At 47.0% G+C, this 62,443-nt stretch overlaps 4 protein-coding genes across 4 annotated transcripts; 3 read left to right on the top strand and 1 right to left on the bottom strand.

Moving 5' to 3' along the window:
* The first annotated feature begins 20,503 nt into the window (after positions 1-20,503).
* LOC109761224 (ATP synthase subunit O, mitochondrial) lies at positions 20,504-23,994 on the top strand. The gene is made up of 6 exons (XM_020320033.4): positions 20,504-20,790; positions 21,024-21,077; positions 21,741-21,984; positions 22,398-22,510; positions 23,477-23,563; positions 23,650-23,994. The coding sequence occupies exons 1-6, from the start codon at positions 20,710-20,712 to the stop codon at positions 23,767-23,769; spliced, it is 699 nt and encodes a 232-aa protein (XP_020175622.1). The 5' UTR covers positions 20,504-20,709; the 3' UTR covers positions 23,770-23,994.
* Positions 23,995-24,568: 574 nt separating this feature from the next.
* On the top strand, positions 24,569-25,508 carry LOC109761231 (uncharacterized). Its single transcript, XM_020320041.4, has one exon. It carries the CDS (start codon positions 24,731-24,733, stop codon positions 25,313-25,315), a length of 585 nt encoding a protein of 194 aa, XP_020175630.1. The 5' UTR covers positions 24,569-24,730; the 3' UTR covers positions 25,316-25,508.
* Positions 25,509-26,333: 825 nt separating this feature from the next.
* On the top strand, positions 26,334-29,516 carry LOC109761219 (histidinol-phosphate aminotransferase, chloroplastic). Its single transcript, XM_020320029.4, has 9 exons — positions 26,334-26,780; positions 26,999-27,082; positions 27,467-27,621; positions 27,704-27,801; positions 27,918-28,026; positions 28,120-28,277; positions 28,377-28,519; positions 28,610-28,750; positions 28,989-29,516. The coding sequence occupies exons 1-9, from the start codon at positions 26,535-26,537 to the stop codon at positions 29,121-29,123; spliced, it is 1,269 nt and encodes a 422-aa protein (XP_020175618.1). The 5' UTR covers positions 26,334-26,534; the 3' UTR covers positions 29,124-29,516.
* Positions 29,517-29,572: 56 nt separating this feature from the next.
* LOC109761220 (formate dehydrogenase 2, mitochondrial) lies at positions 29,573-31,751 on the bottom strand. The gene is made up of 6 exons (XM_020320030.4): positions 31,421-31,751; positions 31,121-31,292; positions 30,468-31,008; positions 30,248-30,372; positions 30,015-30,127; positions 29,573-29,930 (listed from the first exon to the last, which is right to left on the bottom strand). The coding sequence occupies exons 1-6, from the start codon at positions 31,487-31,489 to the stop codon at positions 29,817-29,819; spliced, it is 1,134 nt and encodes a 377-aa protein (XP_020175619.1). The 5' UTR covers positions 31,490-31,751; the 3' UTR covers positions 29,573-29,816.
* Between the last annotated feature and the right edge of the window lie 30,692 nt (positions 31,752-62,443).

Here is a 62,443-nt window from a genome sequence, read left to right as displayed (position 1 = left end):
GCACATACACGATTCTTGGTATGATCATAATACATTTTTTTCCGAAAAATGGCCATAATACCATGGATGATCCATTGGTGTGTTGTATTTGGTTCCACCGCGCACCTTTTTTTTCTTTTGCATGGTAATACGTGTCTCATTCATATCATAAAGATCAAAGTACAAGCCACGCAAGGATCGACATGAAAAAGCTGAAAAGATAGCAAAACATCTCTGAGCTAGACACCAACGCTCCGTCACCTGCCCCCAGCACGACCACAACAGCCACCGAAGAGAAGAACGACGGATCACCTCCTCACCCAAGCTCGACGCGGCTCCATCGCTGATATGCAGCTTTGTGGACCTCCAAGGTGGCTCACCAAAACTGAAGTCATTGTCGCCCGGCACGCTATCGAACTCAAGGTCTGGCACCCCACCACGACTAAGACGGCGAAGGAGGAAACCACACTTTCCATCCATCAACCACGAACCCAGCACACGTTCCGTCTTCCAGATGTCGTCGATGCAGTCCACAATCTACATCCGCTCCTGGACTACATACATCCCAAGCTCCGCGCTGATGTCGGGGCAGACGCCGGCCCGAGGACACATGTCCACCACGAGGATGTCGCCGCCACACCATCCTTGCTTGAACCGGCTGGTTTTCAAAACCACCCCAACCGTAGGGCCGATCGACTTGTCGGGGAAGGAACTGAAGAATCTTTATTCAGCGTCGTCATCGCCGCCGCCGAAGCCAAGACGATGAGCAACCTAAAAACAAAGCTACTTTAGCCTAAAAACTATCCACATACACACACACACACGGATCCGGCGACCCCCTAGCACTGACGATCGAGGTCGTCGGCGGAGGGGAGCCGCCGAAGGACGGCGGCGATCGAAGGAACTCTCCTTGGGAGAAACGCTGGCGAGATCGCCCTTTTTCTTCCCGAGGAAGAAATAATGACCACCGCTTATAATGGTTGATTTGTTGTGTTTGTGGTGTCTGATAAGGATTGTACGTAAAGAATCATATGTGTATATATAATGACTCTTTTTTTAGTTTTGAAATACGGAACTCGGGCTTGTAAGTCATGATAGTACTAGTACTTCATGACCAGCCATACGTGTTTACTAAGGACCTAAAATGGTGATGAAAAATACGAACGGGTTCATATTGTACGAACATAGCCTCACCGATGCAGGGGACGACAATACTTTGAAACGGTAAGGCCTCTGTGGCTCCATGTGGCAGACTCTGTAGAAAGGGTGATGCCTCCCTTTTACTTTCTTGGTTGGGAGGAAAAAGAATGGTCGCACTGCTTCGGACAAAAAGGATCATATTTACGTATAGGATCATATGCATAGCATTCCACTTTCTTAATTTTCAAATACAACACTCATCCTCGTTATAATTTAAGATGTAATTAATACTTCACGACACATTTGCATTTAATTAATAATATACGTGAAGGTGGCGGGGTCCTTCTAGACAAAGTTGCATTTATTAGAAAAACTAATTAAAGATACGTGCTAGGCAAGTTACAGAAGTACATGACCAAGAAATTAGCAAAGTAGTACTTTTGTAAGTGCAATTTTTTTAAACATCATATTTGTATTATCCTGTACCAATTTTTTAAGCATCCTATATATTAATTGTGAAAAAGAACATAATGCACTCGCTTACAATAGCAATGCTAGATGTTAGTTCTTGGAATCTTCTTATACTGAATTATTTGGAATATAACATCGGTCATTCTACATATGTTGTCCATTGAAACATATCATCGAGAGGGAAAGTCAAACGCCGGTTATCACTATACACCGTCGGGTATTTTCTCAAATAACCAAGAGGCACATATATACCGCCGGCCATGTCCTCTCATAGGTGAGAGTTTTGTTTTCACCTCCGGCTATTAAATTTCACCGCCGGGCATTACATGTAATCCCCGTGGGTGTGGCAAAAACCTTCGGGCGTTACATGTAATCCCCGAGGGTGTACCAAAAACCGTCGGGCATTACATGTAATCCCCGAGGGTGTACCAAAAACCGTCGGGCATTACATGTAATTCCCGAGGGTGTACCAAAAACCGTCGGGCATTACATGTAATCCCCGTGGGTGTAGGGAAACCCGTCGGGCATTACATGTAATCCCCGTGGGTGTAGGAAAAACCGTCGGGCTTTACGATAAACCGTCGGGCATTAAGTTGGATATCCGAGGGGTGAATTTTCAGCATCGGGCATTCTAGTATACCGTCGGATATCTGTGGTAATACTCGTGAGTTGATAGTAACCGTCGTCCATTATAACTACCGTCGGCTATTACTGTAATACCCGACGGTCCGTCGGCTATTAGATTTCACCGTCCGAAATATGGGGATTTCTAGTAGTGACTCTAGCTAAATGCTCCCACTTTCAATATGTATCTAGATCGAGACTCAGAGTCATCCAGATCCGTGTCAAAGCTTGCATCGACGTAACTCTTTACAGCGAACTCTTTATCACCTCCATAACCGAGAAACATATCCTTATTCCACTAAGGATAATTTTGACCGCTGTCCAGTGATCTACTCCTAGATCACTATTGTACTCCCTTGCCAAAATCAGTGTAGGGTATACAATAGGTCTGGTACATAGCATGGCATACTTTATAGAACCTATGGCTGAGGCATAGGGAATGACTTTCATTCTCTTTCTATCTTCTGCCGTGGTCGTGTTTTGAGTCTTACTCAATTTCACACCTTGTAACACAGGCAAGAACTCTTTCTTTGACTGTTCCATTTTGAACTACTTTAAAATCTTGTCAAGGTATGTACTCATTGAAAAAACTTATCAAGCGTCTTGATCTATCTCTATAGATCTTGATGCTCAATATGTAAGCAGCTTCACCGAGGTCTTTCTTTGAAAAAACTCCTTTCAAACACTCCTTTATGCTTTGCAGAATAATTCTACATTATTTCCGATCAACAATATGTCATTCACATATACTTATCAGCAATGTTGTAGTGCTCCCACTCATTTTCTTGTAAATACATGCTTCACCGCAAGTCTGTATAAAACTATATGCTTTGATCAACTCATCAAAGCGTATATTCCAACTCCGAGATGCTTGCACCAGTCCATAGATGGATCGCTGGAGCTTGCACATTTTGTTAACACCTTTAGGATCGACAAAACCTTCTGGTTGCATCATTTACAACTCTTCTTTAATAAATCCATTAAGGAATGCAGTTTTGTTTATCCATTTGCCAGATTTCATAAAATGCGGCAATTGCTAACATGATTCGGACAGACTTAAGCATAGATACGAGTGAGAAACTCTCATCGTAGTCAACACCTTGAATTTGTCGAAAACCTTTTGCGACAATTCTAGCTTTGTAGATAGTAGCACTACTATCAGCGTCCGTCTTCCTCTTGAAGATCCATTTAATCTCAATGGCTCGCCGATCATTTGGGCAAGTCAATCAAAGTCCATACTTTGTTCTCATACATGGATCCCATCTCAGATTTCATGGCCTCAAATCATTTCCCAGAATCTGGGCTCATCATCGCTTCCTCATAGTTCATAGGTTCGTCATGGTCAAGTAACATGACCTCCAGAATAGGATTACCGTACCACTCTGGTGTGGATCTCACTCTGGTTGACCTACGAGGTTCGGTAGTAACTTGATCTGAAGTTACATGATCATCATCATTAGCTTCCTCACTAATTGGTGTACGAGTCACAGGAACTGGTTTCTGTGATGAACTACTTTCCAATAAGGGAGCAGGTACAGTTACCTCATCAAGTTCTACTTTCCTCCCACTCACTTCTTTCGAGAGAAACTCCTTCTCTAGAAAGGATCCATTCTTAGCAACGAATGTCTTGCCTTCGGATCTGTGATAGAAGGTGTACCCAACCTCCTTTGGGTATCCTATGAAAACACATTTCTCCGATTTGGGTTTGAGCTTATCAGGATGAAACTTTTTCTTATAAGCATCGCAACCCCAAACTTTAAGAAACGACAACTTTGGTTTCTTGCCAAACCACAGTTCATAAGGTGTCATCTCAACGGATTTAGATGGTGCCCTTTTTAACGTGAATGCAGCTATCTCTAATGCATAACCCCAAAACGATAGTGGTAGATTGGTAAGAAACATCATAGATCGCATCATATCTAATAAAGTACGGTTATGACGTATGGACACACCATTACACTGTGGTGTTCCAGGTGGCATGAGTAGTGAAACTATTTCACATTGTTTTAACTGAAGGGCAAACTCGTAACTCAAATATTTTACCTCTGCGATCATATCGTAGAAAATTTTATTTTCTTGTTACGATGATTCTCCACTTCACTCTGAAATTCTTTGAACTTTCCAAATGTTTCGGACTTGTGTTTCATCAAGTAGATATACCCATATCTGCTCAAATCATCTGTGAAGGTCAGAAAATAACGGTACTTGCCGTGAGCCTTAACACTCATCGGACCGCATACATCAGTATGTATTATTTCCAATAAGTCAGTTGCTCGCTCCATTGTTCCGGAGAACGGAGTCTTAGTCATCTTGCCCATGAGGCATGGTTCGCAAGCATCAAGTGATTCCAAAAGTCCATCAGCATGGAGTTTCTTCATGCGCTTTACACCAATATGACCTAAACGGCAGTGCCACAAATAAGTTGCACTATCATTATTAACTTTGCATCTTTTGGCTTCAATATTATGAATATGTGTATCACTACGATCGAGATCCAACGAACCATTTTCATTGGGTGTGTAACCATATAAGGTTTTATTCATGTAAACAGAACAACAATTATTCTCTAACTTAAATGAATAACCGTATTGCAATAAACATGATCAAATCATATTCATGCTCAACGCAAACACCAAATAACACTTATTTAGGTTCAACACTAATCCCGAAAGTATAGGGAGTGTGCGATGATGATCATATCAATCTTGGAACTACTTCTAACACACATCGTCACTTCACCCTTAACTAGTCTCTTTTTATTCTGCAACTCCCGTTTCGAGTTACTAATCATAGCAACTGAACCAGTATCAAATACCGAGGGGTTGCTATAAACACTAGTAAAGTACACATCAATAACATGTATATCAAATATAGCTTTGTTCACTTTGCCATCCTTCTTATCCACCAAATACTTGGGGCAGTTCCGCTTCAAGTGACCAGTCCCTTTGCAGTAGAAGCACGTAGTCTCAGGCTTAGGTCCAGACTTGGGCTTCTTCACTTGAGCAGCAACTCGCTTGCCGTTCTACTTGAAGTTCCCCTTCTTCCCTTTGCCTTTTTCTTGAAACTAGTGGTCTTGTCAACCATCAACACTTGATGTTTTTCTTGATTTCTACCTTCGTCGATTTCAGCATCACGAAGAGCTTGGGAATCGTTTCCGTTTTCCCTTACATATTATAGTTCATCACGAAGTTCTAGTAACTTGGTGATAGTGACTAGAGAACTCTGCCAATCACTGTCTTATCTGGAAGATTAACTCCCACTTGATTCAAGTGATTGTAGTACCCAGACAATCTGAGCACATGCTCACTGGTTGAGCTATTCTCATCCATCTTGTAGCTATAGAACTTGTTGGAGACTTCATATCTCTCAACTCGGGTATTTTCTTGAAATATTAACTTCAACTCCTGGAACATCTCATATGGTCCATGACGTTCAAAACATCTTTGAAGTCCCGATTCTAAGCCGTTTAAGCATGGTGCACTAAACTATCAAGTAGTCATCTTATTGAGCTAGCCGAACGTTCATAACATCTGCATCTGCTCCTGCAATAGGTTTGTCACCTAGCGGTGCATCAAGGACATAATTCTTCTGTGCAGCAATGAGGATAATCCTCATATCACGGATCCAATCTGCATCATTGCTACTAACATCTTTCAATTTGTTTTCTCTAGGAACATATCAAAAATAAAACAGGGGAGCTAAACGCGAGCTATTGATCTACAACATAGATATGCTAATACTACTAGGACTAAGTTCATGATAAATTAAAGTTCAATTAATCATATTACTTAAGAACTCCCACTTAGATAGACATCCCTCTAATCCTCTAAGTGATCACGTGATCCATATCAACTAAACCATGTCCGATCATCACGTGAGATGGAGTAGTTTCAACAGTGAACATCACTATGTTGATCATATCTACTATATGATTCACGCTAGACCTTTCGGTCTCCGTGTTCCGAGGCCATATCTATTATATGCTAGGCTCGTCAAGCTTAACCTGAGTATTCCATGTGTGCAACTGTTTTGCACCCGTTGTATTTGAACGTAGAGCCTATCACACCCGATCATCACGTGGTGTCTCAGCACGAAGAACTTTCGCAACGGTGCATACTCAGGGAGAACACTTATACCTTGATAATTTAGTGAGAGATCATCTTATAATTCTACCGTCAATCAAAGCAAGATAAGATGCATAAAATATAAACATCACATGCAATCAATATAAGTGATATGATATGCCCATCATCATCTTGTGCTTGTGATCTCCATCTCCGAAGCACCGTCATGATCACCATCGTCACCGGCGCGACACCTTGATCTCCATCGTAGCATCTTTGTAGTCTCTCCAACTTATGCTTCTACGACTATCGCTACCGCTTAGTGATAAAGTAAAGCATTACAGGGCGTTTGCATTGCATACAATAAAGCGACAACCATATGGCTCCTGCCAGTTGCCGATAACTCGGTTACAAAACATGATCATCTCATACAATAAAATATAGCATCATGCCTTGACCATATCACATCACAACATGCCCTGCAAAAACAAGTTAGACGTCCTCTACTTTGTTGTTGCAAGTTTTACGTGGCTGCTACGGGCTGAGCAAGAACCGTTCTTACCTACGCATCAAAACCACAATGATAGTTTGTCAAGTTGGTGTTGTTTTAACCTTCGCAAGGACCGGGCGTAGCCACACTCAGTTTAACTAAAGTTGGAGAAACTGACACCCGCCAGCCACCTGTGTGCAAAGCACGTCGGTAGAACCAGTCTCGCGTAAGCGTACGCGTAATGTCGGTCCGGGCCGCTTCATCCAACAATACCGCCGAACCAAAGTGTGACATGCTGATAAGCAGTATGACTTGTATCGCCCACAACTCACTTGTGTTCTACTCGTGCAAATAACATCAACGCATAAAACCAGGCTCGGATGCCACTGTTGGGGAACGCAGTAATTTCAAAAAAATTCCTACGCACACGCAGGATCATGGTGATGCATAGCAACGAGAGGGGAGAGTGTTGTCCACGTACCCTCGTAGACCGAAAGCGGAAGCGTTAGCACAACGCGGTTGATGTAGTCGTACGTCTTCACGATCCGACCGATCAAGTACCGAACGCACGGCACCTCCGAGTTCAGCACACGTTCAGCCCGATGACGTCCCTCGAACTTCGATCCAGCCGAGTGTTGAGGGAGAGTTTCGTCAGCACGACGGCGTGGTGACGATGATGATGTTCTACCGACGCAGGGCTTCGCCTAAGCACCGCTACGATATTATCGAGGTGGATTATGGTGGAGGGGGGCACCGCACACGGCTAAGAGATCAAGAGATCAATTGTTGTGTTTGGGGTGCCCCCTACCCCCGTATATAAAGAGCAAGGGGGAGGTGCGGCCGGCCAGGGAGGAGGCGCGCCAGGAGGAGTCCTACTCCCACCGGGAGTAGGACTCCCTCCTCCTTGTTGGAATAGGAGAAGGGGGAAAGAGGTGGAGGAGAGGAAGGAAAGGGGGGCGCCGCCCCCCTCTCCTTGTCCTATTCGGACTAGGGGGGAGGGGCGCGTGGCCCTTGCCCTAGCCGCCTCTCCTCATCTCCACTATGGCCCATTAACCCCCGGGGGGTTCCGGTAACCCCTCCGGTACTCCGGTAAAATCCCGATTTCACCCGGAACACTTCCGATATCCAAATATAGGCTTCCAATATATTAATCTTCATGTCTCGACTATTTCGAGACTCCTCGTCATGTCCGTGATCACATCTGGGACTCCGAACAATCTTCGGTACATCAAAACATGTAAACTCATAATACAACTGTCATCGAAACGTTAAGCGTGCGGACCCTACGGGTTCGAGAACTATGTAGACATGACCGAGACACGTCTCCGGTCAATAACCAATAGCAGAACCTGGATGCTCATGTTGGCTCCCACATATTCTACGAAGATCTTTATCGGTCAGACCGCATAACAACATACGTTGTTCCCTTTGTCATCGGCATGTTACTTGCCCGAGATTCGATCGTCGGTGTCTCAATACCTAGTTCAATCTCGTTACCGGCAAGTCTCTTTACTTGTTCCGTAATACATCATCCCACAACTAACTCATTAGTTGCAATGCTTGCAAGGCTTAAGTGATGTGCATTACCGAGAGGGCCCAGAGATACCTCTTCGACAATCGGAGTGACAAATCCTAATCTCAAAATACGCCAACCCAACAAGTACCTTCGGAGACACCTGTAGAGCACCTTTATAATCACCCAGTTACGTTGTGACGTTTGGTAGCACACAAAGTGTTCCTCCGGTAAACGGGAGTTGCATAATCTCATAGTCATAGGAACATGTATAAGTCATGAAGAAAGCAATAGCAACATACTAAACGATCGAGTGCTAAGCTAACGAAATGGGTCAAGTCAATCACATCATTCTCCTAATGATGTGAAACCATTAATCAAATGACAACCCATGTCAATGGCTAGGAAACATAACCATCTTTGATTAACGAGCTAGTCAATTAGAGGCATACTAGTGACACTCTGTTTGTCTATGTATTCACACAAGTATTACGTTTCCGGTTAATACAATTCTAGCATGAATAATAAACATTTATCATGAGAATAAGGAAATAAATAATAACTTTATTATTGCCTCTAGGGCATATTTCCTTCAGAAATATGGAAGCTTATATGGATGATATAGTGGTCAAAACCAAGGACAAGGCTACGCTCGTGCAAGATCTAGAAGAAACATTCACAAATCTGCGCAAGATCAACCTCAAGCTCAACCCAGAGAAGTGCGTTTTCGATGTCCCATCCGGCAAACTTCTTGGTTTCTTTGTGTCTCAACGTGGAATCGAAGCAAATCCTGACAAGATCAAAGCAATTGAGCAGATTGAGGCGCCGAAACGGGTCAAAGACATCCGTAGGCTCGCCGGCTGCGTTGCTGCCCTGAGTAGGTTCATCTCCAAATCTGCTGAGCGCGCCCTCCCCTTTTTCAAAGTTTTGAAAAAGGCGGATCCAGTAAAATGGACTCCGGAGGCAGAGGCAGCACTACAAGATTTGAAGAGGTACCTCTCCTCCACGCCAATACTAGTCGCGCCTAAACCACAAGAGCCGTTGCTGTTATACTTAGCAGCAACGAATCAAGTGGTTAGTGATGCGCTGGTGGCGCAGAGGGAACTTGAGGAAGAAGCAGCAGTGGTGGCGGAGCCGTCGGATGGTGGGCCGGAGTCCTCCCCGGCAGGCCTGACGCCGGCAAGGCAGAACCCTCGGCAAGGCCCGGTCTCGGCAAGGCAGAGTCTGCGCAGATGGGCGGAGTGGAACAGAAGAAGAAGGTGGTGCAGCACCCAGTCTATTTTGTCAGTTCCCTCTTGCAGGGGGCTAGATCAAGATACTCTGGTATGCAGAAGCTACTTTTCGGCCTCCTTATGGGCTCGAGAAAGCTGCGCCGCTATTTCCAAGCACACGAGATCACCGTCGTCACCCGCCTCCCTTTGCAACGAATCTTGCACAACCCGGATGCGACTGGGAGGATCGTGGAATGGGCATTGGAACTGTCGAGCTTCGGCCTCAAGTTTGAAAGTACTTCGACAATCAAGAGCTGAGCCTTGGCAGAGTTCATAGCAGAATGGATATCAACGCCCGACGAAGAGGTTCAAGAGACCACCCTTCCCGGCAAGGAGACAAGTCGCGATTGGATCATGTACTTTGATGGAGCCTTCTCACTGCAAGGCGCTGGTGTCTGCGTGCTACTCGTAGCACCCACCGAAGAGCGCCTCAAGTACGTAGTCCAGATGCACTTTCCCCGGGAGAAATCAACGAACAACACGGCGGAGTACGAGGGATTGCTTGCCGGTCTCAGGATCGCGGTAGACCTCGGAATCAGGAAGCTCATCATCAGAGGTGATTCGCAGCTCGTCGTCAAGCAAGTTAACAAGGATTACCAGAGCCCGCTGATGGAGGCCTATGTGGATGAGGTGAGGAAGTTGGAGGAGCGTTTTGACGGTCTACAAGAAGAGCATGTTCCCTGAGCGGAGAACAGCATTGCCGACGACCTGTCAAAGCGCGCTGCCCTGAAGTTGCCTGTGGAACCAGGTACCTTTGTGCTTTGATTAACCCAGCCATCCGTTGAGCCATCAGCAGGACAGAACAAACGAAGAAAGGCGGCCCCGACAAGTACTTTTCGGCTGAGCTCCCAGGAGCCACCGGCAAGGACGTTGCCGGGTGCCCCAAGCTTGCCGGAGGACAGCAGCCTCCAGCAAGGCCTCAAGCCCTGTCCATAGAGGCAGCTGCCCCCGCGTCCATGGACGAGCCTCTAGTCCTTGCCGTCGAGCCCTAGGCTCTGGCATGGGTGCACCGTCCGTTTCCTCCAAACAGGGGAGCTCCCTGAGGAACAGGAAGAAGCAGAGAAAGTAGCCCGTCGGTCCAGCATGTACCAGTTTGATTATGCCCTATACAGAAGGAGACCGAACGGCGTGAAGTTGAAGTGCATTCCTCGGGAAGACGGACTGAGGCTGCTGGCAGAGATACATGGAGGCATGTGTGGCTCCCACATAGGGTCGAGAGCCCTTGCCGGCAAAGCATTCCGGCAAGGTTTCTTCTGGCCCACCGCTCTCCAGGATGCAACTGCCCTAGTAACCAAGTGTGAAGCGCGCCAGTTCCATTCAAAGAAGCTTCATCAACCAGCCCAAGCTCTTCAGACAATCCCTCTTTCCTGGCCATTTTCGGTCTGGGGGCTCGACATACTGGGCCCCTTTCCCCGTGTTGTCGGGGGCTTTGAGTACTTGTACGTCACGATCGACAAGTTCACAAAGTGGCCGGAAGTGGAACCAGTGAGAAAGGTGACAGCACAATCAGCCGTCAAGTTCTTCAAGGGGCTAGTTTGCCGTTTTGGGGTGCCAAACAGAGTCATCACCGACAACGGCACACAGTTCACGAGCCGCACCTTCATGCAGTACATTCAAGACCTTGGCAGCAAGGGCTGTTTTGCTTCTGTTGCTCATCCCAGAAGTAACGGCCAGGCTGAGAGGGCAAATGCAGAAGTGTTGCGAGGCCTCAAGACCAGAACTTTTGACAAGCTGCACAAGTGCGAAAGGCGCTGGATTGATGAGTTGCCAATGGTTCTTTGGTCAATCAGGACGACACCAAATCGAGCCACTAGCCAGACACCCTTTGCCCTGGTATACGGGGCAGAAGCAGTTCTCCCCACGAAACTCGTATACGGGTCAACTCGAGTGCTTGCTTATGATGAGCTTGAGCAAGAGTAGTTGCGCCAAGATGATGCGATGCTCCTTGAGGAAGATTGTCTTCAGGCTGCTGTGCGAGCTGCTCGCTACCAGCAAGCCTTGCGCCGCTACCAAAGCCGCAAGGTTCACGCCCGAAGCCTTGAGGAAGGCGACCTTGTTCTTCGGCGGATTCAATTCGCCAAGAATTCAAACAAGTTGACGCCAAAGTGGGAAGGCCCTTATCGGGTAATACGAGTCACCAGGCCCGGCGCAGTCCGCCTAGAGACCGAAGATGGAATTCCAGTGAGCAACTCCTGGAACATCGAACATCTTCGCAAGTTTTACCCATAAGGCGCGGTTGCCGGGCCTCCCGGCAGACCATTTTTTGTACAAGCCTTGCCGGCAAGGCATGTAACCCTTTGTACAAAGCCAGGTGTAGACCCTGAGCGACAGATAAATAAATGAAGCACTGACGCCCTAGATTTAGCATGCATGTTAGGTTGAGTCTCTCTCTTTGTGTTAGGGTTGATAGTGCTTGACGGCAACTAACCCCTAGCATAGAGGTCAAATTCGTGTCTTTCTGTCTCTTCCAGTCCGTTCTTGGTTCGCAGGCGGCACATGCACTTCTGCAGAACCAGTTAGAGGGAAGAAGGCAGATCGGCACCCACGACCCCGGCAAGCCGAGGTTGCCGGGGACTACAAACTCAGATAAGTTTTCTCTCCCTGCTATGCGCTTCCGTATGAAACTTGAACGTACGAAACCTCGTTCGTTCCTATGCCACCATGCTCCCTCCTTCCTATGCCCGAAATCCTTTTCGAGGCGGAAACCGGTTGTAGTTGCGGTGGAAGGGAAACAAGCGAGGAGCCCGATCCTACTTTACCCCTGCTCCCCGCCAAGGGCGTGGGTTTAGTCGTGGTATAAGGCAGGAGGACGACAAGGTTTGTTGCCGGGCGGCGTTGTTTATTTAAGATAACAAGGACTCGCTCCTTGGTGTGGGCCTCGCTCACGCACAAAAGAACCCGGCAAGCACCCTTTTTCATTAATACGTTGATTAAACAAGCACAATTCATACCGAATGAGAACATGAGCAAGGGGTTACAAGGTCTAAATTCAACAAGTGCCCGCAGGCTTAAAGTTTTAAAAAAGATAAGATGCCCATAATCCCTTTCTTGTCCCTCTCCTCGGGAAGCGAATCGGGATAGCAGGGGGCAAAAGGAGCGCCTAGGCGAGGTACGAGCAGCAGAAAAAACCAAGAGAACGTCCCAGCGGCCGCCTAGAAGAAGGCTGGTGATGACGGTGTCGGGGAAGAAGGCGAAAGATGAGGCAGCGGGCCGGCAATACGCGACGAAGGCGTCGACGCCATCGTACTCCAACTTGACGGCCCACCACCCGCCTTCTTCGTCTTCTCCGGCCCTCCAGCGCCAGCCGCCAGAAGCGACGGCCCCAAGAAGTTCAAGGAGCTGGCTCGAGGAGCCACCGCCAAGAACTCCCCCCTGGCAAGTTGTCCTGCCGGGGAGAAGGCCAGGTGCAGATGGTGCTGCTGCCGGCTCCGCCTAGGGACGGGGCGTCCGACGCCTAGTCGGACCCGCCCCCGTCATCCTCCCTACTGCTCCCCTCCTCGTCGCCGCTCGAGGAAGAGCTCTCGTCGTCGGTCCAGCTCTCCGCGCAGCACCCTAGCCTGTGTCCCGAGCGCCCGAAGACCTTGACAGAGAGCAGGTTGCTCTCCACTAATTTGAAGAGGAGAACGTGCCCCTACATCAAGCAGTGGGCGCGTGCGAAGGTTTTCCAACCCCGACGGAGGAGCATCACATGTGGGACGGGGAACCCTGTGTTCACCCACATGTCGCCATTGCAACACCCCTTCATGTGAAGCCTCTACCTCGGTGGCTGGTCAATCTTCAGCACCCTCGCGAACGCCTCGGGAAGGCGAAGGCAGCTATGCGGTGGCTCGCGCAGTTGCAGGATGAACTCCAGCGCCGTGTCCCCGACATGGCCGCTCGACGAAGCAGGAGAAGACGGTGGCGGAGATGGTGACGGAGATGGCGATGACGCGGGTGTTCCCCTTCCGCGTCCGCCTCTGCCTCGACCGCCTCGCGGATCGCGGCCCTGTCCGGCGCCTCCACCCCGAGCGTGGCCTTCATCTTGGGCGGCTGGCTCTTCCTTGACCGCCGCGGCTCTCTGGCGGGAGGAGGACCTGGTCGCCTCCACAGAAGAACGGTCGCGACCACGCCCTCTCGCCATGACGGTGGATGGAAGATAGAGACGAAGGGGAGGCGCGAGAAGATGCCTCTCCTCCTCCCTCTAAGTCCCCCTTTTATAGCCGAACGGGGAAGGCTAAAGACCGGCTCTACGCCTCTGAAGAGCCCGTTCAAGTCCGAATCATTAAGTTGGCGAAGAGCGAGGTCATCAACCGCCCTCCCCGCCTAATCAAAAGAGCATAAGTATCAGCCATAGCACGCCTTCCCATATCCCGCGCGTCTGTCACCTACCCCACGCCGTGCATGCATAATACGTGGCGATAAGGACGGGTGTGATGGGAAACGTGGAACGGTGGTTCCAAGGCTGGGAGAGTAAATGAGCAGCGACCTCGCAGTTTTTCCTCTTTTTTAGGGAAGACGCAGGCTGCCTCTTTACTGTTCACCGCCGGATGGCGCAAGCATGTTGCGGTCATTCCACGCATGACCCCCACGTCACGCATTCAATGCGGGTCGTGGGGAAGCGCAACTGGCGAGGGAATTACTACAGTAAAACTCTGCCACGCATACCCGCGCATTGTTCTGGGCCTGGCCCAATAACGCTCCACGCTTGTATGTGGCCCAGGCCAGGGGGCTCCTGTCGGTGCACAAAAGTAGGGGCCTTTTGTGTCCCTTTACTTGTGCGCGGGCAGTTGTAGCCACGCCTGCTACCACGCTTGGCGGGGCAGAGGAAGCGAAAACACAAGACAACCAGAGCAGCACCAAGCCAGAGGCGCGAGGAGCAAAGGGACAAGGTGGGCATTCCTCGGCAAGAGCCTTGCCGGGGCGACTTGCCCAACACCAACAAGGCCGCCACCCTCGAGCCCAAAGGTTCCGACACCATCGACAACATTGGAACCCAGGCTCGGGAGGCGCCTGCATGGTGGCATGCAGATCTTTGTGAAAGACCAAAGGCCTGCACATCTAGATGAGAACCACAGGACGAAGACCCCCGGGAAGACCCTTGCCGGGGACATCTGCAAGGCCATAGATAGGCCCACACCTACCGAGGCTCCACCGCCGTTCCAACACAACAGTCAGCCCGCCAACTAGGCAGGCACCTGCGTGGCGACGTGCAGCTTCCAGACCAACTCAGCAAGCACCTGCGTGGTGGCATGCAGATCTTCGTGAAGACTCTGCCACCGCACAAGCTCAGCAGCCAGCCAGCTAGCGTGGCGCTGCATGCGCTCGTCAGCCTGGACGCGCGTCGGAACGAGGCGAGGTGGCGACGAACGGGACGAGCTTCCTTGCCGTCCCCGATAAAGTGAGAGGGCACATCGGCAGCGCATTAAATGCGTTTGTCCTACGATGCCAGGCGATAGACTTGTGTACAGTACATACTTTCCACCTCCTGTGTGCCACTGTGGTGACCCTTTTGGCTATAAAAGGAGGCCCGAGGCATACTGTAGAAGGATTCAGACTTTTTGGACCCTGCACGTCTTGTAGCTAGTCCAAGAATACCAGATAAACACACCAATGCAGGATTAGGGTATTATGCATCGCTTGCGGCCCGAACTTGGATAAAATTCCCCCGTGTTGATCTCCTAAACCCACTCTTTCCACATCCCCGCTCCCTGCCAACCATAGTAGGGATTCCCTGTGATCCCATAGGTGTCGTTCCCCCGACAAACGGCGGACCTGACATGGAAGTCACGTGCACCCTCATGGTGCAGATTCTTCACTTGGCTGGCCCTAAGGGATGGGTGTTGGACGGCGGATCGACTTGCGTGGAGAGGGCTGCCGCACCAGGACGCGTGCCCGTTCTGTGACCAGGAGGAGGAAACAATCAACCATATTTTACTCACATGCGTTTTTGCTAGGACTGCTTGGGCGAAGATCTGTGAGGCCTTGGGCAAGCCGAATTGGACCCCATCTCAATAAGACACAATTGCAGAATGGGCAGTCAACAAACAAGGACCGCATGGCATGAGTACGAAAGATCTACATACCATCGTCGCGCTAGCATGGTGGGAGTTGTGGAAGCATAGAAATGACATTGTTTTCAACGGAGTGCGGCCTTCAATCGAGTTTCTGCTAGGAAGAGTGAGGCAAGAGGGCCGAGTGTGGGCATCAGCTGGGCTAATTAAAGGGAATGTTGCTCCCTTCTTTAGTAGGGTGGAGAGGTGGGAGGCTAGTGAGGAGTAATATGTACTAAGTACTTTGTAATCGTGGTGGAGGCTTTCTTTGCCTTTCTTCTTTAATATATGATATGCACACTCATGCATATTCGAGAAAAAAAAATCTTTTATGAAATATACTAGACGAAAATGTTAGTCTAACAAAATGTATGTTGACATCAATTACCAAAACCATCAAGGGAGCAAATGTGCTTCCAGTGCAGTATGGTGCTTGATTGGGTTGCTATGCTCCTAGTATCAAGTCAATTTTATGCTCCATACCTCGCAATGGTGGCAAACCAGCGGGTACATCCTCCGGAAACACATCGATAAATTCCTGCAGTACGGTAGAAAAACCAATAGAGAGAGGGGTCATGTCGTTAGAAACTAAAAATTAACCTTTGCACATCAGCACAAGTGGTACAACAGTGGGATCATCACGAAATTCTCTCAAATCAGATTTGGTGGCTAACACAACCAAGGAATTCACTCAATCACTTTTTTTTTACCGCTGAGATTTGGCTTGTGGCTCTCGCTCACTGAAAGTGGAGTCTCTCACCTATTTATTTTCTATCTTTCTTCCTTAAGATTGACCTCAATTCTTTGACGAGATTCATTCGCTATATGTTGTGGTGTCATAGGCCTCAAAGTAACATCCTTGTCATTCCAATTCAACTGATATATGTTGGCTCTCCCATTGTGACGAACGTCTCTATCATACTGCCATGGGCGGCCCAACAACAAGTGATACAAAGTCATAGGAACCACATCATACTCAACGATGTCTTTGTATGGTCCAATATGAAATTCCACACACACCATGTGGCTGATCTTCATCTCTCCACTATCACTTAGCCACTGAATAAAATATGGATTGGGGTCCGGTAAATATTTTAGTTTCAGCTTTTGTCATAACTCCGTACTAGCCAAATTGTGACAACTACCACCATCAGTTATAACCTTGCACGCCTTACCAGGACCAACAACAACCTTTGTTTGAAACAAATTGCACCGCTGTTCTGCAGAACTAGGAGTAACACTTAACACTTTGGGTGAGCAAACAATTATAGGATAGTGTGTATCATAAGCATCTATCGAAGCATCTTCATGTTCCTCCCAAATTTTAGAATGAGGATACATCCACACAATGGGAGTATATTAAACAAGGGTGTGCTGACATAGCCTTGTGTGATTCTAAGGATGAATTAATCTGGTCTCTAAAGGCTACTGGAAAAATACGGTCAAGTCTTTCTATAACCAACTTGTTATTAATAACCTGAAATTACCTTTCAAGCATACATGGGAGATTAATTAAGGTCCCTCCCAAGATTAAGGGTTTGTCTGGCTTGTTATGAGAAACAACATCCTCACTAAAGATAATCTCCCGAAAAGGGTGTGGTCAAGGGATTCCAAATGTGTTTTTTGTGGACACGATGAAACAGTGGATCACCTGCTCCTGAAGTGTTCGGTGGCCAAATTTTTGTGGTGAATTACTCAAAATTCCTTTGGTCTAGGGGTGCTACCTGATAATGTGAATTCTTTGCTGACCTCTTGGGTGTCTAGTTTTGGCAATGAAAATAGGAAAATATGTGTGGGCATCTTCGCCCTCCTATGTCTATTTGGACCTGTAGGAATGATATGTGTTTTGAACGCGGAAGGATACTTGATCCTTTTTGGATTCTTCATAAAGCCTATCGATCAATTGAAGCTTGGGCTATATTGCATAAAAATGAGGAAAATCAAAAGGAAATGAAGTGGGTGGTAAAACTACTAGAGCGAGTAACAATTGAAGACTTCCATGCTTCGAGGGGATGGCATCCTGGAGTGCTGAGAATTGAAGGTGGCTGACTTTGGAAGGTTCTCATGGCTGTGGGAAGACATACTCTTATTCTGAAGCAGTGGGAGACCGAAGTTTGTGATGAAGCTTTTGGGGTTATGCTTTTAGCTGTAGATGGTGTTTTGCGATATTGTTCGTTTAAACTTTGGGTATATTTTGGGATGATTACTAGTCATAGTATTTGGCTCGTGGGTCAGGGGCTTTTAGCTGTTCGCTTTGGCAGGTTGGGCTTTTATCTGCCGGGGGTGGAAGTTTGGGCTTGTCCTTGCTCCCCCGAAGTTGAGCTCTGCTGATGTTGTTGTGTTGTGGTGGTGTAAGAACAAGTGCTATAGTTTTTGAAAATCGGAGGGAAACCCCTTTCCATAAAAAAGCTAATGTTTTGTCGATTTTTCTTATTATTTTATGGTGTATCGTAATGTTTCGTTGTGTGGCACTAAAATAAGAATATACTACTCGTGCTCTTTTTTTATCTATGTTTAATTGGTTTCTAGTGTAAATCAAAGTTTCGTCGTATATCAACAAAATCCCGACGCACAAATTTTGACACATTCAATGATAGGTCAATGCATACGGGTGCATGGTAGAAAAAAATTCTGGAGAGAGAATAAAATTGTACCAAGGACCAGGAGCGGTTGTGTCTCACTTCACAAGCCCGTCTCCCATCACGCACCGCTACTTATGGGCCAACCCAAATAGCTTCATGCAGGTTAGTTTATTTTTCCATTCGTTCATTTTCTAGTTTTTTTTATATTTTTAAAACATTATAATAACATATATTTTTAAACTTAAATTACTTTTAAAAACTAAAACCATGAATTTGAAAAATGGTAACGCAGTGTAAAAAAATGTTAACATAATTTTTCAAAAATGTTTATAGCATTCAAAAATGTTGTGACTTTTAAAAAATGTTCACACGTTTCAGAGGAAAAAAAATGCAAGCGGCATTTTCGGAAAGTGTTTATGCAATGTAAAAAAATGTAGGGTAATCCAATAGAATTTGTATGTATCATTCAAAAAATGTAAGTTAAAAGTAAAAAATGTTCACACATTTCAAATATATGCTTGTACACTTAAAAAAATATTTATGCAATGTACAAAAAATGTTTGAGTAGTTAAAAAAATGTGTCATGCCATTTAGAAAAATGTTTAATGCGTATTTGAAAATGTTTCAATGTGTATTTGGAAAATATTTAACAAGTAGTCCAGAAAGTTTTCAAAGAGTAGATAAAATGTTAAACATCTATATAAATAACTTTTCAGATATATACAAAGTTTACAATGTGTATTATAAAATTAGATATCAAAATGTATATATAAATATTGTTAAACATTTATAAAAACTATTCCCAATGTATACAAAGATTTACAATGTGTATGAAAAAATAGACATGAGTTAAAAAAATTAAAAGTAAAAAGATAAAAACCCAAATAAATCTGATGAAAGCCAAAGATAGAAATAGAGAAAACTAGAAGAAAGAACAATGATAAAAATGAAAAATAAAGAAAAAAACATATGCAAACAGTGAAACCGACAAAGAAAACCCATGCGCACTATAGTACTAAGTTGGCCCAGTAGCACCACGCCAGAGCCGAGACTGAGCTTATGGGCTGTTTGGATCATTGCCTCCCCCTGCCAAAATATTGGTTGTTGACCAGCTCTATGTGCCCATTTGGATGCAAGTCAAATAATTGGTATGCCCACATCTTCACAACAGCTCTAGTTCAATTCTGAGCCAATATTTTAGCAAGGCGTGGGCAGCCAATTCCTGCGCCAATATTTTGGCAAGCCTGCGATTGGCAAGGCTTGCGCTGTCTCAAACCAAACAGCCCATAAGTCTCGCAACGGGCGAGCCGAAAAAGAAACAAGTAGCGGGAGCAACTAGTTAACGAGCGCTCCTTTGGGAGCCTCACAACGATCAGCGCCACTTGGCGCGCTCTCAGCCATTCGCCACGTGTCGCGCTCTGGACATTCCCTCAAGATTTTTTTTATTTTTCCGCACGCGTTTTCGGCTTTTAAAACGGTTTTTTCCCGGTTTTTTCGACGTTTTGGTTTTTCCCCGGTCTTCCTTAGCGTTTCGACAAAAAAAAAAAAATTTTGCGCGAAAAAACGCGTTTACTTTTTTTTCTTTCGTGAAAAGTCACTTTTTTTTTCGCGAGAGGCACGGTTGTGCTTTAACGAGAGTCATGGCCGTGCCTTTCGGAAAAGAAAAAAAATGCGTTTTCTATTTTTCTTTCTTTCGCGAGAGTCACGGTTTTACTTCCGCGAGAGGCACGGTTGTGCTTTCGTGAGAGCCACGGCAGTGCCTCTTGGAAAGGGAAAAACAAAACGCGTTTTCTGTTTTTTTTTTCTTTCGCGAGAGTCACGGTTTTGCTTTCGCGAGAGGCACGGTTGTGCTTTTGCGAGCGTCACGGCTGTGCCTCTCGGAAAGGGGAAAAATACGCGTTTTCTGTTTTTTTTCTTTCGCGAGAGTCACGGTTTTGCTTTTGCCAGAGGCACGGTTGTGCTTTCGCGAGAGTCACGGGCGTGCCTCTTTGGAAAGGGAAAAAACGCGTTTTCTGTTTTTTTTTCTTTCCATGAGAGTCACGATTTTACTTCCACGAGAGGCACGGTTGTGATTTCGCGAGAGGCACGGGCGTGCCTCTTTCGGAAAGGGAAAAACCGTGCTCCCGGTTTGGTTTTTTCGTCCGGTTTTTTTCGTGAAAAAAAAGTTCGTCAAAATCTATCAACATGGGATCTAGTTTTAAAGATCTCGACGCGAGGAATCCAATGATGAAAACGGTTTAAGATTTGGATGCACGGTTGACCTGGAAAGATGAAGTGTTTTTGTAACGAGTACTCCTTAATTAGTGATTTCGACAAGTAGCTCTGACAAAGCCCAGAGGCCTAATTAGTACCAGGGCCTAAAGGGCTCTGGATCGTTGGTCCGCTCCAGAGTGTGGTGTTGTGGTGGTTGCCCAGGCGCTCCACTGCGCATCGCCCCCACCTTTTTCATCGCACTCTACGAGACCCGCAGCCTCGTCTCTTCCTCCTCTCACCCGACCCGATCCCCTCCTAGGTTTCGCTCCCCACCACCGCGGAACGAACCGGAAATGGCGGCGCGGCACCTCAGATCCGGCCTCCCGCTCCTCCAAGCCCGCCTCGCGGCTAACGAATCCGCGGCCGTCGCTCAGGTACCGATTCCCTTCCCTGCCCCCCGCTTTGTTTGGCTTAATCAGAAGATGCCATTTCCCTCAGATTTCGGTAGCCCGTCGATCCCCTTACCTGATCCAGGTTCGCCTTGTGTTGCTGACATCCTTGGATAGTTTCCCCCCGTTGATTCAAATCTGTCGTCTCGTCGAATCCATTTCCGTGTGATTTTTCTTCGGGTTAATTCGTTGGGTTTGACGTGCTACTTATGATGCAGGTGTCGAGGGGGCTTGCAACGGAGGCGGATAAGCCTAAGGAGAACAAGATCAAGGTAACTCGAGATCAAGCATTTGGTTGGATTGTTGCTGTTGTCGTTGTGTTGCGGTCTGCGGATGTACCAGTTTAGGACCGCGAGATTCTATGTTTGTTGTGAGTGGCGCATATTGCTCTGACGGTCTGGTCAACTTATTGAGGGACCATAAGAATCATGCAGCTGTTTATGTTTGCCTGCCTGCCTCCGCAAAGAAACCAACATTTTCTTGTTGGGTTCCATATGTCATTATGGCCAAAATTACCTGATTTTGAGAAACCTAGCCTTCACTGATTTTAAACTATCTCCTGTTCTATTGGTGTGTAACCATGCTTGTTGCTATCTCATTATGGCCAAAATTACCTGATTTTGAGAAACCTAGCCTTCACTGACTTTAAACTATCTCCTGTTCTATTGGAGAGTAACCATGCTTGTTGCTATCACATACTGCAATGATCACTCAAATTACTTTACTCAGCAAAGACAGATTGTTCACGTTGCATTTGTTTAGTGTATCAATCGCAGCACAAAAAATGTTCATACCATTGATGGATGTATTCTCTCGTGTTATGTCTTACATAATCTGTTTCAGTTTTTTAATGGTACTTGTGCAATTCAGTAAATTGGTTACTTGGTGGCTTTATCTGTAGTTTTGTCCTTACTTGTGTTCTTATGCCATAATAGGTTCCAAAAGCTCTGTATGGTGGCACGGGCAACTACGCTAGTGCGTTGTTCCTTGCAGCAGCCAACTCAAATTCGTTGGAAAAAGTTGAATCTGAGATTCTCGATGTTGTAGGGGCAGCCAAGAAGAGCCCTATGTTTTCTCAATTCATGAAGGACACATCAGTGCCTAAAGAAACCAGGGTGAAGGCTATAACTGAAATATTCTCTGAAGCCGGGTTTACTGACATCACAAAGAAATTCTTGTGTATGCTTCCAATCCACTCAACCTCTTATGTCTAATGAAGTTCATTGTAGGTGCTTATAATAAGAGATACTAAGTTATAGTTTTTAGCAGCATGTGCTTTAGTGATGTACCAATCCAAATGCATGGGACTATTTTTAGTTCTTTGTTTCCATTGTTGCTTGCTTTGTCAACAGTTTGCTTTCTTTTGCAGTAATATTTTCAATCAAAGTAACACCGTTTGCATTTCTTATCTGTTATGATGTTGTTTTCAGTTGTGTTAGTTAACAACCTAATTTAAGTATCGATCGCAGGAGTTTCTTTTCAATTAAGGTACATGGTATCACTGATAAGTGATGATATGCATACAATCTAAAACTTAGAGAACTTAGTTATAAGGAATTTTATTCCCGTCTAATTTTTTCTTTTATGTGAAGCTGCACTGGCATCCAATGGAAGACTGAAATATGTTGAACGCATTGCTGAGAGATTTGTTGATTTGACCATGGCACATAGGGGGGAGGTGAAAGTTGTTGTCAGGACTGTTGTTGTAAGTTGATAACCTGATATCCCACTATTTATTGTCTCTTGCTACTAAGAGCACTGTGTGTTTGACGCTGGTCGAATTTCTCAGTGTTCACTTTCATCACATATTAAAGGAAGTTTGATGCATGTGCATATGATTAGCCTTACCTTGATTCTTGGTAACATGAAATGACCAGTTGTTGTCTTCTTTCGTATATTAATTTGTTATGAAGTCCTTGTGCCTTCCTGGTTTACTACTGTTGTTTTTGTTGATATGTCCCTGTAGTTAGCTATAACCTATTCTTTCAAGCTGGAAGTAGGGTCGCCTTCTGCTCCGCACCAACAGAAACCAACTGCAACTAAAATGCTTGTTAGTTGGGCTTGCTCTCCTTTCATGTGCCTAATAGTATAGCATGATCCAGTGAACTAACAAATTGCTGCCTTTGGGGGTTTAGTACTCATTGAGATGAAATAGGATTTTTTTTTTGTTTGCAAAAATGTTTAAATGCAGAAGTTACCTGCATGAGATAAAATAGGATTTTTTTTGTTTGATAATATTTTAGAAGTTACCTGCATGAGCTAAAATTCATTTCTTGAAATTATAAAGTTGAGTTGAATTGATCCGAAACTATTTGTTATGGCAGTAGGAAGTCTTTTAGTTGGATTGAGTTGGAACGTTTGTACTTGCCATCACTCGAAGTTCAACTCTTAACAGGCTTATCTTAGAATTCCTGCCATATGTTGATTGAGTTGGAACTTATTCATTTGACAAGCTCTGTCGGAGAAAACTCTAACAGGCTTTATCTTAGAATTCCTGCCATATGTTAACGAGGAGCTATTACCTTGACAAATTGTGGAAAACTTGTCTCATGTTTTTTAAGCTGGTTTGCCAATGCGTGGATGCATTCTCTCTGCAACTTCTGTTATAGATCCTGACTGTGTTGACAATAGTTTGGTTTTGGTTGCTGACTTATCTGTTTTGTGCTGATAGCCACTTCCTGAGAAGGAGGAGAAAGAACTTAAGGAGACCTTGCGTGATATCCTTGGGAAAGACAAAACCATCTTGGTTGAACAAAAGGTAAGTCCTTGATCCAAAAGGTATCTCTATAGCATGCGAGGTGTCAAGTAATATTGAACAAACTTCAAATTGTACTTTCTCTGCAGATTGACCAGAGTATCATGGGAGGACTGGTGATTGAATTTGGGCAGAAGGTGTTTGACATGTCGATCAGGACTAGGGCGAAGCAAATGGAGGCGTTCTTGAGGCAACCCTTTGACATCTAACTGCCTTTCGGATCCAGTGCAGTGGCTGTGCTGCTGAAGGTTCCCTCGTGAAATAAAAGCTTTCCTTTACAAGAGAACGGCACTCTGTTTTATTTTGTCTTGTGGGTTAGGAAGAAGCCCACTGAACAATCTTTAATTTCCTTTCTACCGAAAAAAACATGGATAAAAACATGAAGAGAGGTCATGGAAAGTTTTTAATTCAAGTGTTTGTAATTTTCGTTTGAAGTGCTCTGTTTTCCTCGTATTCAGTGGTGTATGAATCGTGAAATAATACGATGACAGCACATTTCGCTGCATTTTCCCATGAGCATTGCATAAGCCTATCAGATATGTTAGATACGGATCATATCTAGCGCCCCAACCTACACAATGAATCTATATAATTTTCCTTGCACAACCATAGTGATCGGGACTCCTGTAATGATGCCGACTTCATCTAAAAAGGGGAAAGTTAGTCTGCTGCTAGTTGACTGAAACCGTCACATTTCTCATGTTGGATGTCGGTTCTCTGCAACTGGCCGCTACCCGATCGACTAGTCCAAGTGTCCAAGAATAGCTCTGAAACCGCACCCTTTCTGTTCGACGATACACGGAAATCCGTTAACCAATCCACCCGAAGACACAAGAAAGGCCATACACAGCAGCACGTGATGCACTCACATAATACGCGTGGTTGCCCCGACGCGTGCCGCTCGCTTCCTGGATGCGTAGACCAAACTTCGGTACAAGAAACACCTTAGCTCTGGCCTAATAAGCGGGGTGGCATGAGTTGGCTTGGAAGAATCAACGAGGGCGACCCCTCAAGTCACTCGGGCGGCCCAAGCAACCCAAAGCCTCTGCCTCACTCTTCCAAGCAAGCCATGCAGTTAGGCTAGCTAAGTAGCCAAGCTCTAGCAGCTGCCCATTCCTCCGTCCATGCCCTCTCCCTCTCCTCCTCCTCCTCCTCCTCCCGCCACCACCGATGTCTTGCGCGGCTGCGGAGGCCGGCCTGGTGGCCATGGACTGCGTGGTGGTGTGCTGCTGCTGCCCGTGCCTGGTGCTGCAGATCACCGTGTTCCTCTTCGTCCGGCTGCCCCGGAAGGTGGTGGTCAAGTCCAAGAGGGTCTTTCTGCGGCGATGGCACAGGAGGAGGAGGAGGAGATCGGCATCCGCCGCGGCGAAGAGGCTCTCCAGAAGCGGCAGCACGGCCTCGTCCTCCGGCATGAGGCGGCGCCTCGAGGAGCTGCTGGACGGCGATTTCGGAGCCACCTTCAGGGATATCAACGGAGGGGAGTGCAGCGGCAGCGACGGCGACGTCCGTGATGGCTGGAAAGAGAAATGCTTCGCCATGGACGACTATGATGGCGGTGGCGGCTGGAAGCAGAGGTGCTTCGCCGTCGACGGCTGCGACGACGACGGCGTGTGGGAGGCGCTGGTGGAGCAGGAGGGGCTCTTCTGGTTCGGGAGCTTCTGGGGCCGGACGGAGCAGGGGGACCCCGTGTCCGCGGAGGATCAGATGTACGCAGGCTTGAGCTTGCCGGTAGTCCTAGAGAGAGTGCGCGATTAGGCACCGACGACGATGCAGTTTGATGCAAGCGGCTTGCATTGCAGCTTCTAGATGAGGTTTCTACTTTTCCATCCGGGCATCATTCGGTCATTGCACTGATGATTCCATTCCTTACTGTACATATGTTATCATCATGGTACGCCTATCAATCAAAGGGACAATCCTGAACAATAAACAGCGGGTTTTGGTTTAATCACTGCAGACAGACAGATAGTGACCGGAAGAGCAGTCTAGAAATAGTTCGAGTTGAGAACCCTGATCCTTCTCCGAACCTGATCCTCCGAGGAAACGGTTATGTATGTAACCACGCCTTTTGGGGGGCAAAGTTGTGTAACCACCTCGTGTTGCTTTGTTCAATATGCTTGGTTTGGATGTAGTATGTATGTATGCTTTGCCCACCCGGTACGCCCGTACGTGCGTTTCGTCGTGCCCCTGCACTGCACGTCGTTGCCGCGGTCGGCATCGGCCAATCGGCCGGGCGGTTCATGACTACCGTGACAGCGACTCCATTCCGTAGCTGTCCAGCTGATGATTGGCTTGTTGCCTACCACTACAAGCTCCACGAGTCGTCGAGTCGAGACGAGGGGTACGTACAGATCAAGTCACGCAAAACTGAGACGCCTGCCTGATGGCCACCGCGCTCTACTCTAAAGCAGCCGCGATGTCAGGCGTACGCGTATGGCGACTTTGGCACGGAAGATGAGCAGCAACCGGACGAAGATCTCACCGTTGCACGTGCGGCTCCACTCCACGGGCACGGCTTCGGCCCCGCTAGCCGCGCCGTGTAGCGCCTTGCCGTACGCCGAATAGTAAGTCGCCTCGGCCGAGGAGATGCCCGCGGTCGCACGCAGAATCCCTCGGCAGCCGCGCCGCGAATCGCCTCGGCCGAGGAGATCCTGGCGGTCGCGGCAGCCAGAATCCTTCGTGAACCGCGCGCCCGGACGCCCGCATCTCATCGGTGCCGACGCCGACGAGCCGACGACGCACGCCCCACCCCGGCGCCGAAACGACCAGACCGACAGACAAGGAACGAACCCAGGCGCGCAAGAGGCAGCGGGGCCCGCGTCTCCTGCGGCAGCACGAATCTCAAAGCGCAGCAAAGGCGTGGCCGGGCCTCCGCCACTTGTCCCCTCACGTGGCCGAAACGCCGCCTGTCCTTTTCCGTTCCGCTCGGCTGCACTCGGCCGGCCGTCCGTGGCACCAACCAACCGCGCCGTCGATGGACTGTACCGTCCGAGCCCGCGTCAGGAGCCCGTCGCCGGCCGTCTCCCACTTCTCCGGAGGGGGGCGGCGCCGCCAGGCGTCGAGGGTGTCCTTCCGGCCCATGGCGTCCGCGACTCCCGTGGAGGAGCCCGCGGCGGCGGCGGCGGCGGTGGCTGAGGCGGAGCCGCGGCCGAGCGGCGCCTCCTTCATCCGCCACCACCTCAGGAGCCTCGCCGCGTACCAGCCCATCCTGCCCTTCGAGGTATCCCTATCCGTCCAACGCTTAGACTCTCTTCACCGTGGAGTGAAAGATGCTCCGCTTTTCGCTGCGCTTGCGAGGTGCTTGTGGAAATGCTTCGGGAATGAAATGTTTGAAAACGAGCGTCTGTGGCGTCTCAGCTTGCCGAATTTTGTATCGAAGTTGTAATTTGTGACACCTTGATGTTGTTTGATCACTTTGGAAATTCCAACTCTTGCTAGGTGTTATCTGCTCGGCTGGGCCGTAAACCAGAGGATATAATCAAGCTCGACGCCAATGAAAATCCATATGGTCCACCGCCGGAGGTGCGTACTTCTAATTCCCGTGTTGGGATTACTCTAATGAGTGATGACCTCTATCGTGTACTCCCTCCGTTCCATATTAGTTGTCGCTCAAACAGATGTATCTAGTGTATCTAGCACTGAAATACGTCTGGATACATCCATTTCTGAGACAACCAATATGGAACGGAGGGAGTAGTATTTAGTCACTCACAAGGACATGAAATCTTAGCAGTAACATTGCTAATTTGGTTAGAAGCAGTCTCAAAATTCAATTGAAAAAACAGTAGCATACTAGTATCATGTATCCTTTTGAGCCTGTAACAGAAAAATATGAGCAACAAAAGGGCACAAAGACAACCCATATCTTCTCTTTTCTGTATCTAATGGATACCTGTTTCTGTACAGGTAGCTGCAGCATTAGGAAATTTAAAATTCCCTTATGTGTACCCTGATCCTGAAAGCCGCCACTTGCGTGCTGCTCTCGCTGAAGATTCAGGTCTTGAAACTGAGCACATACTTGTTGGATGTGGTGCTGATGAGCTTATTGATTTGATTATGAGGTTAGTTTCTAGCGCAGCTTGCACCTGTTTTTTTTGAGATCTTAATCTCAAAGTTGAGTAACCATCAATGGTTCAAATGCAGATGTGTACTTGAACCAGGTGACAAAATTGTAGATTGCCCTCCAACTTTTACCATGTATGAGTTTGACGCTTCAGTCAATGCTGCACTTGTCATCAAAGGTAGCTAATGATCTATTGGACTTTTATTTATTAAACCTTCCGTGATTTTTTATCTGTTAAATCATACGTAATTTCTGAACCTGATTTGATATGACATTCATCATTCCTTGCTGTAGTCCCAAGACTTCCTGATTTCTCCCTAGACATTGCAAACATTGTCAAAATGGTTGAACAGGAGAAGCCAAAATGCATATTTTTGACATCTCCAAACAACCCTGATGGCAGGTATATCATTGCCACTAACGTCGTGTCAATTTATTTGCTTTGCTTATTGTTCATATTGCAGTGTTTACAGAATCATTTCATTTTTTTTGTCAGTGTAATCAACAATGAGGATCTTTTAAAGATCCTTGACCTTCCGGTACTTGTAGTGCTGGACGAAGCTTATGTTGAATTTTCGAGCCTTCAATCAAGGATGACATGGGTTAAGAAGCATGATAATTTGATTGTCCTTCGAACATTTAGCAAACGAGCAGGTGTGAGATTTGTGTTCTATCGTTTGTGTGTATAGAAAGGTTATGTGTTATGAAGAATCAGAAGGAAGTGAATTTATTCACGAGTTACCGGTGATGCAGGTTTAGCTGGGCTTCGTGTGGGTTATGGAGCATTTCCTCTAAGCATTATTGAATACTTATGGCGGGCCAAGCAGCCTTATAATGTTTCTGTGGCAGCAGAAGTCTCTGCATGTGCTGCATTGCAGAACCCAGTCTATTTGGAGGTACATCTTTCGCAAAGATAATTTAAATGTAACATCATTTTGACAATTTGAACTTGGCTAATATGTCTGTTGGAACTTTCATTCTTGAAGAGTGTGAAAAATCTGCTACTTCAAGAGAGGGAGAGGCTGTATAATCTTCTCAAAGGAATACCTTACCTAAAACCATTTCCCAGTCATGCTAACTTCATTCTGTGTGAAGTCACGTCAGGAAAAGATGCAAAGAAAATAAAGGTCTGGCTTGTTTATTATTGCACTGTCCAAGTTTCTGCCTTATTTCATTGAGATAATATAGCCCCTTTAATTGTGATTTTGAGGTGACAAAATGTTGAGAACCTGGAACTGGGATATGGGTTATCTGTGCTCGAGATCATTGCTATTCACACTTAAAAAATATATATGCAATTTACGCCCATTGAACAATACAGGCCATGCAACTTTATTCACTTGAATTAGTGAAAAATATTTGCAGGAGGATCTTGCAAAGATGGGAGTGATGATCCGCCACTATGACAAGAAGGAACTGAAGGGTTATATTCGTATTTCAGTTGGAAAGCCTGAGCACACTGATGCACTAATGGAAGGCTTCAAAGCACTCAAACTTTGAGAATTTGCCATGATTTACTTTGATGGAATCAGTGAAGAGCTTATTGAGTATGTGTCTACCCATTACTAGGCTTGTAGTACACTGGATGCAGTCTATCAAGTAGACACTGCTTCCCTCCAACATCGGTAAAGTGCATTCTTCAGATTTCAAGCCAACCAGGGTCAATTAGTTTTGAATAAAAATATCTATGTTTAACTAGTGCTGTAGGTCCAACCATTTAGCCATAAACTCTGTTTCAGCAAAGTTACTGTGCAGAGCAAGACTTTTTTGCAGAGGTTGAGTTCCTGATTGGTGTTTGCTTCTTTTTGACTGGGCATACATATGTACTTGCTTGCTTGGTTGTTCATGGGAAAGTCGAATGTTCTATGGTGAATGAAGACGCCATTACAATAATCTTTTTGTCAGTACAATATCATGAGGAGCTGCACTCTTCAAGGTTGAACACAACCTTTGCACAACACTTTGACTTTATTATAGTTCAAACGAAATACAGTGAAGGACAGTTTACGAAAAATAAATACAGCAAAGGGAGCTGATAGCAAATGAAAGCAACCAGTTTTTGTTCCATTTTATTTAGGTATAGATATATTTTTGGCTGATGGCCATTGCAACGGCCAAGCATCTTTATTTAGTTTCTGGCAACTGGCACGGGGAGTCGTGCAGGCGTGCAGCTGCGGCTCCATGGATGGACGCTCACTTGTACTGGCTGGCGAGCTTGCCTTCCTTGACAATGTAGTTGGGCTCCGGGAAGTCCTGCCCCTTGAAGTACCTCTCCAGCATGTCCTTCACACCGGCCGCGTACCTCAGCTGCACCACATAAATTGTTTACCGGTTAGCCAATGGAGCATAGCGACTAGCGAGGCTTGGAGCTTGCTGTGTAGTGCGACTGACCTGGCCGTCAATGGTGGTGCCGGAGATGTGCGGGGTCATGGCGTTGTTGGGCATGTACCTCCACGGGTGCTCCTTGGGCGCCGGCTGCGGGTACCACACGTCGCCGCCGTATCCTGATCACAACAGAAGGGAGTTTTTTAAAACCGGTTATTTATGTGACGATGAGCATGGCGGGTGTATATTTCTTTGCAGAAGGAATGTCAGAGAGCAGACCGGAATTCATCTGTTCTTACCAGCGATGTGCCCACTCTTGCAAGCGTCTGCCACTGCCTGCGTGTCCATGATTGCTCCACGAGCATTGTTCACGATGATGACGCCTTTCTTCATCTTGGCGATCTTCTCCTTGTTGAACATGCCCCTGGAAGAAGAACAGCAAACAGAGAGAAGCAATCACAACATGGACAGAAACGTCGAGCATCTGGTTGGCAAAGTCAGTTCTTGTAATTAAGGTACTTTGTTTTCTCGGTGAGTGGCATGTTGAGCACGACGACGTCGCACTTGGGCAGCATGGCGTCGAGGTCCTCCTCGAAGGCGGCGCCGAGCTCCTCCTCCAGCGCGGCGTCGACGCGGAGCCTGTCGTGGTAGAGCAGGTTGCAGCCGAATGGCTTGAGGCGCTGGAGCAGCAGCTTCCCGATGCGGCCGGCGCCGACGGTGCCCACCGTCTTGCCCTCCAGGTCGTAGGCCCGGTGCGCGATGCCGGCGAGGTCCCACTCCCCGCTGATGGCCTGGTGGTGGCCCGGCAGGAAGTTGCGCATGAGGACCAGGATGCGCATCAGCTGGTCCTCCGCCACCGACACCGTGTTGCTGCCCGTGACCTCGGCGACGGTCAGCCCCGCGGCCGCCGCCGCCGGCAACTCGATGTGGTCGGAGCCGATCCCGGCCGTGAGGAGCAGCTCCAGGTTCTTGCCGCGCCTGATCCGGTCCGCGCTCACGTACGCCGGGTGGAACGGCGTGGTGATGAGCACGTGCGCGTCCGCGATGTGCTTCTCCAGCTCTGTAGCGATTAGGGTGCATGATTGGTTAGTTTTTTGGCATTTACCAACGTAATGGTCGCCGCTAGTAGTAGTAGTAGTAATTTGGAGGTGGTATCATATGTGGTGACTGACCGCAGTTGGGGCCGTCCTTGTCGTCGGTGACGATGTACTGGTGGCCCTGCGACTCGAGCCAGCTGCGGATGCCCAGCGCGTTCTCCACGCACCCCACGAAGTTGGGGTTCTGCCCCGCGTACTCGCCGCCCTTGTAGAACACGCCCACGATCTTCTTGCTGCCCGGGGACGCCTGGAGAACAAAAACAAAGCAGAGATGAATCCACCGCTAACACATTTTACCATGATAGACAAATTCACGTGTGCATTGTCAAGTGTGTCAAGACGCATCTAGAGGCTAAGTAAGGAAAGCGACGTTACATGAAGGCTCCTGGTGAGTGACGGCTCCAAGGCCCGGACCACCTGCTGCGTCGCGTTCCTCATGGCCATGGATGACAGTAGCCTACGACGGTGGCTGATGGGCAAGAGCTGGTCGTGCTCGAAATCAGCTGGATTGGTGTGCGCTGGACCGCTGGTGGTGGTACTGCTGCTGCAAGTCAGCGAGTGGGATGTGTGGGAATCGAAACACTGAGCCGGGTGCACTTATATAGGGGCGCCGCGCAGGAGCCGTGCAGTACCCATCGACTACTCACTGTAGTGTAGGTTCTCCATTCCCGCCAGTCGTGGACGCACCGCCGAGCGGGTGCCCCTGGGCTGGGCTGGGCGGAATCAAAAATAGCAGCCGGGGAGGCATGCGGGGCCCGCGTACCGCGCGATTGAGATGTCTCGCGCGACGGCAAAAGAGGCAGGCTGCTTGCTTGCTCGAGGAGAGAGTGAACTGGACGGACTTACGTTTCCGCGGTGCCACACGGGAAGGGAAGTGCGTCGTGACGGGAAAGGACGCGCAAGTCGCTGGCCCGGCGGCTAAGGGTGAAAAAAGAGATGTGGGAGGAAGGCTGTCCCGTCCCGTCACCGCGTCACATCGGCGTCTTCCACCGGTGTCGCACATTTCATCTGCTGTGGCGGCGGCGCGTCTCTCCGATTCCCAGGGCTCTGCCTGTTTGTTTGGGTTAACCATTTCCAACGCCGCGTCGCAAAATGGCACACTGTATGATACTCCCTCAGTCCATAGATACTTGTCCGAGAAATGGCCACACTGTATGTGTATCATCTGTTGATAGAGAGAAGAGGGTAGAAGAATACCCGTCCGCATAGTTACATGGTTACAGCCCGAGTACGGGCAAAGGCCAGAGGCCGGAAACAAAAAGCTACGTCTCCCCGCTCACCCGTCCGTCTACCTAACCGTCTAGCGCGGTAAGGACTGGACCATCAGGACCAATGCCCGCTATGCAACCAGGAGGAAGAAAGCATAGGCCACCATCTGCTACACTGCGTATTTGCACGTCAGATTTGGACAGCGATACTTCATTCTTTGGACAAGCCAGACTAGGTGCCAACAGTGGACGACAATCTCTCAGAATGGTGCGCAAACAAGAGCGCCAGTGGGAAAAAAAGAGGACGATCAATGCTTTATTCATTCTAGTCATGTGGGAGATTTGGAAGCATCACAATGCAATTGTATTCGAGGATGCCTAAAATCATAAGCTGACCCATTACTTCTGTAGGTGCCTCAATTCTTCCCATTTTCCTACCTATATAACTCTTTGGGGTCCATACCGCACTTGAGGACGGGATATGCTTGCTTTCTTAAACAAACCTTTTAGAGCGTTGTCATCTTACCAGCACAGGACTCAATAGTAAGGACTGTCACTGCATTGATATCGCTCATGGACCGTGTTATACTTGGGCAGATCCGGCCCAAGGGGAAGTCTGTTATCCACAACCCAACCTTAGATGAGGGAGAAGTTCACGCTTGATCTTCGACCCAAGACAATGGAAGGGAGCTAAAGCCTTCACCATCGAAGAACTATGTCATCCGTAGGATCATGGAGGAGGGGCGCACTTGGAAGAAAGCGGGATTACTAAAAGGAGACCTTAGCGCTTTCTTCAACATGGTGGAAGAGTGGGCTAGTGCGGCAAGTTAGCATAGGAGTAGAGAGTAGAGAGTAGAGGTGGTGATGGTGTTCATGTAAAATCTTGTAACATTATCGTGGAGGGGCTCTTCACCCCATTTCCTTCTTTATAATATAGTACGCACACTCGTGCGTATTCGAGAAAAAAAGAAAAGAAAAATGTCGCTATGGAAGAACCCTGCAAGAACCCATTCCCTCCCCATGTTCACGATGAGCCGTTGAACGTCCCGCAACGAGGATCTGGCTGCTCCCGCGCGGAGGGCTTCGGCGCCGAGGCGGCGGCCTCGGGTGGTGAGGCGGCGTCGTCTTCTACAGCGAGCGGCGTCGCAGGTATTGCCCCTATGTCTCCTCGGCCGCGTGGGCGGCGAGGGACGGCGGGAGCTGTCGCCGGGCGTAGCGGGTGGTCGTCCTCTTGGCTCGCGCCCGGATCTGAAGGTGGACTCCCTCCCCCCCTGCAGCGCTGCTGCACGCCGGATCTGGTCGTCGGAGGCCTCAGGTCGAGGGTGTCGGTGATGGTGGACTGCCAAGAGTCGCGAACCTGGACCGGGAGAAATCCTTGGCTGGTTCTCTGGCCACGGCGGCGGCGACACCGGTCGGTGCCGTTTCCCTCCACGGAGGCGTCGTCGAGGTTCGGTTCCTCTCCCTTCCGCCTCTTTCCCGGGAGAAATCCCTTGTCTTGCTTAGACTGGACGGCAACGGCGCAGTGCGTCGCCTCCTTCTTGAAGGTGCCGTCTTGGGCAAGGTGGGAGCGTGCAGTGGGGCTTCGTGGTGGCTGCGTCTTCGGCGAGGGAGATGGAACATGGTGCTTTGTTTCTGAATTAGTGCAGCTCGACATTCCTTGATTTGTTCAGTTGCAGGTCAGCTTCTGCTTGACTGGCGTCGTTGCCTTGGGCAGGGAGGGGATAGGGGTCCTCACTAGCAACTGCTCAAGCAATGACACGAACATGGCTGATTTTTGTGGGCCTGAGCTAATTCCAATTGTGGTGCTCCATCTCTTTTTGCTGTATGTTTGTTCAGTGACAGCTCCTTTGTGCAGTTTTTCCTCTTCGTGCTTGTATCAGTGAGCCTCGGTGTGGATATCCTCGGTTTCCTTCGTGCAGCGACAGGTCGGGCTGAGTATCCCCCTTGGTGGCCGGAACTGTGTCCGTTCTTTGCTCTAGGGTGAGCAATTCCATCTTCCGGCGGTCCGGCGCCTTTCGAGCCCAGGCGAGGGGCAGGGGTCCCCTCCGGATTTGGAGAACTGCGACATGTTTTCGGTGTCCACCGTCCTGGGTTGATGAGGGCGCGGTCCTTTGTCGTTGGGCACTGGCGCCGTTTGATGTTCCTCTCTGTTCGCTCTTCTGGGTCAAGTGCACTTGGAGGACTCCGTCGACTACAAGCTAGAGCTTATTTAGGATTTTGTGTAGGGCTTGTAGTCTTTGGTGCTTGTAAGCTGCTGGGCAACACTCTGTATCCGCTGTAGCTTTTCCTTTCTGTTCCGTGTTGGTTGTCTTGGTGGCCTTGTGTAATCCCTGGCCGGTTGATGGCTTCGTTAATTCAAAGCCGGGCTCCTCTGGAGCCTTCGTTCCAAAAAAAAACGACCGCATTCCGGTGCTTCCATATCTCCCAAAGGACCAGCATCGCGAGGGTGTTGAGGTCCTTTCTGTTATGTTGGCCCGAGGCAAGCGCCGTGCACCAATGTAACAACCGATCGTCCGGCGCCGGAGATCGGTCCTCTTGACCCAAGGCCGAGAGCACCTCGAACTACACGGAGCGGGCGAAAACGCACGCGATGAGCAGATGGTCGATGGACTCCTGCTCCTGGCTGCACAAGGGACATGTCTCCTGATGGGGCAAGCCACGTCGCGCCAACCGATCGGAGGTCCAAACCCGGTCCTTGAGGATCAGCGAGCTGAACAGTTTGCAACGCAACGGAGCCCTGGAGTGCCAAGTGAAGCTAGCTCCTAAATCATGCTCGCGGCCTATGAACCTGCTGGCATACGCCGATCGCATCGAGAACACGCCAGATGTCTCCCAAGCCCAGCGGACCCTATCTGCAATCCTCGGACGCAGTTGCACCTTCGTAACCCTGTTCCACAATGCAAGGAACTGCTTGAGCTCAGGTTGAGATAGGTCCGGGCCGAGATCCCTCGCCCAGGCACCCCCTGCTGCCTCCTCCACCGATCGCGAGGCCTTGAACCGGGGCGGATCTTCGCGTAAACCAAAGGTGCGATCTCCTACACCCTCCACCCATCGAGCCACCGGTCCTCCCAAAAGAGGCAGTCAGCACCATCTCCTAAGTCCACGAATATAGCCACCTGATATATCTGGAGCGAGTTCGCCATCGTGTCGATCTTGAATTTTGTCCAGGGCCGTGAGTTGTCCGTCCTCTGCAGCCAAAGCCAACGAGCCCGCAAAGCCGCGTTGAGCCAGCGCAGGTTCGGGAGGCCCAGACCACCCGCCCACTTAGGCTGGCAGATGGTATCCCAAGCCACGACGCACTGCCCGGCCCTCGCATCCTCTTCCCCTACCCACAAGAAGCCCCGACATATCTTGGTGATATTCGACAGTACCTGGGGGGGGGGGGAGGACATCCAATGCCAACATTGCATGCACGAGCATGGCGCAAGCACGAACTGGACCAAACGCAGCCTCCCAGCCTTGTCAAGCGATCTAGCTCGCCAGAAGGGAAGCTTGCCCGCGATGCCATCCACCAAATCCTGGAATTGGATGGTCGAGGGCTTCCTGAGCGTGAGGGGCAGCCCTAGGTACTTGACTGGTAAGGATTCCAGCTTAAAACCAAGGCCATCTCTGATTTGGGCCTCTAGATTGTCATCACATCGGATGGGGATGGCACCGCACTTGGTGGGGTTGATCTGCAGGCCCGACGCCACACCAAAGTCGTGCAGGATGGCTACAAACAGCTCAAAGTCACCCTATGCCGGCTTGAGGAAAACCATCACGTCATCAGCAAAGAACGACAGACGATGCTTGAGACCATGGGGCACGAGAGGGGACAGCAAGCTGTCCGAGTCCGCAAACTTGAACAACTCGCTCAGACCCTCCATAACCAAGAGGAAGAGCAACAACGATATATAATCCCCTTGCCGGAGTCCCCTCCCATTGGCCAACTTGCTGGCCGGGACACCATTCACCATGACCCTCATGGTCGCCGAGGAAACAAGCTGCAGATCCACATGATCCAACGCTTGCCAAAGCCCATCCTCGAAAGGATCTGCAGCAAAAGGCCCAATCCACCGTAGCCTTTGACATGTCAAGTTTTAGCAAACAGGCCAGCAGCTTCGCGGCGTTGAGCTTTCGGGCAGTGGCCTACATGAGCATGAAGTTGTCGTGCAATGTGCGGCCACGCATGAACACGCTCTGGTGCAGCCCCACCAGCATGTTCAGTTCAGGCGCGACTGGGTCGACAGAACCTTGACGATGATGCGCGCCATACCATGTATGAGACAAATCGGCCAGAAATCCTTCAAGTCCACAGCCCCATCCTTCTCGGGCAACAAATACACAAGGGATCCATTGATCCTGGCAAGTCCATGGGCATCTCCTCGCGAGAACGCATCAATAACGCGCATCACATCCTGCTTGATGATCCCCGAACAAACTCGGTAGAAGCGACTGCTACTTGTGAGCTGCGTTGGGTTTTCCCCGAAGAGGAGGGGATGATGCAGTACCATAGAGATAAGTATTCCCTCAGTTATGAAATCAAGGTTATCAATCCAGTAGGAGAATCACGCAACAACTCGTTAACAACACCTGCACACAAAATAACAAATCCTTGCACCCAACGCGAATAAGGGGTTGTCAATCGCTTGGCAGTTAATTGCAAGATTAAATTGTATGGTGATAAATAGATTGATCGAACAAAAAAATAAAATAAAATAAATAAAGTAAAATTGCAGTAAGGTATTTTTAGGATTGTTAATATATGATAGAAGTAGACCTGAGGGCCATAGTTTTCACTAAAGGCTTCTCTCTTGAAAATAACATACGGTGGGTAAACAAACTACTGTTGGGCAATTGACAGAAAAACAAATAATCATGATGATATACAAGGCAATGACCATGTATATAGGCATCACGTCCGAGACAAGTAGACCGAAACAATTCTGCATCTACTACTATTACTCCACACATTGACCGCTATCTAGCATGCATCTAGAGTATTAAGTTCATAAAGAACGGAGTAACACCTTAAGCAAGATGACATGTTGTAGACAAAGTAAACTGATGCATGAATAAACCCCATCTTTTTACCCTTAATAGCAACGATACATACGTGTCATGTCCCTTTCTGTCACTGGTATTGAGCACCGCAAGATCGAACCCATTTCAAAGCACCTCTCCCATTGCAAAATAAATCAATCTAGTTGGCCAAACCAAACCAATAGATCGGAGATAAATACAAAGCTATAACAATCATGCATAAAAGAGTTCGGAGAAAACTGAAATAATATTAATGGATAATTTGATCATAAACTCAAAATTCATCGGATCCCAACAAACACACCGCAAAAAGTAATACATCAGATAGAACTCCAAGAACATCAAGGACAACATTGTATTGATGATCAAACAGAGAGAAGAAGCCATCTAGCTACTAACTATGGACCCGTAGGTCTGTGGTAAACTACTCACGCATCATCGGAAGGGCGGCAAGGTTGATGTAGAGCCGCTCTGTGATTGATTCCCGCTCCGGCGGAGTACCGGAAAAGGCCCCCAGATGCGATCTCTCGAGAACAGAGGCTTGCAGCGGCGGAAAAAGTATTTCGTGGACTCCTTTGTTTGTTTCCTGATTTTAGAGAATTTATAGAGGCAGAGTTAGGTTAAATGGAGCCACGTGGGCCCCACGAGCCACTAGGGCGTGCCCTGGTGCCTCATGGGCCACTCCTCCATCTTCTCGTCCCCTCCTGAAGCTTCTGGGGTCTCTTATGTCCAAACAAATCACCAAAAAGTTTCAGGGCATTTGGACTTCGTTTGGTACTGATATTATGAAAAACCAAAAACAGGCAAAAAACAGCAATTGGCACTGGGCACTATGTTAATAGGTTAGTCCCAAAAATGATATATAATTGCTTGTAAGTGTATATAAAACATTCAAGATTGATACTATAATGGCATGGAATAATAAAAAATTATAGATACATTGGGGGTGTATCAAGCATCCCCAAGCTTAATTGCGTCTCGTCCTCGATTAGGTAAATGATAAAAACAGAAATTTTGATGTGGAATGCTACCTATCATATTCATCATATAATCTTTTCTTTTCTGGCATGGAAATTTGGAATTGAACGATTCAAAGCAATAGTCTATAGTTTGACATGAAGACATCAATACTCAAGCATACTAACAAGCAACAATGTCTTTCAAAATATCAATGCTAAAGAAAGTTATGCCTAAACCATTATACACTCAATCATTCAATGGTACAGCGAGGTGATATACAAACAATTTTTAACCCCTTCCCGCGACGGTATTTTAAACCGTCGCCAAGTGAGTGTGGGAGATAGGGGGTCCTTCCCACACGACCTAGAAACCGCCGGGGATAGGGAGCCATGATGCATACGTTTTGCATAACTAAGTGTATGCGATGCAGGCATGTATCCCAAACGCGATTCTTCACACAACTATTTGTGATATATTGAATATCCCAGACGCTCCATCTTTGCTACTTGTGTGTGCTAGCATTACCATTGCACACGCTATTATGTGGTGCAACGTTTACGATGCGCAATCCATCACAAACAGTTCATGATTGCCAAGCGTGTGCGATCAGGAGACTATACACACATTCACTTCCCCCGAACCGTATGCGAACTGTAATTAAGAAGATTACCGAATCATTGTATGAGTGTCGGATAGGATTACAAAATGTCGGACCGTCGTAGCAGTGTCATACAGGATAACTATCACACACGCTATTATGTGGTGCAACGTTTACGATGCCTATGACATCCGAAATAGTTCATGATTGTAAACCGTGTACGATAAGGTGACTACCATAAACATTTAGTTTGCTTGCACCGTTTGTGATATTGTCTGAGATCACACATGCTTCACGAACGGCAACTGTGTCCATGGTCGCACACGTTTCCTCTCTGCAAACCGTGTCGGAAGTACATGTATATCACACACGTTGTGCTTTATAGACCGTGTGCGCCGTAACGACCTGTAGAGCATATTTCGACCCTAATTAAATCGCTGCTATTTAAAATTGTGCCGAATTTGAATTTGAAAGTTGGCTATAACTTTATTCATATCCATCAGGTTAAACAACCAATGCATTATTCGATTCACAGATACACATGTTCAAGAATTACATAAGCACCAAATAAAGAATGATGAACCAGGTTGTATACCTGTACTATTAAACATGGTAAAGAAAGATGTAAACGACATTCTGGTTGCTGAACAAGGTGAAGCGGAATGCCCGTATTGTGCTTTCCTCCATGCAGAAGGCACACACAACTCAGTCCAACCCCTTGTGATGGCCGACCGCCCATCCTTCACTGTTTTCATGACTCATGAGGGCATCTAGATAGTCATTGTGTTATGGTAGAAATACTTTAACCTTTGCATGCCCACCAATCATGTAGTTTGAGAGGTAATCTTGAGTAAACTGCTTCGAGAACCACTTCAAAGGAAAAAATCCAGACATTGTCATCTAACACAACTCATCATGGGCAGTAAAAAGAAGGCTACAGAGTTCTTACTTACCATGTTGCAGTTCACTGTTGTCTTGCATAAAGTGTAAACAAATAGTTCGGTTGACATCTTTTGACCCATTTTAATAATAATCTTTACCAGTTTCCTCTCTTAAAGCCGGTTCATGAATATCTCATTACCCTATAGGCAGGAAGGGTCGAAGCACGGATCTTTACAAATGACATGTACCTAAAAGCACCAAGTTAACATTAGAAGCTAAACAACAATTGCAATATGATGTAGTACAACACTCCCTCCGTCCCATTATATAAGATCTTAAAGCATCCAATATATTCACGACGTGGATGAATAAACATCTTATATTATGGGGTGAAGGGAGTTTATTACATTTCTAAAAATATCAGCCAATTAACTGCAGTTAACTGCTACTGTGTTATTGGTGCTGCTCTTCTGTGTATATCTAGACATCATCAGAACATTAAGGTAACACTCTTGGTTTGAGACTACGTTTGCCAAAGGTTGCCACACCTAAGCTTAGGCAAGTTTGACCAACTTAGGTGTGTGTTTGGTTCAAGCCACATCCTAGGCAAGCCACACTATATTCCCACATCACATACACTCAAAAAGTGTGGCAAGATTCTCTTAGGCGTGCCAACTTGTGGCTCTCGTTTTGAAGAACTAACCCTTTGGCAAGTTTGACAACATTGTACGACAAAGTGTGGCACTCCTAGGCCTAGAACCAAACAGCCCTTCCTTGTTGCTGTGTGGCCTAGAATTGCATATTTAGTCATTCAGTACAATGCATCTTGCTATGTAGCCTCAGATATGTTAAACACGGCCCTAGGTAACCTACCGATAAATGGGTTACAGATATATTCAGTTAAATGTCCGATTCAACGATTAATCCCTTATCAGCCCCCCCGGCCTATATGATACCAGTTACCGATATCCTGAACAGTGAGTAGATATAAGCCATGGGATGAAACTAACCTCGATGGTAAACAACAGATGTTCCCAATATTGTCCTATGTAAGTAAATCTAAAGGCATGTTAAGCACAACAGGCTAAACATCAACCAAATATATCCATGGTAGAGAACATAATCTCCAAATGATAGCTTCATGGCGAAGGTTTAAGCATGCTAGTTAAGAAAAACAAGAAGTGAAAAGGTGTGTTATTAACTGCAACAGGCCTAATATTTAAAAACAAGTAAACATAGTCATTCAAAGTTGTATTGTGCAGGTCTAAGTACACTAGTTATTGTTAAATCAAATGGAAAGGCATGTTAAATACTCCCTCCGGTCCTTTTTACTCTGCATATAAGAATTGTCTGAAGTGAAACTTCATAAAGTCTGACCTTATTTATATGAAAAAATATCAACATCTACCATGCTAAAGTTATACAATATGAAAATTTAAGTCATGACTCATCTACTGATATTGATTTCATAGTATGAATGTTGGTATTTTTTTTCTATAAAGTTGGTCAAACTTTATGAGGCTTGACTTTAGACATATCTTATATGCGAACTAAAAAGGACCGGAGGGAGTACAACATGCTTAACAGTAACCAAATATAGTCATTCATAGAGCTATTGTTAATATTGGTATTGATGAAATTGAACTATACAGTTCATACTAGCACATATAGAACATCACATTGTGAATAGCTGAAATAAACAAGGCATACTATGAACAACCAAAGATGGCAATTGAAACTGGACATATGCTAACTACAAACAACCGAACAACCAAAAACCGTAGAAATAAACAAGGCGTAACGCAAACAACCAAATATAGTAATAAATACTGGACAAGTTCTCACTACAAAAGGGGTTCAAGAAAACAAATCATGGGATTCCCCCGGTGAAGAGGCACGACAAAACAAATCATGGGTTTTCTCACTTGTCACAGATTGGCTCCTCCTTGTGGTCGTCGTAGATGAGGTCTGACTTGGCACCTGAGGATCCCAAGCCAGCATTGTAGAACATGTCCTTTAGAAATGATAAAAGGGGTTCCATGGCGATGAAGGATGGCAAATTGTTCATAACGAGCCGCAGGAGATCAACGGCAAGGCCATCTATGAGATCGACGGCTGTCGAACCCGAGGGGTTGGGGGTGGGCAACTTAACTTGTCACATAGCCCGCATCAAGCCGTCGCTGTCGACGACCTCGATGTCGTAGCCGGCGTCCGCGACATGCCAGAATACTCTAGCCCGCTGATTGAAAGGATGCATATAGTCTTCGTCGTCAGCTTCCTCTATGGCCACCTCGCCGACGTCGGGTGAAGAGGCCGTGGTAAAGCTCTTTTGGGCCATTCGCTCCTCGAGCTCTCCGGGAAGCGTAGCTGGGCTTAAGCTGCAATGCTCTGGAGTGGGGGAGGGGTGGAGATGGGGATCTGTGGGAAAGGGGGTGTTTCGCAGGCGTTATCTAAGAATCTCAGGGCGACGAGGGTATGTATATCGATGGGTAGCCTCCATGGGCAGACCGACAGAGGTTGAGGTTGGAGGCGGTGCGGTGGCAGAGGCGATGATCTAGCTAGGTTTCGAGCGAGGGAGGGGTGGTGTGTATGTGTGTGAGCGGGGGATTTGGGGTGAGCGGGCGATTTGGGGTGTGTGTGTGGAGGGGGTCCAAGGTGGTGTTTGAGGAAATGCCGCGGGTATTGAAAATTTTACTAGGCGGGAGTAAAATGGCGGGGCTACCGAAAATTTGGATCAAGGGATTGAAGCAGAGCGGGGTTGGAGTAACAAACATCACACGGTTAAAACATAATAATCGTGTGCTATCAAACTGAAAAACACTCTAGCCGAGCATATATTTTTGAGATTGCGAAGGATGCAGGCAGGAGTAAAATGCCGGGGCTCCAGTTGAAAAAAATGCCGGGGCTACTGAAAATTTGGATCAACTGATTGAAGCAGAGCGGGAGTAACAAACATCGCACACGGTCCATACATACGAATTGTGTGCTATCAAACAGAAAAACCCTCTAGACGGGTAGATATTTTTGAGATTGCAGGGAGTAGATATTTTCGAGAGAGGGAGGGAAGCCTCGTGGAGCCCAATCTACTGTGACGGTGTGGGTGACAGGGGCAGGGGCACGGCACATGGGTAGTCCTAGGGAACCGCGTCTGTTGTGTACCCGATTGCACACGGTTGTTGCGTTCGACTCATCTGCTGTTTATAAATTTGGTGAAAAAACGCGGGAATGGGTCAAAACACGAACACACTTGCATGTGGACCAAATATATGTATGAAAAGTGTGGTTTGATGTTCAAATACCCAATGAACAACTTTGATGTGGCACCTGTCGCACAAAGCACACGTTATTATTGCTAGACCCCCCAATAGACACACACACACACACACACACACACTTCGTGTTGGCGGGAGGGGAATCCTAGCTATGAACGCATGTCCCCAAATAGTAGGTCTGACATCTCACCCTACCGTAACACAAAACTGAAAGGAGTACATGATGGTCAACCCCCCCTTTTGCTTCCGATCAAATGTGGACCGTGTGCGGGCCCACAAATGTCACTACAAAAAAAAGACACATCCGTGACATTTTGCGCCAAACGAATTTTTTCTGTCATGCTTATGACACTTCTATGACAATAATTGTGACAAAACCCGGTATCATCATAGATGTGGTGGGCTCCTACTTCTATGACAAAAAATCATGACAGAAAATGGGCTTTTCGTCCTGGGCGGGCCGGAGACGCACCTGCATGACATTCTTTGGGCCGTCCATGACGGAAAAAATCGTGGTAGAACCGAGGGCGAGGAAAATTTCAGGGAGTTCCCGGTTACGGTGGGTGTCCGGGGCCGAGCGATGCACGGAGGTTTGCGCGTTTCTCTCGTACATGTACGCGCGTGTGTGCGAGGCGTTGTGCTCTAACTGAACCCGAGCGAGGCGTTGAGCTCTAACTGAACCCGAGCGATTGCACTAGCTACGTTACCGAACCTCGATCGATCACTTGCTGTTAATTGAACCCGAGTGATTCCTTCGCTACTGCTGCTAACTGAAGCCGATCAAAGCTGCCTCTTGATGAACAGTTCCCGGTGGGGGTTGGATGAACAGTTCCCGGTGGGGGTTGAATGAACAGGATCCCGTGGTAGTAGAGGCCGTTGCCACTGGATGAACAGGACCCCGATCGTGGAGGCCGGTGTAGGGTGGATGAACAGGACCCCGTGGAGGCTCCATGAACAGTAGCCGGTGGAGGGTTGATGAACAGGACCCCGTGGAGGTGAAGGAAATATGCCCTAGAGGCTATAATAAAGTTGTTATTTTATATTTCCTTATATCATGATAAATGTTTATTATTCATGCTAGAATTGTATTAACCGGAAACTTGATGCACGTGTGGATACATAGACAAAACACCGTGTCCCTAGTAAGCCACTACTAGACTAGCTCGTTAATCAAAGATGGTTAAGTTTCCTAACCATAGACATCTGTTGTCATTTGATGAACGGGATCACATCATTAGGAGAATGATGTGATGGACAAGACCCATCCGTTAGCTTAGCATATTGATTGTTTAGTTTTATTGCTATTGCTTTCTTCATGTCAAATACATATTCCTTCGACCATGAGATTATGCAACTCCCGGATACCGGAGGAATGCCTTGTGTGCTATCAAACGTTAGAACATAACTGGGTGATTATAAAGATGCTCTACAGGTATCTCTGAAGGTGTTTTTTGGGTTGGCATAGACCGAGATTAGGATTTGTCACTCTGAGTATCAGAGAGGTATCTCTGGGCCCTCTTGGTAATGCACATCATAAGAAGCCTTGCAAGCAAAGTGACTAATGAGTTAGTTACAGGATGATGTATTACGGAACGAGTAAAGAGAATTGCCGGTAACGAGATTGAACTAGGAATGTAGATACCGACGATCGAATCTAGGGCAAGTAACATACCGATGGACAAAGGGAATAACGTATGTTGTCATAACGGTTCGACCGATAAAGATCTCCGTAGAATATGTAGGAGCCAATATGAGCATCCAGGTTCCGCTATTGGTTATTGACCGGAGAGGTGTCTCGGTCATGTCTACATAGTTCTCAAACTCGTAGGGTCCGCACGCTTAACGTTCGACGACGATTTTGTATTATATGAGTTGTGTGATTTGGCGACCGAATGTTGTTCGGAGTCCCGGATGAGATCACGGACATGACGAGGAGTCTCCAAATGGTCGAGAGGTAAAGATTGATATATAGTACGATAGTATTCGGACACCGAAAGTGTTCCGGAGGGTACCGGGTACATATCGGGTCACCGGAAGGGGTTCCGGGCACCCCGGCAAAAGATATGGGCCTAATGGGCCAAGAGGGGAAACACAGCAGCCAGCAGGGGCTGCTGCGATCCCCATATGGGCCGAACCAGAGGAGAAGGAAAGAGGGGAAGAGAGAAGGAAGGGGAGGGATTCGGCCTCCCCCTTCCTTCCCTCCTCCCTCCTCCTTCCTTCCCCCTCCGAAACTTATAGAAGGGGGAGGCCGAATTGGGGAGGCGCCCAAGTAGGATTCCTCCTACTTGGGGCTCCCCCTTGCTGCTCTCCTCCCTCTCCCACCTATATATACATGGGGAGGGGGCGCCTAGAGCACACAACAACATCTGTTAGCCGTGTGCGGCGCCTCCCTCCATAGATTACACCCTCGGTTATATTCTCGTAGTGCTTAGGCAAAGCCCTGCGTGGATCACTTCACCATCACCGTCATCACGCTGTCGTGCTGACGGAACTCATCTACTTCCTCGACACTTTGCTGGATAAAGAGTTCAAGGGACGTCATCGAGCTGAACGTGTGCAGAACTCGGAGGTTCCGTACGTTCGGTGCTTGATCGGTCAGAACGAGAAGAAGTTCGACTACATCAACCGTGTTGCCAAACGCTTCCGCTTTCGGTCTACGAGGGTACGTAGACACACTCTCCCCCTCTCGTTCCTATGTATCTCCTAGATAGATCTTGCGTGAGCGTTGGAATTTTTTTGAAATTGCATGCTACGTTTCCCAACAGTGGCATCCAAGCCAGGTCTATGCGTAGATGATATGCACGAGTAGAACACAGAGAGTTGTGGGCGGTGATAGTCATACTGCTTACTGATACGTCTCCAATGTATCTATAATTTATGAAGTATTCATGCTATTATATTATCCATCTTGGATGTTTAATGGGCTTTACTATGCACTTTTATATTATTTTTGGGACTAACCTATTAACCCAGAGCACAGTGCCAGTTTCTGTTTTTTCCCTTGTTTTAGTGTTTCGCAGAAAAGGAATATCAAACGGAGTCCAAACGGAATGAAACCTTCGGGAGCGTGATTTTTGGAACGAACGTGATCCAGGAGACTTGGAGTTGAAGTCAAGGAAGCTTCGAGGTGGCCACGAGGCAGGGAGGCGCGCCTGCCCCCTGGGCGCGCCCCCACCCTCATGGGCCCCTCATGGCTCCCCTGACCAACTTCTTTCGCCTATATATATATCCATATACCCTAAAAACATCGGGGAACACAATAGATCGGGAGTTCCGCCGCCGCAAGCCTCTGTAGCCACCAAAAACCAATCGGGACCCTGTTCCGGCACTCTGCCGGAGGGGAGATCCCTCACCGGTGGCCATCTTCATCATCCCGGCGATCTCCATGACGAGGAGGGAGTAGTTCACCCTCGGGGTGAGGGTATGTACCAGTAGATATGTGTTTGATCTCTCTCTCTCTCTCGTGTTCTTGAGGTGGTACGATCTTGATGCATCGCGAGCTTTGCTATTATAGTTGGATCTTATGATGTTTCTCCCCCTCTACTCTCTTGTAATGGATTGAGTTTTCCCTGTGAAGTTATCTTATCGGATTGAGTCTTTAAGGATTTGAGAACACTTGATGTATGTCTTGCATGTGCTTATCTATGGTGACAATGGGATATTCACGTGATCTACTTGATGTATGTTTTGGTGATCAACTTGCGGGTTCAGTGACCTTGTGAACTTATGCATAGGGGTTGGCACACGTTTTCTTCTTGACTCTCCGATAGAAACTTTGGGGCACTCTTTGAAGTTCTTTGTGTTGGTTGAATAGATGAATCTGAGATTGTGTGATGCATATCGTATAATCATACCCACGGATACTTGAGGTGACATTGGAGTATCTAGGTGACATTAGGGTTTTGGTTGATTTGTGTCTTAAGGTGTTATTCTAGTACGAACTCTATGATAGATCGAACGGAAAGAATAGCTTCGTGTTATTTTACTACGGACTCTTGAATAGATTGATCAGAAAGAATAACTTTGAGGTGGTTTCGTACCCTACAATAATCTCTTCGTTTGTTCTCCGCTATTAGTGACTTTGGAGTGACTCTTTGTTGCATGTTGAGGGATAGTTATATGATCCAATTATGTTATTATTGTTGAGAGAACTTGCACTAGTGAAAGTATGAACCCTAGGCCTTGTTTCTTAGCATTGCAATACCATTTACACTCACTTTTATCGCTTGCTACCTTGCTGTTTTTATATTTTCAGATTACAAAAACCTATATCTATCATCCATATTGCACTTGTATCACCATCTCTTCGCCGAACTAGTGCACCTATACAATTTACCATTGTATTGGGTGTGTTGTGGACACAAGAGACTCTTTGTTATTTGGTTGCAGGGTTGTTTGAGAGAGACCATCTTCATCCTACGCCTCCCACGGATTGATAAACCTTAGGTCATCCACTTGAGGGAAATTTGCTACTGTCCTACAAACCTCTGCACTTGGAGGCCCAACAACATGTACAAGAAGAAGGTTGTGTAGTAGACATCACTTACCACCAACATCTTATTTTGATTCGGCGGTATTGTTGGATGAAGCGGCCCGGACCAACCTTACATGACCACGTTCATGAGACCGGTTCCATCGACAGACATGCAACTAGTTTTGCATAAAGGTGGTTGGCGGGTGTCTATTTCTCCTACTTTAGTTGAATCAAATTTGACTACGGCCGGTCCTTGTTGAAGGTTAAAACAACAAACTTGACGAAACACCGTTGTGGTTTTGATGCGTAGGTAAGAACGGTTCTTGCTAGAAGCTCGTAGCAGCCATGTAAAACTTGCAACAACAAAGTAGAGGACGTCTAACTTGTTTTTACAGGGCATGTTGTGATGTAATATGGTCAAGACATGATGTGATATATGTTATTGTATGAGATGATCATGTTTTGTAAAAGTTATCGGCAACCGGCAGGAGCCTTATGGTTGTCTCCTTATTGTATGAAATGCAAACGCCATGTAATTGCTTTACTTTATCACTATGCGTTAGCGATAGTTGTAGAAGCAATAGTTGGCGAGACGACCACGATGCAACGATGGAGATCAAGGTGTCGAGCCGGTGACGATGGAGATCATGACGATGATTTGGAGATGGAGATCAAAAGCATAAGATGATGATGGCCATATCATGTCACATATTTTGATTGCATGTGATGTTTATCTTTTATGCATCTTATTTTGCTTACTTCAATGGTAGCATTATAAGATGATCCCTTAACTAAAGTTTCAAGGTATAAGTGTTTTCCCTGAGTATGCACCGTTGTGAAAGTTCTTCGTGCTGAGACACCACGTGATGATAGGGTGTGATAGGCTCTACGTTCACATACAACGGGTGCAAGAAAGTTTTGCACATGCGAAATACTCGGGTTAAACTTGACGAGCCTGGCATGTACAGACATGGCCTCGGAACACTGGAGACCGAAAGGTCGAACGTGAAATCATATAGTAGATATGATCAACATAGAAATGTTCACCATTGATGACTACTCCATCTCACGTGATGATCGGACATGGTTTAGTTGATTTGGATCACGTATCATTTAGATTACTTGAGGGATGTCTATCTAAGTGGGAGTTCTTAATTAATTTTATTAATTAAACTTAATTTATCACGAACTTAGTCCTGATAGTATTTGCAAATTATGTAGATCAATAGCTCGCTTTGTAGCTCTCCTATGTTTTTTATATGTTCCTAGAGAAAACTAAGTTTAAAGATCATACTAGCAATGATGCAGACTGGGTCCAGATCTGAGGATTATCCTCATTGCTGCACAGAAGAATTATGTCCTTGACGCACCGCTAGGTGACAAACCTATTACAGGAGCAGATGCAGATGTTATGAACGTTTGGCAAGCTCGGTATGATGACTACTTGATAGTTTAGTGCGCCATGCTTTACGGCTTAGAATCGGGGCTGCAAAGACGTTTTGAACGCCACGGAGCATATGAGATGTTCCAAGAGCTGAAATTGGTATTTCAGACTCATGCCCGTGTTGAGAGGTATGAGACCTCTGACAAGTACTTTGCCTACAAGATGGAGGAGAATAGCTCTGCTAGTGAGCATGTGCTCAGAATGTCTGGGTACTACAGTCGCTTGAATCAAGTGGGAGTTAATCTTCTAGATAAGATAGTGATTGACAGAGTTCTGTAGTCACTATCACCAAGCAACTAGAACTTCGTGATGAACTATAATATGCAAGGGATGACGAAAATGATTCCCAAGCTCTTCGCGATGCTGAAATCAGCGAAGGTAGAAATCAAGAAAGAACATCAAGTGTTGATGGTTAACAAGACCACTAGTTTTAAGAAAAAGGGCAAGGGAAAGAAAGGGAACTTCAAGAAGAATGGCAAGCAAGTTGCCACTCCCGTGAAGAAGCCCAAAGTTGGACCTAAGCCTGAAACTGAGTGTTTCTACTTCAAAGGGAATGGTCACTGGAAGCGGAACTGCCCCAAATATTTGGCGGATAAGAAGGATGGCAAAGTGAACAAAGGTATATTTGATATACATGTTATTGATGTGTACTTTACTAGTGTTCATAGTAGCCCATGGGCATTTGATACCAGTTCAGTTGCTAAGATTAGTAACTCGAAATAGGAGTTGCAAAATGAACATAGACTAGTTAAGGGCGATGTGACGATGTGTGTTGGAAGTGATTCCAAGGTTGATAAGATCATGATCGCACACTCCCTCTACCTTCGGGATTAGTGGTGGACCTAAATAAATGTTATTTGGTGTTAGCGTTGAGCATGAATATGATTGGATCATGTTTATTGCGATACGGTTATTCATTTAAGTCAGAGAATAATTGTTGTTCTGTTTACATGAATAAAACCTTATATGGTCATACACCCAATGTAAATGGTCTATTGAATCTCGATCGTAATGATACACATATTCATAATATTGATGCCAAAAGATGCAAAGTTGATAATAATAGTGCAACATATTTGTGGCACTGCCATTTAGGTCATATTGGTGTAAAGCGCATGAAGAAACTCCATGCAGATGGGCTTTTGGAATCACTTGATACTTGCGAACCTTGCCTCATGGGCAAGATGACTAAAACTCTGTTCTCAGGAACAATGGAGCGAGCCAATGAATTATTGGAAATAATACATACCGATGTATGCGGTCCGATAAGTGTTGAGGCTCGCGGCGGGTATCACTATTTTCTGACCTTCACAGATGATTTGAGCAGATATGAGTATATCTACTTAATGAAACACAAGTCTAAAACATTTGAAAAGTTTAAACAATTTCAGAGTGAAGTGGAGAATCATCGTAACAAGAAAAATAAAGTTTCTATGATCTGATCACGGAGGCAAATATTTGAGTTACGAGTTTGGCCTTCATTTAAAACAATGTGGAATAGTTTCACAACTCACGCCACCTGGAACACCACAGCGTACTGGTGTGTCCTAACGTCGTAACCGTACTTTATTAGATATGGTGCAATCTATGATGTCTCTTACCGATTTACCACTATCGTTTTGGGCTTATGCATTAGAGACAGCTGCATTCACGTTAAATAGGGTACCATCCAAATCCGTTGAGACGACACCGTATAAACTGTGGTTTGGCAAGAAACCTAAGTTGTCGTTTCTTAAAGTTTGGGGTTGCGACACTTATGTCAAAAGGCTTCAGCCTAATAAGCTCGAACACAAATCAGAGAAGTGCATCTTCATAGGATACCCTAAGGAAACAATTGGGTACACCTTCTACCATAGATCTCAAGGCAATATCTTTGTTGCCGAGAATGGAACCTTTCTAGAGAAGGAGTTTCTCTCGAAAGAAGTGAGTGGGAGGAAAGTAGAACTTGATGAGGTAATTGTACCTTCTCTCGAATTGGAAAGTAGCACATCAGTGAAATCCGTTCCCATGATGCCTACAACAACTAGAAAGGAAGCTAATGATGATGATCATGAAACTTCAGATCAATTTACTACTGGACCTCGTAGGTCGAACAGAGCACGTTCCGCACCAGAGTGGTATGGTAATCCTGTCCTGGAAGTCATGTTATTAGACCATCGCAAACCTACAAACTATGAAGAAGCTATGATGAGCCCAGACTCCGACATATGGCTTAAGGCCATGAAATCAGAGATAGGATCCATGTATGAGAACAAAGTGTGGACTTTGGTGGACTTGCTCGATGATCGACAAGGCATTAAGAATAAATGGATCTTCAAGAGGAAGACGGACACTAATGGTAGTGTTACTATCTACAAAGCTTGACTTGTCGCAAAAGGTTTTCGACAAGTTCAAGATGTTGACTACGATGAGATTTTCTCACTCGTAGCAAAACTTAAGTCTGTCCGAATCATGTTAGCAATTGCCGCATTTTATGAAATCTGGCAAATGGATGTCAAAATTGTATTCCTTAATGGATTTCTTAAAGTAGAGTTGTATATGATGCAACCAAAAGGTTTTGTCGATCCTAAAGGTGCTAACAAAGTGTGCAAACTCCAGCGATCCATCTATGGACTGGTGCAAGCATCTCGGAGTTGGAATATACGCTTTGATAAGGTGATCAAAGCATACGGTTTTATACAGACTTATGGTGAAGCCTGTATTTACAAGAAAGTGAGTGGGAGCTCTATAGCATTTCTGATATTATATGTGGATGCCATATCATTGATTGGAAATGATGTAGAATTTTTGGATAGCATAAAAGGATATTTGAATAAGAATTTTTTTCAAGGAAAGACCTTGGTGAAGCTGCTTACATATTGGGCATCAAGATCTATAGAGATAGATCAAGACGCTTGATAAGATTTTCTATGAGTACATACCTTGACAAGATTTTGAAGGAGTTCAAAATAGATCAGTCAAAGAAGGATTTCTAGCCTGTATTGCACGGTGTAAAGTTGAGTAAGACTCAAAGCCCAACCACGGCAGAAGATAGAGAGAGAATGAAAGTCATTCCCTATGCCTCAGCCATAGGTTCTATAAAGTATGCCATGCTGTGTACCAGACCTGTTGTGTGCCTTGCCAATGATTTTGGCAAGGGGGTGCAATAGTGATCCAGGAGTAGATCACTAGACAGCGGTCAAAATTATCCTTAGAGGACTAAGGCAATGTTGGTGATAAAGAGTTCGTCGTAAAGAGTTACGTCGATGCAAGCTTTGACACTGATCTAGATGACTCTAAGTCTCAATCCGGATACGTATTGAACGTGGGAGCAATTAGCTAGAGTAGCTCCATGCAGATCATTGTAGACATAGAAATTTGTAAAATACATACGAATCTAAATGTGTCAGACCCGTTGACTAAACTTCTCTCACAAGCAAAACATGATCACATCTTAGTACTCTTTGGGTGTTAATCACATAGCGATGTGAACAAGATTATTGACTCTAGTAAACCTTTTGGGTGTTAGTCACATGGCGATGTGAACTATGGGTGTTAATCACATAAAGATGTGAACTATTGGTGTTAAATCACATGGCGATGTGAGCTAGATTATTGACTCTAGTGCAAGTAGGAGACTGAAGGAAATATGCCCTAGAGGCAATAATAAAGTTGTTCTTTTATATTTCCTTATATCATGGTAAATGTTTATTATTCATGCTAGAATTGTATTAACCGGAAACTTGATACATGTGTGGATACATAGAAAAAACACTGTGTCCCTAGTAAGCCTCTACTATACTAGCTCGTTAATCAAAGATGGTTAAGTTTCCTAACCATAGACATGTGTTGTCATTTGATGAACGGGATCACATCATTAGGAGAATGATGTGATGGACAAGACCCATCCGTTAGCTTAGCATATTGATCGTTAAGTCTTATTGCTATTGCTTTCTTCATGTCAAATACATATTCCTTCGACTATGAGATTATGCAACTCCCGGATACCGGAGGAATGCCTGGTGTGCTAACAAACGTCACAACGTAACTAAGTGATTATAAAGATGCTCTACAATTATCTCCGAAGGTGTTTGTTGGGTTGGCATAGATCGAGATTACGATTTGTCACTCCGAGTATCGAAAAGTTATCTTTGGGCCCTCTCGGTAATGCACATCATAAGAAGGGAAATTTTTGTTTTTTCCACTCTAGATTTTGCCAATTTTTCTTATGCCACTTTTGATTTTGACATTTCACTTTTTTCACTCTTAGTTTTTGACAATTATCACAATTGCCATTCCCATGGCAAAAGCAAAATTTTCAAAGTGGCAATTGTGATACATTTCAAAAGCTAAGAGTGGCAAAAATGAAATAAAATTATTTTGCTTTTGCCATGGAATGGCAATTATGATAATTGTCAAAATCTAAGAGTGGCAAAAGTGAAATGTCAAAATCTATAGTGGCATAAGAAAAATTGGCAAAATCTAGAGTGGCAAAAACAAAATTTTCCCTCATAAGAAGCCTTGCAAGCAAAGTGACTAATGATTTAGTTACATCATGATGTATTACGGAACGAGTAAAGAGGCTTGCCGGTAACGAGATTGAACTAGGTATTTAGATACCGACGATCGAATCTCGGCCAAGTAACATACCGATGGGCAAAGGGAATAACGTATGTTGTCATAACGGTTCGACCGATAAAGATCTTCGTAGAATATGTAGGAGCTAATATGAGCATCCAGGTTCCGCTATTGGTTATTGACCGGAGAGGTGTCTCGGTCATGTCTACATAGTTCTCAAACTCGTAGGGTCCGCACGATTAATGTTCGATGACGATTTTGTATTATATGAGTTATGTGATTTGGTGACCGAATGCTGTTCGGAGTCCCGGGTGAGATCACGGACATGACGAGGAGTCTCGAAATGGTCGAGAGGTAAAGATTGATATATACGATGATAGTATTCGGACACCGGAAGTGTTCCGGAGGGTACCAGGTACATAACGGGTCACCGGAAGGGGTTCCGGGCACCCCCGGCAAAAGATATGGGCCTAATGGGCCAAGAGGGGAAACACGGCAGGCAGTAGGGGCTGCTGCGTCCCCCATATGGGCCGAACTAGAGGAGAAGGAAAGAGGAAGGAAGGTGAGGGATTCGGCCTCCCCCTTCCTTCCCTCTTCCCTCCTCCTTTCTTCCCCCTCCGGAACTTATGGAAGGGGGAGGCCAAATTGGGGAGGCGCCCAAGTAGGATTCCTCCTACTTGGGGTGCCCCCTTGCTGCTTCCCTCCATCTCCCACCTATATATACATGGGGAGGGGGTGCCTAGAACACACAACACCATCTGTTAGCTGTGTGCGGCGCCTCCCTCCACAGATTATGTCGGTGTACAAAAAGAGGGGCACGCTTTTGTACCCCTTTACCTGTGCACGGGCAGTCGGAGCCGCGCCCACGGTCGCACCAAGCAAAGCAGGGGAGGTGAGCCAAGGTAAGACCGAAGCCCAAGGCAATCAGAGCAACGCCAAGGCCAAGACCACAAAGAGCAGAGGGATGAAGCAGGTTCCCCCGGCAACACCCTTGCCGGGGCAGCTCGCCCCACACCAACAGAGCGAGCCACCCTTGAGCCCACGGTCCCCAACGCCATCATCCACGTGGGGCTAGGGCTCGGGAAGGCACCTCTGTGGTGGCATGCAGATCTTTGTGAAGACATATTCAAGATCAGATGAGGATTAGAAGACGACGACCCTCGGCAAGATCCTTGCCGAGGAAGGCCACCAGACCCCCGGCAAGGCCCTTGCCGGGGACGACAGTGCGCCACGGCAAGGCCCTTGCCGGGCCACACGGCAAGACCCTTGTCGGGCCGCCCGGCAAGGACTTCACCAACGACGCCAGCAGGGCCACCGCCAGGCCACGCCAACCAAGCTTCCACCGCCGTTCGCATGCAGCTGCCAGCCCAACCAGCTGGGCGGGCACCTGCGTGGCAACATGCAGCTCCCAGGCCAACTCATTGAGCGCATGCGGGGCGGCATGCAGATCTTCGTGAAGGCTCCACCACCGCGCCACCTCAACTGCCTGCCTGCCAACATGGCACCGCACGCCTCGCTGGCCAGGGCGTGTGTCGAAGCGAGGAGCGGCAACGGACGGGACGGGCCTCGCCCCCGTCCCCAATAAAGCAAGGGGACACCTAAGCTCAGGGCACTGTACGCCTTTCCACCTCCTGTGTGCCACTTTGGCAGCCCCTTTCGACTATAAAAGGAGGCCCATGGCATACTGGAGGAGGATTCGGCTCTTTCGAACCACGCACTCACCACAGCTAGTTCGAGAGCTCAAGAACTATCTGAAATACACCCACCAAAGCAGGACTAGGGTTTTACGCATCCTCGCGGCCCGAACCTGGGTAAACGATCCTTGTGCTGTCTACTGATCCTGCTCTTCTTGCAACCCTGCGCCCCGGCAACCGTAGTAGGGATTCTTGTGATCCCATAGGTGTCGTTTCCCCGACAGATTATACCCTCGGTCATATTCTCGTAGTGCTTAGGCGAAGCCCTTCGTGGATTACTTCACCATCACCGTCATCACGCCGTCGTGCTGACGGAACTCATCTACTTCCTTGACACTTTGCTGGATCAAGAGTTCGAGGGACGTCATCAAGCTGAACGTGTGCAGAACTCGGAGGTGTCGTACGTTCGGTGCTTGATCGGTCGGAACGAGAAGAAGTTCGACTACATCAACCGCGTTGTCAAACGCTTCCGCTTTCGGTCTACGAGGGTACGTAGACACACTCCCCCCTCTCATTGCTATGCATCTCCTAGGAAGATCTTGTGTGAGCGTAGGAATTTTTTTGAAATTGCATGCTACGTTTCCCAACAAGAGGGCTGGTTGAACAATAGCCGGTGGAGGCTGGATGAACATGACCTCGTGGATGAACAGTAGCTGGTGGAGGCTGGAGGAAGTCGATGGTGGATGAATAGTAATAGGTGGAGGCTGGAGGAAGTCGACGGTGGATGAATAGTAGCATGTGGAGGCTGAAGCGAGGCAGTAGACGGTGGATGAACATGACCCTGTTTTGACTGTATGCGCTCCAACACAAGTCTATTTCCTCCATTTTGCGGTACGCCACACCCCTCCCGATGAACAGGACCCCGTTTTGACCGTACGCGGTCAAACACAAGTCCGTTTCCTCCATTCTGCGGTATGCCAGACCCTTCCCGATGAACAGGGCCCCGTTTCGACCGTACGCGGTCGAACAGAAGGCCCATTTCCTCTGCTCTGCGGTACGCCAGACCTCATTTCGGCTGTTCCATCCAAGCCGGTTGGCTCCTGATTAACACGACGTATTTCGTTGCCTCTCGATGAACACGACGCATTCCGTTGCCTCCCCATGAACACGACGCAGTTTCTCCGTTCCGACCCAGCCGGTTGGCTTCCGATGATCAGGACGCCGTTGCTGCCGTCCGTGGCCTCTCCATGTACACGAGCCCTGGCCGTACGTATGCGCGAGTACGCGTTCGAGACCCCTCCCGTATGTATGTACGTGGCCGTATTTTTTGGCATCTGGTTGTACGTACGTGTACACGGTTTCAACTGGACTGCCTGAACTGCTACCGCTCCTTACCCAGCCACGGTTCATCGTGGCAGATAGACCAATTGACCGGTATGTACACAGACAACGCTATGTACGCTTCAACTGGGTGGGTCCCAGCTGTCAGGGAGGATAAGGACGCACTTCCTTGCGCGCGAAGATATAGCCGGTGGGTCACGGCTCTCAGAGGGAAGAATCATTTTTTGCCCATAATAAGGACACACTTCCTTGCGTGCAAAGATGTAGCTAGTGGGTCCCAGCTGTCAGGGGGAGAAAACATTATTTTTAGGGTACAAAGGATGTAGTTGCATGCATGCGTCCATGGGCGTGGTGCGTCCCCACTGTCAGCCTCTCCACGTACAGTCATCTTCCGATGACTCTCGTTTGTTGACCATGTTGACCACACCATGCAGAGCGTAGCAAGCCAGTGGATGAAGGCGAGGCCCCAGACTGGAACGCCACGAAGATGGGGAAGATGCAGCAGTGGAGTCACAGACAGAGAGGAGTGGGACACTTGACTGGTTCGGGTGCGGGGCGGGCCTACACTCGGCAGAGAATAACAGGAGGTGCGGAGGAGTGGAGGGATGGCCTGGCCGTCGGCGGGGTAGCGTTTCGCTGCGAGGCGCGCAAAACAGCGCCGCTGGACGCCGGAGGCTGGAGCAGGCGGTCCCGGCAGCGCTGGGGGAAGAAGACGAGAGATTGAAGAAGAATACCAGCCGTTGGATGTAAATCCAACGCCTTGCTTAGGCTTCGACCTTTGTATTTTTATTTTTTGCGAAAGTGCTTAGCCTTCGACCTACTGGCCCACATGCCAGCCAGTCCATTTGGTTTTTTAGTCCATTGGTGGGCTGGGTGAAACAATTATGTAGCATCTATGCAGCCCGTTTATATATTATGGTAGAATTTAAAGCCCATTTGCATTTTCTCGAAATCCGCGGACTTGCTGGGCTGGGTGAAAATATCATGTTGGGCTGGAGGGAGAAACGCTATAAAAACATAAACACATGATTGCACGTCTATTACTGCATTGGTCAGTAAAATCTTTGCAAGCTTATGTATGCAATCACTAGGAGTTAACTTGCCAAGTTATATATAAACAATTATTATTATTATTTTGTAAGAACTTTCGATTTACGAAATAAAATATCATTTTAATTTGATAAGTTAATAGGACGTGGGGTATTATTATTTTTTAGGCTAGACGTGGGACAGTTGAGTTGGTTCTATGGAAAAGTGCTGGGAGAAAACTCAGATTACATCGAAAAAGAAAGTGGGAGAAAATTCTGATATAGGATTAATGAAAACGAAAAATAAAGGAAGTGGGAAGGTCTATAAAATGGTTGGACGAGCGACAGGTTTAACGGAACCTTATGTTATTTGTATTATATATATGTGTAATAAAATAAGATGTAAATATTAATATATATACTATTATAGAAGGGAAAACATAGGTTCAGTTTTGCATTCTTATAGAAAAATAGAATTGAGCCGTGCGTCGTCTTGAAAAAACAAACATAACTTGGGCTGCTGATGTTATAGACAAGCTAGGCTGGGAGACCCAAAGGCTGCTTGATACCTGCTGGATCCAAAAAAAGTTGAAACATGTCGTGGGTTGCCCATCTTAAACAACAAAACCTAGGCCATGGACCTGGTGGTCCCGGGACTGTCAGCCTCTCGACGAACAGTCATCTCACGATTCCTCTTTTTTGGCTGACCATGTTGGGAACGACATACGGCGGCGCCGCGGAGAGAGCACCAAGGCGGAGGACGACGTCGAGACCTCAGACCGAACGAACCGGAGCGGGGGAAGACGCAGGCGGAGGGGAGTACAAGGGTTGACTTGTTCGGGTGCAGGGTGGGCAGGTGGAGCTGCCGCCGCCGGACAATGTGTGGGAGGAGAGGGATGGCTTGGCCAACGCCATAGGCTATGATGGGTCACCGAGGCGTGCGCGGCAGCGCGCCAGCCGCTATATAGGAAGAGGACGAAAGATTGACCAAAATAAAGAAATACAAATGGATAGGTGGTTGGTCCCGGATGTCTGTGTACCAGACTTGCTGGGTCCACCTGAGAAGGGGAATATGTTGGGAGGAAGGACATTCAAAGCACGACAACCGAGTGAACTAGTTACATACATAAGCAAATAGCCACTAAAAAAGCAAACAGGTTAATGGTTTCTTAGAAGAAATATTTCGGACAAAACAGATCATTACGACACATAGGCTAATGCATTAAACACTCAGATGATAAAGGTGCTTAAATAGATAAAGTACAACATCTAGACTTTCTTGGCACGCTTGATCATGACGCTGCGGCTGTCCGTGTACTCGTCGGTTACGGGAAGCAGGCACGCCCTCATGCCCAAGATCGCCTGTACATGTCGTAGCATGCGTATGCGTCCTTGGCTGCGTAGGTTATGTAGGCTAGATTCAGAGGTACCTCCCACATGTTCAGGTCATTGGTATCGTTGTCTTCTTTCATGTTGGCATAGCAGGGGCCACGGAGTCCTTCTCCTGCCCATTACCGATGATCTTGTATTGCTTCTGGATGTCGACAAGATTGTTGCACCAGATGGCCGAATCGTCGCGTTCTTCCTTCTCTCCACCGTAGCGAAGGTGCAGTCAGAATTGCCGATGAAACGGTTGAATGCTCCAGAACCTTTGATGGACCTACAATAGTGGTCGACGAGAACCTCGGCCCGCACGCATACCTGGGCGACGGCGATCCGCTGGTCCCTGTCAGGAGACGAATGGATGGGACAAGGTCTAGTCCTGCGACCTTGTGCTTTCTCGTCCTGTAGGTACTGCTTGAACTCGGCGAGGCAGAGCTTCACCGAGTCTGGATCGTTGGTGTACATCACATTCAACTTGGTGCAGCCAAGGGACTGAATAGCGAACTCAAAGGTGAACTCCTTGCTGAAGTCCATATCCAGCAGGCTCACCCCTCGGATCGCCATTGGAGTCTCTTCAAGTGAACGAGTGGGTAGGCGGTGGCAGCAGTTCATTTTCCAGCTCTTGGGGAACTAGATTCAACAGTAAACTGAGTGTGTATAGGCGACAACAGTTACTACCCCTCCCTTGCCCGCTGCACGCCCGGCAGAACATGCACCCTCGGCGCATTCAAATGCCTCCATTAAGAAACCTATTCCGGCCACACGTCGGTTCACGAGCGGGTTTGTATTGGTACTGTAATAACAAGTGTTAGTGGTCACTTTAGTTAAATTTAGTTAGCTTTAATTAAAATTTATTCTTAAAACAAGCAATGCATTGGCTCGTTCTATCATTGCCACAACATCAACATGCACACCAACTAGAATTATTATTCTCAGGATGCACACGATCAGCACATTTATCGCACTTTCACATGGATAATACTACCAAGTTTGAACTGTTTGTTATGGTTGCTGTCCTCTGCATCATCATGCCATGTTTTCCAGCTTGCAAGATTCAGAACCAACAAATAAGATTCAAATAATAAGTACAACAAAGATGCCTACACATCTCATTGATTCCCAACTTGCAAGATTCAGAACCAACAAGTAAGATTCAAATAATAAGTACAACAAAGATGCCTACACATCTCATTGATTCCCAGCTTGCAAGATTCAAAACCAACCCATTAGAGCATTTTGATAAAGTGAATATCGGGATTAAATCCATCTTGGCTAGCCGTGTCATACAACCCAAGAACTTGGCGAATGCTCTTGACCATCACAACATTTGTAGTTGAGTATTCGTGTTTGCACAACACAAATAAGAAAGAGCATGTTTACTATAATAGTGGCACTAGTTGAAGTCAACCTGCAGCTCCATTCGATGATTCAATTCATGCGACTTTTTCTGTAGTTCACCTGAAATGAAGCAAAGATTGCATCATTCAGCTAGCAAGAAGTACTTGCTCTCATGAGCTGGCAGGTTCTTCTTTAGTAGTTGAACAAAAATTGAGCAACATTAAGGTTGGCTGTCCTGCTCATGTAAGGTGCAACTATAATTTGCTTATCCTTTTGTGCAGTTCCACTAAAATAAAGTGCCATTGTGGTGACAGTGACGGATCATCTTGCAAAGGCTAATAAAATGTTGCACGAGATTACCGGCAGAATTTGACGGAGATTTTGGAAACTCCAATCACCATTTTGTGCAGTTCCACCAAAATTGAGAGATGTTGCCCACGTGACATTTTAGTTGAACTGCACAAGACACTCATTCCAAAAAAAGTGTTTTGTGCAGTTCACCAAAAGGTCACAATAGCAACAAGGTGAAATGGATATCCCTATCTGCACAAAAAGATAGAAAGAAAACAGTTGCTGGTCAATAACAAGATACGAAACATACACGAAATGAAAAGAAGCATCTTCAATATGTTCATGGCAATCACGCAAGGATAGTAGAAATTTTAAACGTCAGCAATGCTTCATGTTACCGGAAGCATTACGATCAACAATGACATTCGTCAAATATGGGATTACTTTAATGGTGTCATTGCTCGTTTACCAGATACAGTAGATCAACAGCAGCTAAAGAGTTGGTTTAAGGGCATGGGACCATGGGGACACTAGGACACTCAGCAGCGTAAAGAAGCAACTTACTTATCATACTGGGGAAAACTGCAGGAGTACCATTTGTAACATAGTTTAATTGCATCATATCACTTGAGGCATTAGATTAACAATAACACTGGTTAGACATGTCCTTAAGGTAACAGTGTGATCACTTCATTTTACATGCGCCCTTTGTTGGAAATATGCCCTAGAGGCAATAATAAAATGGTTATTATTATATTTCCTTGTTCATGATAATTGTCTATTGTTCATGCTATAATTGTGTTATCCGGAAATTGTAATACATGTGTGAATACATAGACCACAGCGTGTCCCTAGTAAGCCTCTAGTTGACTAGCTCGTTGATCAACAGATAGTCATGGTTTCCTGACTATGGACATTGGATGTCATTGATAACGGGATCACATCATTAGGAGAATGATGTGATGGACAAGAACCAATCCTAATCATAGCGCAAAGATCGTGTAGTTCGTTTGCTAGAGCTTTTCCAATGTCAAGTATCTTTTCCTTAGACCATGAGATCGTGTAACTCCCGGATGCCGTAGGAGTGCTTTGGGTGTACCAAACGTCACAACGTAACTGGGTGACTATAAAGGTACACTACAGGTATCTCTGGAAGTGTCTGTTGGGTTGACACGGATCGAGACTGGGATTTGTCACTCCGTGTGACAGAAAGGTATCTCTGGGCCCACTCGGTAATGCATCATCATAATGAGCTCAATGTGACTAAGGAGTTAGCCACGGGATCATGCATTACGGTACGAGTAAAGAGACTTGCCGGTAACGAGATTGAACAAGGTATTGGGATACCGACGATCGAATCTCGGGCAAGTAACATACCGTTTGACAAAGGGAATTGTATACGGGATTGATTGAATCCTCGACATCGTGGTTCATCCGATGAGATCATCGTGGAACATGTGGGAGCCAACATGGGTATCCATATCCCGCTGTTGGTTATTGACCGGAGAGTCGTCTCGGTCATGTCTGCATGTCTCCCGAACCCGTAGGGTCTACACACTTAAGGTTCGGTGACGCTAGGGTTGTAGAGATATTAGTATGCGGAAACCCTAAAGTTGTTCGGAGTCCCGGATGAGATCCCGGACGTCACGAGGAGTTCCGGAATGGTCCGGAGGTGAAGAATTATATATAGGAAGTCTAGTGTCGGCCACCGGGAAAGTTTCGGGGGTTATCGGTATTGTACCGGGACCACCGGAAGGGTCCCGGGGGTCCACCGGGTGGGGCCACCTATCCCGGAGGGCCCCATGGGCTGAAGTGGGAGGGGAACCAGCCCCTGGTGGGCTGGTGCGCCCCCCATGGGCCTCCCCCTGCGCCTAGGGTTGGAAACCCTGGGGGTGGGGGCGCCCCACCTGGCTTGGGGGCAAGTTTCCCCCCTTGGCGGCCGCCCCCCCATGTAGATGGGATCCCA

The sequence above is a fragment of the Aegilops tauschii genome, chromosome 6 (assembly GCF_002575655.3).
Source record: "Aegilops tauschii subsp. strangulata cultivar AL8/78 chromosome 6, Aet v6.0, whole genome shotgun sequence".
NCBI lineage: Eukaryota > Viridiplantae > Streptophyta > Magnoliopsida > Poales > Poaceae > Aegilops > Aegilops tauschii.
Note: the sequence above shows the minus strand (reverse complement) of the source record. Positions and strands in the feature narration are given on the sequence as shown.

Bases quoted from the DNA above. Each gene is read 5' to 3' on its own strand.
- LOC109761224 (XM_020320033.4), top strand. From the start codon at position 20,710: ATGGCGGCGCGGCACCTCAGATCCGGCCTCCCGCTCCTCCAAGCCCGC. The intron at 21,985-22,397 runs GTATGCTTCCAA...TTTTATGTGAAG, and splicing joins CATCACAAAGAAATTCTTGT to CTGCACTGGCATCCAATGGA. The intron at 22,511-23,476 runs GTAAGTTGATAA...TTGTGCTGATAG, and splicing joins TTGTTGTCAGGACTGTTGTT to CCACTTCCTGAGAAGGAGGA.
- LOC109761231 (XM_020320041.4), top strand. From the start codon at position 24,731: ATGTCTTGCGCGGCTGCGGAGGCCGGCCTGGTGGCCATGGACTGCGTG.
- LOC109761219 (XM_020320029.4), top strand. From the start codon at position 26,535: ATGGACTGTACCGTCCGAGCCCGCGTCAGGAGCCCGTCGCCGGCCGTC. The intron at 27,802-27,917 runs GTAGCTAATGAT...TCCTTGCTGTAG, and splicing joins TGCTGCACTTGTCATCAAAG to TCCCAAGACTTCCTGATTTC. The intron at 28,027-28,119 runs GTATATCATTGC...TTTTTTTGTCAG, and splicing joins CCAAACAACCCTGATGGCAG to TGTAATCAACAATGAGGATC.
- LOC109761220 (XM_020320030.4), bottom strand. From the start codon at position 31,489: ATGGCCATGAGGAACGCGACGCAGCAGGTGGTCCGGGCCTTGGAGCCG. The intron at 31,293-31,420 runs GTAACGTCGCTT...TTTGTTCTCCAG, and splicing joins CACTCACCAGGAGCCTTCAT to GCGTCCCCGGGCAGCAAGAA. The intron at 30,373-30,467 runs GTACCTTAATTA...TTCTTCTTCCAG, and splicing joins CCACTCACCGAGAAAACAAA to GGGCATGTTCAACAAGGAGA.